Here is a 62,651-nt window from a genome sequence, read left to right as displayed (position 1 = left end):
TGCAAGTGAGTGAGATTAATACCTTTTTTTCTTTCTTTTTTTTTATGCAACATTGTGATGACTAAAATGGTGATACTGTTACTGCATTTTCCAATTTGACTACAGGTTTCACAAGTGTCTGCGCCAAGTCCGTAACTCCGTCTCATACCACGTGGGCAACGCCTTCTTCAACGTGTTTGGTACACAGTGCTTCGTCGTGAGGAAACGGCGCCAGTGCGTCGAGAAGGGATGGTGGGCATGGGAGGGGTGCAAGCGGTACGAAAAGCTGCCGACGGCCGTGCTCCGAGACCCGAGGCCCTTTCCGAAGTTGACACCGAGAAACCGAACGCGATCGGGAAATCATCGGAGGCGGAATAAGGTCAAACAGCTGGACTAGTTGATCTAGAGATATTCTACAAGCAATAACCGTGTTTTATCCAACAGGGCTTAAATCTGCATTTGTACATGATAGCTGAGTGTATAAGTAAACCGAGAAGAAATTTTGTGAAAACAGTGTGTTTTCGTGCATCCTTACAAGCAGTGCTAAAATATCACTCTTGGGTCACACAGAGAAATATACAGAGTGCCATGCAATATGTGACCGCAGTGGTGTCAATTTTTGTATTCCCACAGGGTGAAAATATTCTCTCATTGCACTCAGGTCATACTGTTGTGACGTATTAGGCCTATAGCTTCCACTGGCGTAGCCAGGGGGGGGGCGATGGGGGCGGTCGCCCCCCCTAAGATTTGGACCGGGGATTTGGGAGGCGGAAAAAAAATGCGTGTATACTGTATGCATGCACATGAAGTGGGTCTCCTTTGCAACCTTTCATCAAATAAGATATTTTTTTGAATAGTTCACCCAAAGTGTGCACCAGATCGTTGAATTTCAGTTCAAAATATGCAAAATTTCTCGTGCTTGGGAGGGGGTATCCCCCTCCCAAACCCTCCCCCTCTGTGTCTCTTTCCCTAGCTAAGTACACTTTTTAGATTTACAAAAAATTCTGAATAATTCTGAGTCCACAAGACTTATATTCCGAAAACTGAAGGTTCCCTCATAAGGGGAATTTCCCCTTTTAATCGACCCTTTCCTCCCTCAGTCCCCCCCCCCCCCCCATCAGTTTTTTTTTTTTTTTTTAGTGATTTTCCAAATGTTGATTCCATCAAATATGCGTATACGAGATATCTCAATTTCAACCTTAAAAAGATAAAAGCTCCATCGGAAGGGAAGGGTGGAGATAACACTCGCCCACGCCTTCTCCCTGCTCCCCCCCCCCCCCCCCGCCATGCAAAGAAGTAGACTGTGGCTATACCCAGATCGCTTTATTTCAATTCTAAAAACGCAAAAGCTCCGCGAGCGGGAGGGGGAATCCCCCTTCCCCTAAGCTCTAGACTTTATACATACGCACAGATGGTGCACATTCGGAATAAGAGCTAAATTCACACTTTTAACACTTCGATGAAAAAGCATTGCACCAAAAATGTGCACCAGATCGCTGAATTTCAGGTCTGAAAACGCAAAATCACCTTCGTGTGGGAGGGGATATGCCCCTATCTACACCCTCGTGCTTTTTCTGTTTTATTGCTGAACAGACAGTGTTCATGATATTCAGTGCAAGAATTAATACAAGAAGACTAGTGTATTTAAATGATACCATTTTATAGGCAAATTGTTCAATAATAATCTACACTAAAATATCCTGCTACCTTAAACAAGTGGGACTGTTTCACGTCGATAAAACGCGCAAAAACATGCATCAAATTGCACCATTTGCAACATCAAAATGCAAAAAGTTCTTACCGTGGGAGGGGGACACCCCCTCCCACACCCTCCCCAATGCCTCCCCCCCTCGCTTGTTCCGCTCGCTCGGGTTCAGTCGCGTTCATGATATTCAGTGAACAGAATTAATACAAGAAGTGTGTTTAAATTATACAATTTTATAGGCAAATTGTTCAATAATAATCTACACTAAAATATACTGCTACCTTAAACAAGTGGGAATGTTTCACGTCGATAAAACGCGCAAAAACATGCATCAAATTCCACCATTTGCAACATCAAAATGCAAAAAGTTCTTACTGTGGGAGGGGGACACCCCCTCCCACACCCTCCCCCCCCCCCCCCTCGCTTGTTCCGCTCGCTCGGGTTCAGTCGCGTTCATGATATTCAGTGAACAGAATTAATACAAGAAGTGTATTTAAATTATACCATTTTATAGGCAAATTGTTCAATAATAATCTACACTAAAATATACTTAAACAAGTGGGACTGTTTCACGTCGATAAAACGCGCAAAAACATGCATCAAATTGCACCATTTGCAACATCAAAATGCAAAAAGTTCTTACCGTGGGAGGGGGACACCCCCTCCCACCCCCTCCCCTCGCCCCTCGCTCGCTTGCTCCGCTCGGGTTCAGTCGCGTCCATGATATTCAGTGAACAGAATTAATAAAAGAAGTGTATTTAAAATTATACCATTTTATAGGCAAATTGTTCAATAACAATTTAATCTACACTAAAATATACTGCTACCTTAAACAAGTGGGACTGTTTCACGTCGATAAAACGCGCAAAAACATGCATCAAATTGCACCATTTGCAACATCAAAATGCAAAAAGTTCTTACCGTGGGAGGGGGACACCCCCCTCCCACACCCTCCCCTCGCCCCTCGCTCGCTCCGCTCGCTCGGGTTCAGTCGCGTTCATGATATTCAGTGAACAGAATTAATACAAGAAGTGTATTTAAATTATACCATTTTATAGGCAAATTGTTCAATAATAATCTACACTAAAATATACTGCTACCTTAAACAAGTGGGACTGTTTCACGTCGATAAAACGCGCAAAAACATGCATCAAACTGCACCATTTGCAACATCAAAAATCCAAAAAGTTCTTACTGTGGGAGGGGGGACACCCCCCCCCTCCCATACCACACCCTCCCCTACCCCCTCGCTCGCTCCACTCGCTCGGGTTCAGTCGCGTTCATGATATTCAGTGAACAGAATTAATACAAGAAGTGTATCTAAATTACACCATTTTATAAGCAAATTGTTCAATAATAATCTACATCAAAATAAACTGCTACCACAAACAAGTGGGACTGTTCGACGTCGCTAAAACGCGCAAAAACATGCATCAAATTGCACCATTTACAACATCCAAATGCAAAAAGTTCTTACCGTGGGAGGGGGGACACCCCCCTCCCACACCCTCCCCCCCTCGCTCGCTCCGCTCGCTCGGGCTCGGTCGCTTCGCTCCCTCGCAGACTAACCGCCCCCCCTAAGATGAAATCCTGGCTACGCCGTTGATAGCTTCTTCGTTTGTCTGTTCATTTTTCGGAGAGACGACTCCAATTAATTACCGTGTCGTTGTGAGGTGCGAGGAGAAGCGTAAGGTTTGTGTGATTGCATGATCTTGTTTGTTCCACCATTAATCTTAACCTCGTCAAAATTGATTGGGACATTCCAACAGCTTGTGGCGCAAATGAGCCTATAGCTTGTAGCAGCAGCTATTCGCGGTGCTGTTGGCGCGAGAGAGAGCTGTGATCTACTACTGAATCCGCGTTACAATTTTTCGTGATCTATTACAGTATGTATTGTACACATTTGAAAACAATTTTGATTTTTGATTTTTAAATGTTGAATCTGATGAATCTAAGGTTCTGAAAGAAAATTATTGTAGAGTCATAATATTCTAATTTTCCTATATATCAACATAAATTAAACATGCAAACATTTAAGATTGAAATTTAACATATTTTCACTCGCATAATAAAAGAACACTTGACTTGTCCCTTTCAGAAGGCAGGGGGAATAATGTAACCCTTAACGTACATCAGTGACAAGGCGAGATATCACATTAGTACACTTAAGTATTCAAATTGTGTAGAATATTTGATATCTGATATCAGACATAATGTATTATGATTCTTGTCTTCATATCTGGGATGAAACATTGATGAAATTGATGAAAGCTTGTGTGAGCTGCAACGTTTCTAAAATGATTTAGTGTTGTCATCAATGTACTGCCTGTGTGTGTGTGTGTTTTCTCCAAAGAGGCTTTTTCATGCTGGAATGCAAATTCTGTTGAAAATTTTTGACAGATGTTAAATACATGTAGATAATATTGTTATTTGTCTAGATACTTTTCCTATGAATGTGGAGCAGGTTTTTTTGTTGTTTTTTTTTCTTTATTGTAGTTTAATGAATTCATAGAACTCCATGTATATGCTGCAATAAACAAAAAGCCTGAAACAGCCATGATAGCATATATAGGCCTATACAAATTACACTGTCGTTTACATGTTTTTCTCTGTGTGTGTGTGTGTGTGTGTGTGTGTGTGTGTGTGTGTGTGCGTGTTTGTGTGAAGGTTAGGTTTGCAACTTCGTGTTTCTACATGTTAAGTAGAGCTACCTGTTAATAAAAGTAATGTGTAGCGAGTTCCTCTTTATATGGAAATTTCTTGATAGCAAGGGACCCATGTAACCAGGGATGTGTTAGAGAAGGAGGAACAAGGATCTCTTTTTTGTACCCATGCTCCGTGCCGCGGAGAATTCATGCGCTCTATCACAGATGTTGATTAATTGCTATGACAAAAGACATCACTTTAAGTACTATGTATTTTTTTTCTCAATCTCAACGAAACGAGCGAGCAGCATCTCGCTGGCCCTTGCAAAATTTTCGGCAGCAGTGTGTAGATCGAGAACAGGACAAGCAAACAGAAATCAGTGTAATAATTGTACTTTTTTTATTTCAAAATATTATTAAACATTAATCCGAAAGATTTCACATTCAGGTACTAGGCTTAAACCCTGTTGGCAACATTTTGTACATATTTTTTTATGCGCAAGATGGTTAAGTTGTTTAATCATGACTTTATTCAAGTTCAAGGCAGTGTTAGAATGACATAGATACAAAAAAAGTCCACCGTTTCATTCAAAACGATTGGCAGGTTAAATACGTACATGGGATACAAAAACTATTGAAGTTTACATTACCGTTACACAAAATACATACAGTTGTACATCCCATATCACACACAAACTGTCAAATATTTATCAACCATTCAAATATCAATTAATTACTACGTTACAGTAACAACAGTGGTATAATTATCTCCCACTATATTAATTCAATAACTGTCGTTTAAAAATGATGATGAAATAATACGAACATATAATATGTAAGCCTTATCATCATCGTCATCGTCATCTTCATCAACTTAGATTTTTATTTGAATCTGTGCTCCAATATTGTTAACTCTCTTTGTGAGATTTACTCCTCTTTTCAGTCCTGGGGTATTGATAACAAGACGATTTGAAGAAAACTTTTGAAGCTAGAAGAAAAAAGAAATAAAGAAAGGAGTTTGTTCCGTAACATATCAAAAGTCCCATTGGGCCTCCCGGATTTCAACATTTCCTTTGAAATAAGTTGTCATACCAAGAACCACTTCTTTGGTCTCCATAACCAAACTTTATGAAGGAGCAGCTTGGAGCATGGAACATCAAAGCCAGGGAAATGCTAGGCATTAAGTTATCATGCTTTATGGAACTTATGCATCAATTTTCACTACTTGGGAAGAGATCCACTCCTCCCTCAAACTGGTCGGAGCCTAGAGTATAATGTGTATACTGTCATACGTCTACGGGTTGGAGTATAATAGGAAGGTCGGAGGTTCTCTTCCGTAGTGTGAAAAGAAAGTCGAAGAGCGCCATCTTTTGTTAGGAGTCTTCTAACGTGAACATTATTGATTGGATACATTGATGTAGATGCCAGTCATAGAGATGGATTGGATAGCTGTTATAAACGCAAAAGAATGTTCGTGTCCTGCATGAACCTAGGAATAGATGTGACATTTGAGTGTGTATTATGTTTATTGGTTTGTGAGTGTAATGGGCGCATGATTGAATGAGGTTAAACGTGCAAGGAGTGTGCCCAGGTGTCAATTTGTGATTGTTACCATTAGAGGTAACATACTTTCTTGACTGGACGAAGAATTTCTCATAAAACATGAGAGACCTTGTCTAACCTAGTAGTAATAGTGGGGCCTGATGCGATTGTTGAAACGCTGAATGACATTTGCACTTTGAAGACGTTGCATAATACAGTTTCCTCAAATGATCCTTTAGTGTGACAAAGACTTGGTACAGTGTGCACAGCTCTGTGGTACTTTCTGTGCAAAGCGGTACTCAAAGCACTCAAAGGCCCGAATTCACGAAGGTGGTACAATTGAAACCATGGTTAAAACCATGGACAATTTGTATGGAGCGCCAAGTGTCGCATGGCCTACTTTGTTACGAAATCAATCAATTCGTCGACGAAATGACCATTTCGTTGACGAAATGTTAATTTTGTTAACGAAATAATCATTTCGTCGACGAAATGTTGTCATTTCGTTACGAAAACTGATCATTTCGTCGACGAAATGACTGATTTCGTAACGAAATACACCCTGTAGGCCATGCGACACGTGGCGCTTCATACAAATTGTCCATGGTGTAAACCATGGTTTCAATTGTACCACCTTCGTGAATTCGGGCCAGAGGGTTAGGCAGTTCATAAATGTAGTAATCGGCTTTAAAAATTAGTTATGAAAGATATACAACGTGTACGCAATAACTCCATTCTTGTTAAGTTGAGGTATTTGTGATTAAAGCTGCTAAAAACAAAGAAAATGATAAGGAAATACAGGGTGTTTTTAATCATAACTTCTATTTCTTGTTATGTCACAAGTGAGGTATTACTGGAAAGGTTTAATTTTTCTCTATCTGATAATCGACTTACTTTGAAATGTTTGAAAATGGAGCTTAGCTCATTTTGGATTAAAACTCTTCAATTCTAAACAACGCTGCATCAGTGCACACTCAGCAGCTACTTAGTGGTAGCCAGTATCATTTTTCTCTCTGCCTTCACCTTAACAAATCAGAATGTCTATAGCAGCAACTGACCATATTTTATCCATGAAACATTTTACAAGAATAATACTTGATTTCTATTTGCGTATATCCTCCACCATTCTTCCACGAAAGTTCATGCAAACATTCTCACCAACAACCACAAGACGGAATCAGGGAACATTAAGTCCCCGAATCATCGTTTCATATTATACTTTTTCATGACAGTCACGGTTTTTTTTTTCTCAGTACATTTGTCTTGTATTTTACTTTTAGTTTGGGACTCTTGGTGAAAAAAATGAGTTTTCTTTTGGCTTGGGAGAAAGGAAAATCATGAAGCCATGACTGTGTTCGTATCATCACTGCGGGAAGAATATTTAGCAGTCACCAATTTTGTTGACATTGATTAGTCAAATTTCCCAAAGATTGGCAAAGTTCTTTATTAAAGGGTACCTCGTGTTACACTTGATGTCGGTTGAAAAACCTCAAGATATTGCCCTAGAAAATACACACACTCACACACACACACACACACACACACACACACACACAGCTAGGCATATAATTATGCAATGATTCATAAAACACACAAACTTGTACTTGTTAACTCTAATGGACATATATTATAAGTTTATTTTCATACGTTACTTCACTTGCTGAGATACACACACAAGTTTGTAATTCGTTTCAGCAGGCAGTCTTGATCGTAACGCACTATTGTCATGATATTATAGAAAAGGTTTCAATATTAGCCGGGTTCACATGTGCAAATCTCGAGATTTGTATCCCGCTAATTGGTGTACGTGTGAACCCGGCTAATGATTGAATCGAGGACTGTCCGATATTGAATAATGTCCATTTCTTGTTGTTTGCAGCAGGTATGTAAGGAGAACTCAATGAAAAGAAAAAAATCAATAAATCAATAAATGCAGTACAGGAAGCCAGAATGTAGGGAAGTATTTTACATAAAAAACGTACCACATTTCTTCTGAGTTCCCGTTCGCACAAAAGTATACTTCTTTAAATATGGTCCTATAATCATTTTGCTATGATGCAAACACACACATTTAGTCAGTATATACGGCATTATGTCTTAGATGTAACAAGTAAAATCAGTTTTATTTCAGAAAGCATAAGTACACACATGCATGAAAAATGACCCACATAAAACATTAGTGTTTTATACAATAGTCATTATCATATAAACCGAAAACGGATTCGTATTAACTCGAATCATTCGACAGCAAAAAAGATGTAGCCAAAGTACTTATATAAACTGCATAGGCCCTACATTATGCAATACGGTTTTACTGAGGCAACATACGCAGTTATACATAAGTCTTCTTCAGAAGCAGGGAAGTCCCATTCAGAGCTACAAAGGCCTGCTTTACAAGGGGGCCCTGCATTGCAAAGTGTGCACAATCAAAAAAAAAAAAAAAAAAAAAAAAAAAAAAAAAAAACATGAACATGTCACAGTGTTAATAAACAATCGATTAGCGAGAGCATGAAAACATTTTTAAAAAGAACAATAAAAAACAAATAATGATGATTGGCAGGTATGGAATATGCAGAATGCTTCGTCTGACCCAGGGTGCACAACATCCTGTTAATCCGACAGAAAAAGTCGTATGGTACTTAATTTTGTTACCACATCACTTGTATTATTCGGTATTATTCGGAGAAAAACCTAATGTGGAGAGCGCGTAACCTTATTATTTATTCTTCCTAAAAGTCAACATCACGCACTTATACCGTATAGGGAGCGCAGTGCGCATCCTAAATCACATTTTGGAACGGAGTCATGAAGTAATTCATATATAGTTAGAATTCTGTTTCAACAATTGGGTATAATGCGAAATTATCATTATCGACTGGGCTTACATTATTGTCCTCCAAATAGCTTGATGTATAGATTGTCATTGGTTTACACGAAAATGTCAACCCCATGGGAGGACATCCCAAAAATGTTCTACCTGTAGGAGAACATTATCGAATGCGGTGTGATTTATTTTTGATTATCTTTACGACAGTTAATAAACATCGACTAACCCGTAAAATTATCGCACATCAAAATGTGTCAAGGTACAAATAGCAATACGATCTACAAAAAAAAAGAACATTAAGTGCAGCATTGTCACGTAAATCTAGAATACCAATTCATGACTGCGATAATCTTTCAGTTTTTTTAATTTTTTGTAGGTTTTTTTTTTTTCAAATAGCTATGTGCTATTTCTGATTGAAAAAAATAACTATAACATCCTATGGTATCCTTTAAAAAGAAATGCATTTTGTCCCTGCTGTGTCATGAACCTGAGTAGTGTTTTTTTTTTGTGTGTTCATTTTAATTACTATACTGATTTGACTGTTTGTTCCCCAATCATGACGGATTTGTTTCGTACTTCCTTTACGATAACTTGTAGAACAAGATTTGTATGTTTACGCGAACAAGCAGAACATTAAAAGTGTTGATACAAATAAGCAAACTAATGATCATTGAGAAAAAAAAAGTTGTGGTATCAAAATATTTCATCAAAAAGGTATGTAGACATGTATGTTACTCGCAATCACATAAGAAAACTCAGGGGATAAAGAAGGCAAGGAACATATGTTTTGTTTATTGCAACTGTGATATCTTCCCTTTTAAGTATTTATAATAATCATCCTTGTAGCATTCATAGAATGAATGAAATGTTGCTGCTGATGTTGTTGTTTGTTTTTTTCCTTTCCAAGCTCACAAAAAAAAAAATGATGGCCATCTGCGTCGGTGAAATGTGAACATTATTGAAAAACAATAAAACATTTCCTGGGTTTTTTTTAGCTCTTTCTTTGTTGCTCGTTTGATTTCATTCTACTTGTGTTAACTTCGACACGGATTGGTAATATAAATCAATGTGACCCATACGGTAACCTACGACAGAAAGTCCAGGACCGGTCCAATTGCCTTGACGATGGCTCGTTTGATTCTCTGGTACCTGGAACACGAGTCCCACGACCACCAGGACCATGCGACGCACCTTTCTTCTTCCTCCAGCTGGAAGCAGGCACAGCCCAGGAGATTGAAGTAGGCGGAACCCACGGTTCGGGACACGCTGGTGTTCACTCCCAGCAGACAGTCACGGAATCTGGCGCGAAAACAAAACGGGACAGAGAAAAAAAATATCAGAGTGGTCAGATTCGATTGGAAAGAGTCAACGTGAGCTGCCAACCGCAGCATCGATAGAGCGCGTGTGGTTGTTTTGCCCTAGATTGAATTTCTGATTCCGGTTATCGAATCGCATATGGCAAAGAGTTTTAACTTTCGATCAATTACTTCTGGTGGTGAGAGGAAATCGTAAGATAGATAGGCAGAGACAGATAAACGAAAATAGCGCGAGAAGATAACCAAACTGAGCAATAATGGCAATGAAGTGTGAATGTTTACACGTACAATGCCTGTATACCCTATACACGTTATGAGTAAGTTTAGTTACACTGATACATCATAGATAAATTGCTGTTGATCTATTACGGTTTTTTTTTCTATCACTTGTTTAAGTGGACAAATAAAGCAAGATGAAACTAAAATGAAGCTGAAAAATTGGCTAATGATGTGCGACGAAAGTAAACGCTCATTTAACATTTTTTTAAACACTTTTATCTTAGTTTCTGACAAGGAGATCACATATCAAATTTTACATCAATTATAATTTGTTATGACAGGACAAAGAACGAAAAAAGCGTCAAGATATTGTACGTAACCATGGACCAAGTACCAGATAAAACATACTTTTTTTTTTCTTTTCCTCAGTGGAACAATTTTGTTACCATCTTTAACAGTTTATCCTGATTCTTCAGAACATAACTTCTCCTGATGTGTCCGTTTATATCCAGCAAACAAAAACTGTGCCTTACTCATTGGAGGGGGGAAAAAAGTCATTCACTCGTATTATTGCTTTCTTGCAAGCAAGGCATTTACAAATAACTGCATTTCAAGCGGCCGGTCAAAGCAAACACATACTTCGACGAAATATATCATATTGTCCTTTCGTTTTTACAGTAAAGTTTTTTCTTTCTTTTCTTTTTTTACAGAATGCATACATATATTGTATATGTATGCATTCAAAAAATCGTAGTAAGTGCACGCATTATTTATAGTACTTTGTATGTTTGTATTATCAGCATCATTTATATCAATGAGCCAAGGTATAGTGGTATATAGATGAATTCAATATGAATATATTTCATTAGTACAATGGTGCTGTCGTTGTTTTAGTTCCAGTGTTCCACGTCCTACAACTTGGCTTTTGGCGGAACACAAAGACAGTGTGCATTGCTTCTTTTTCTTTTTTTAATATCATTCGTGCATATACTTTATATTGTATTCTACGAACTGTCCTTATCAGATGAATGAAAGTCAATTTGACAACTTGAACTGCTTTGAGTCATGTTTTTTTTTTCTTCTTTGATGGAAATGAATAAACTATTGAAATGAATTGAATTGAAATAAGTGTCAATGCTTGTATAGTGATGAGATCTTTTATCCTCCAAAGACATTATTTCCCCAACGTCCAAACCATCCATTGTCGAGAAGGAATAGTATTTATTTTTGGATGTTTTCGTTGTTCCCCGTCTAGTCGGCTTCCTATACAATAATTCCGAACATAAGCTTGATCGCGATCTCTTAAAGCAACGATCTTTTTCTCTCATGCAAATCGGTAGAGTTGCACGTTGTTGATGTTCCAAATAAAGTTCAAACAAACTGCAGGGGGGCGCCCTCCGTGAATCGATTCCTCACTTCGGCAAGAGTCGACAAAATGCACGTGGTGAGAGCTTCGATGGTTCATTTACGACACTCGATGGATTCAAGACAGTTGATCCACTTAATGCCGGGAGATGACATCGTTTCTTCATCACTTTCAATTCGATCTCTTTCGATGAAAATTAATCTTTAACAGGTCTGACTTCAAGACTCGTGTCTGTGTTATTCCCGCAAGGCACCAAAAATAGGCCTACTAGCCGGGAATCAAGAATCGGGAATCATTCATATTTAGAGCAAAGAAAAAATATAAAATTGTCATTGATCGACAGTTAACCTGGGCGTATCAGTGTGGACAACAGTCATGGAGGGTGTAATCTGGACGGCAGGATTCGCACAAAAACCAACCCCAAAACATATAGACAACTAAACGAATAAACGTCTGAATATCAAGCTATAACCAGGCTCATACTTTAGCACAAGCAGTTGACATATATCAGAAAAGTGAAAAAAAAGAGAAAGAGTTGACAAGAGGAAGGAAGGGGCATTGCTTAATGTGTAACTGTTACAAGGTTGATCTAGTATTTTGTCACGCATCATAATCACTATTGTTAAATTGTATAATGCGATGCATATAGGCCTATACGTCAGAATGGCTTTGAATATATTTCCAAATAACAGATTACAGAATAACAGAATTTTGCTGCAGCCACAGCAGAAGTCAACACTGGTTGCACTCGTTTCAAATTATAAGTACAGTGACCTTTTCTGTATAGACAACAAGCCAAACAAAGACGAGCGGATATTATATCTACGTCCTGTCAGAAATCATGGAGGACAGAAACAACATCAATAAGATTAATTGTTCAAATTCCACATGATTCTGATGATGACCCAATATTTTGCGTTGTTGTCTTTCACTCGAAATATGGCATGGCCAGGAACTTTTTAGTTGCCATGAAAACAGGTGAGTATCGGCTATTTAATTGATGTAGAACCGAAACAGGCTTACCGACCTAAACATAGTTCGGTCCCATCAGAATTTAAAGGGAGAAGCACAAACAAAACAAACAACACCCCACCCCCACCACCACCACCACGCACACACACACACACACACACACACACACACACACACACACACACACAAAGATGACAGCAATTCAAACTGTGGTTTCGAGGTACTATTGGAAGGAAACGCCCACCTCTTTCCTGTTATTGATAATGATATTTCAACATACGATGTTGGACTCGCGATTTTATTTACATCGTAATCGACGATCAAGGTAAAGCCACAACGCAAAGTCAAATGAAATACATTGAAACCAGACATGAAAATTCTGGTGGTAGAATGCTCATAACAAGGATTTCTTTCAGACTGGAATAGCTGTAATGTCCTAATTTAATGCTAAACCTATATTTCATGGGAGGAATACTGTTCACGAGCCCACGGAGAAGTTACACGGCTCGATATTGGAGATGGCCGGATGTCTCGGGGCCCACCAACCCACTATATATATATATATATATATATATATATATATATATATATATATATATATATTATACGTATATAGGGCCACCAAAATCTCCAAAAGCATATTTTATTTCATTTTTTGGTGGCCCAGTCAGGCAACTAAAATTTAAGATTTTATAGATTACTATGATTGTGTTTCCCGAAAGAGCCACCAGAGGGGGGAAAAAAGTCACTATCGAGCAGTGATAGTAATTATATACCTGCTGGTATCACGGTATTTAGTGCCGTGATTCGTTTCCTATGTTACTATGGCACACTCTTCCCAGGTGGTAGTGCTTGTCACTCACTACCATCCACACACACACACACGCACACACACACACACACACACACACACACACCCACAAAAGGTTTCGTAAACCCATTTTCTAGAGTGAGAGTGAATACAGGATGTCATCGACACAACACTTCCATCCGACTCGAAGCCTCTTTGATTTGATATAGCTATGCATTATAGCATGCTGTATTCATACTTTGTTGGAAATGAAATAAATGAGATGAAATGAAATATCAAAATGAAACGCCCTCCCAAAAATAGGTACACCAGATTTGATCCTCCCTTCACATCTCGCACGTCTCCTCTGAGGGAAAAGGTACGTTTTGGGGGGTTTTTTTATCCCCAAAAAAGGGGAAATGGCACTAATAATGATGAAATGCCTAATATCTAAGCATCGCCAACCTTCACTAATGGGCTCCTTTGACAGAAACTCGACTTGGGATTAAGCGCAATTTGAGATCAAACGCAAGTCATTTTAGGAACCGACTTACGTGCGATTTGGGAGACTTTTTGATTTTTCGAGTCGAGTTTGAACGCAAAGTTTCTACAACGAGGTCGTGGTCTTAATATGACTAGGAATGATATACATACACGTTTTCCAACTTTGCGAGACAGCGATCCTTGTGCAGACACTTCTATGTAATTATCATAGTTTATCTACCAGTATGGTTGTTTTAAAAATAGAGAAAATAAAATCATTCAACGAACGTCCCAGCCGGGCGTCGCAGCCACCGGATGAAAGTAGCTGCTTTTAGTGTATGTATAGGATGTCATGTTTGCTTAATGGAATGGAGTACGGGTTAAGGTGCCGAAAAGAATCTTCAAATTTATGTGATTACGTCTTTTGTGAGAAAAGTCCGATTTTGCCAGAGGTTTCTGTTTTGCTGTATGACCTTGATTTACACAATTACCTTCTCAGCCCTGAGGTAAATTGACCTCGGATGGCTGGCAGCTTGATTGAATAAAAGTGGATGTTGGACCTATTTCTAATTCCGCTGCCTTCATGAGAGTTCGATCACAAAAGGAATTAACTCCATTCTTGTTAATTTGAGACATGTGCGATTACACACTCTGCTAAAATGATTGAAATAAGGGACATCTTTTATTAAAAGAACAATAATATTCCTTGTTATATATGCAACAAAATAATAATGAGGTATCACTGATACGTTTTGTTCTGTTCTGTTTCATGATGAACTGATTTAGAATGTTTCAAAACGGCTCTTGACCCCGTTTAGAGGTCAAAGTCTCCAGTATATATGATACGGCAAAGTAATCAAAAAGAAAGGGGGATCGTAGAAGCTCTCCAATACACTCACGCATAAAGTAATTCTCATCTTATGCCTAAGTCTTTTGGCAAGACTAACATGATGCAATACACGTATGAAATAAGGGACAAGCCGCGAAGTTTCTCAGATTCATACATATTGCATCGAAACTCAGCTATATCGCGCAGTTTACCCAAAACAAAACGAATACCTTATGAGGAGATGTTGAATGAATAATAATATCCCTCGATCCAGCCGATGGGTGCAACTGCTGATGGTTAAACGCAATAACACCAGACTGAATAAAGTAAGCGTTCTACATAAGTAAAGAGTAGGTGTGGCATTAAGCTCTGGATATCTCTGTAAATACGTTGGTAAAGGCAAAGCTACACCTAAATCCCCCGGAAACAATCAAACAGATCAACGTAACCGGACTACGTTATCAAATATTTTGTCAATATAGATGAGCCGTTATAAGTTCATCCCTTAAAACGCAATGTAATTACAAGCAAAGGCTTACAGGAGTACTAAGTTTACTGGCTTTTCTTGTTCAAGGACCTCACCAGGGCCCCGTTTCATAAAACTTGTTGTCAATAACAAGTTACTATAGTCGTTATAAGCTACTGAAATCCGTGCATGTGATTGGCTGTGAGCAAATTTGTCATAGAAATGTGGCAGTTGTTACTGGTGATAAGTTTTATGAAACGGGTCCCAGGAATTGTGAGGGCGAGGGTCACCATAATTCTCTGACTCCCATAATAGACCTGCATTGTAATACGGTACAATGTACTAGTTCTACTCGAAGCTGCATAGTTACGATCCAACTATTTTCCATGGAAACTGGATATTGTGAATTTGATTTTTGTGCTATCATCTTTCACAGTTTTCGCGTTGACATTCGTTCTATTATAGAGGGAATGATCTGAAAGTGTCATGAGTGCTCTGGAATAAATACCTTACAACTATATATGAGCGGTTGATGAGGGTGATTCCTCCCAGGTACACCTCATTTAGAGGCTTACGCGTTTCATTTAACTTCACGAGGGGGGCTAGTATTTTGTTTTCGGCTAATTTTGAAAATATGTACAATTTTTAGTGTTTTTAGGAGGGCCTTTTAGTAGACCTAGACTGAATCAGCGGGAGCACGTCACGAGTTCGACCCACGAATAATACAGCCCACGAGTCATACAGCCCACGGGTTATACAGTCCACGAGTCATACAGCCATGGGTTATACACCCACGAGTCATACAGTCCGTGAGTCATACAGCCCACAGGTTATACAGCCCACGAGTCATACAGTACATGAGTCATACAGCCTGCGAAACCTACAGCTCACGGGTTATACAGTCCACGAGTCATACACCCACTGGTTATACACCCACGAGTCATACAGTCCATGAGTCATACAGCCCACGAGTCATACAGCCCATGAGTCATACAGCCCACGGGTTATACACCCACAAGTCATACAGTCCATGAGTCATACAGCCCGCGAGTCATACAGCCCATGAGTCATACAGCCCACGGGTTATACACCCACGAGTCATACAGTCCATGAGTTCGATACCAGGCAAACGAGGCCCACGATACCGACACATTAAGTCCCGTGTTGTAATGTCGAATTCGTGGGCTGTTTTTACTTATTATATAGTGGTAGTGTCGAACTCATGGATCTTATTTCCCTATTGTCAAACTCATAGACTGTATGACTCATGGACCTTTTTTTATTGTCGAACTCGTGGACTGTATGACTCGTGGGTGTCGGTCTCGTGTGATGACCCCGAATCGCCATGGGTGAGCAGGTTGTGAATATATAGACTCCGCAGATATAGGAGGAGCTGGGGATGAGGTATTAAGGAAGAAGAAATAGTGCAGAGGAGTGAGAGAACAAGAAGAGGGAAGAGAGGAGAGGACGAGAAAGAAAACATGATGGATAAAGATTTTAAAAAGGTGAAGGCGAATGAAGAAATGGATTAGAAGAAAAGATAAAAGATAAAAAGAATAAGATGGAAAAAGGTGAGGAAAAGAGAGAGCTGGAAAGAGGGAATAGGAAAATATGCAATAGGAGAGAGGTTAAACACATCCCTTATTATACGTGAACTGGAAAAATAAAGTTTGAAGAGTTTGTAAAAATTACTTTGTACAGCAGACAAAGACGGACAATGATGGAAAAGCCCAGCTGGACAAACCAGATTCCATCTCCATTATCATAGGCACTTGAAACCGAGACGTTGCAGTTCATCCGACACGTTAAACATTTTGGCCAGCGGAAGGAGGGAAAATTCGCTCAGGCAGGAAATAATAACCCCATGACATGGGCTTTTTTGTGATGTCATATCATATTGATTAGGTCCATCCATTACCCATAATTTACCTACTAAACTGCTCTCAAAGCTCGTAATCAAACCTGAACGAAAATAGAAAACCTATTATATCTCAGGGAAAATCACAAAAAGAGACAATAGATGAGGAGACTGAAAGAAAAAAAAAGAGGGAAAATGTCAAGGAAAGACAAGTTCTATCAGAGAAAGAGTGGATAAGACAAACTACATAATACCACTGGCAAACTGAAAGAGGGACAAAGGGGACGAGTTATAGAAAAAGACGCAGGAGATCTAAAATCTGTGAGAGAGATGTGAAAAGTTGCGGAAAAAAGAGAGAAAGGAAAGGGGCCAGAATGAAATGATCATAATTATTATATGGAACGGCCTACTCTACTTTCCAAAGAATAATATCCCCGATCTCATGCATGGTTCAGTGCGTGAAATGTGAAGTGACCGACCTAGCTGTAATGCCCTCCTTCTAACACGCTCCGTATTTCATCAAACAAAATTTGAATTCCTCATAGAATTGACATTTCTTAAGTGGTTTCTAATCATCTTGCAAAAAGTTGTAATTTATATCCCCCATCTCAATCTAAACTATACCATCCCTTTAAAAATTTTGACTGCACAATAACTGTTTTTTAAACATATTCACGTCGAACATAGGCGTGAAGGGTAGTATTGCAATTGGTATATAGCGTCTATGTGTTGAGTTATTCGCTTTAAAACGTTTTGTACATCGCGCTTTGAAGAAATGATTATCTTTGTTATCACTATTATTGCCATAAATGTCATTATCATCGTCGTCAACATCATAATCATGAGCATGATCTTCTCGTAAATTAAAAAAAAAAAATAAATGATTTCTAGATACCTAATTCCTGTTGGCATTAGTGAGATTTTGGCGTGACAGTTACTAAAAATACCATCTTCGGGAATAACAAATAAGGTATTATGTACAAAGGCCCATGCAGGGTATAAAGCACTGCCTCTTTCAAAGGGCCCTGCCATACTTCTTATACCCTAACACCGCCGATTAAAAATGTATTTCCACATCTTCTACACCTCACACTCTCATTAAAAAAACAAGGCATGACTGCAGGGGGCAGGACTCTACACCTCCCTGCTCTAACTGAAGATCCCCTGTGGAGGAGCCTATAGCCTCATCTTCTTCACCACGAATTAATATAAATTTGGACGCCAGTGGGCAGTATTGGGGTGCGTTTACACCGAGCACGGTAACGGCAACCAGGGGCGGATCCATGAATTCTGTAAAGGGGGGGGGGCGTAGCTAATATTTTTGGTGCCACTTCCGGGTTTCATTTCATTTTTTTTTCTTTTTATTTCTCTTGTTTTTAACGAAAAATAAAGGGGGCGTGCGCCGGTTGCGCCCCCCTCTGGATCAGCCACTGGCAACGGTCATGGTTTTTGTTTATGTTTTTGTTTTGTTTTTTTGCTACGGTGCGCCAAACGAATCATGTCTGGTACTGTTTAAAAACAGAAAGTCATCCAAAATGTTATTCTTATGTCAAAAACCAAGAGAAACAAAATCACCAGTTCCAATATATTTTGTAACAAGATTGTTAGTGGGGAGGTGATATTGTAACAGAACCAGACACGGTTCCTTTTGGCGCACCGTAGCAAAACAAAAACAAACAAACAGAAATAAAACTCCAGGCCGTTGCAGTTATCATGCTCGGTGTAAATGGTCCTTTAAGTCAGTTTAATTTCGCGAAAACTCTGTGATGCTTTGTAGGTATACGGGTTGCCATCATGACTCAAAAGCCGCAACCTGTTTCTTCGTGGAATCAAGCCTGGCTGGCTCCCCGAACATCGCCATACACACTGTACAGTACAGTACAGTACAGTACAGTACAGTACAGTACAGTACAGTACAGTACAGTACAGTACAGTACAGTACAGTACAGTACAGTACAGTACAGTACAGTACAGTACAGTACAGTACAGTACAGTACAGTACAGTACAGTACAGTACAGTACAGTTCTGGTTGAGGTGAGGATTTAGCTTTTAACGTTTTGCGAGATATTCAGAAACCACTCTATGAGATGTCAAAGAGCATGCAATTCTAAGGGGTATCAAAGGTTTATTTGATGAAAATTGGTTTTGAAATGGCTGAGTTATCTAAAAACAAGGTGAAACAAGGAGATCCTAATAAAAGGCGTGGCTTGTTGCCTTTTATGATTATCGCTTTTTTGGATATCTCAGCCATTTGAAAACCAATTTTCATCAAATAAATGTTGAATCCTTCTTAAAATTAGATGCTCTTTCACATTTCATAAGAGGTTTCTCATTATTTCACTTAGCAATGTTATAAACCTGAATTCCCACCTCTACCAGTACTGAACAGTCCCTTTACGCTTTAATTGCTTCATCTTCGAGATCCATATTGTGTCCGCAAGTCGGGGACAAGGACTACTAATACTTGCATCTATGGCTATCCATGACCCTCTAGGGATCTTTTGGATGACAAAGAAAGACTCTTAAGAATCCTAGACAATATAAACTATCAGTACAATAAGGCTATAATCCTCTTACCTCATTTCGGTTTGCAATTTTTCTGAACACTTGTTTCATATCAGGCAGAATTTGATCAGCAATGCAATCATAATACGACAGCCACGGAACCAAAATAAGCTCGTTATACCGAGCTAATGCGTGCCTTGAGAATGGTTTACAAAAATATCAGGTGTTATCATCGCTGGACTCTACATTGGATGTCAATAATTTAGTGAAGGAGCCATAACTGAGATATTTGGTGCATTTGTTCATAACAATCAAACGAACGTCGAGAGTCATGGTATTCTGTCGTATATCATGTATAATTATAGAATACAATAGGTCGCAGGCATAGAGGGGTGGTCAAATTGTGAAAGTAAGCCCAAATTGTACTAAAGATTCCCTATCGATTTGTCAAACGGATACGTTCATTAAGGTTGAAATCGCCTTGGTTTGATTGCGAGCGAGAGTGTAATAGTATCAAAGAACATACGGAATAGTTGAATCCATTTCCTCTTCACTTGCATTGTCTTAATCAATACATTACTTCTTGATCAGTTTCAAGATTGTGTCATGATGGAGCCAACTTTGTTAAGGTAGAGTCCATCCAAAAGGGATGATAGTCTATTCAAAACTTTAAAAAGGTCAATACTGTGAGAGAGGAAAGAATCGTGGAGGCTTAACTTTGCAGGTCAGTGGCAATGCGGAATATTTATGTAGGGGGAGTTTAAGAAAGTTTTAAAACCCTTCAACGGGACCAAACCGGAGCACCAGCCCGAGCCAACTCAGCCTGGATTGGGTTGAGTTCGAAAGGCAGCAGGTGCTATCATAATAGAAGTCCAAATCGCCAGGGTGCTATACGTGATGGACTCCGGGCTCACCTTTGATCGCAGTCGCAGTCGCTGAGGGTGTAGAGGCGGTGATTGAAAATGCTGAATCTACTCTCCCAGCTGGAGATGGTGTACGGACAATGATCGTGCTCTCGGCAACATTCGTCCGTAGATTTGTGCTCACCTAGATCGTTGTAAGTGCTGCGAGGAAAAACAGAACACGTTGGGTTCCGTGACAAATAATATCAATAAAATTGAACGTGCGGATCTTGTACTGAATATAATCATCCTGTATACTAACATATAAATTCATAGAGAGAGAGAGAGAGGGAGGGAGGGAGGGGGGGGGGGTCGACGAAATCAAGCACTACCAAGTTCCATCTCATTTCAGTTCAAATCATTTTTTCCCCAATATCACATAAATTCTGTCAACTGCGATTATTACCAAAACAAGTGCAATGTAATATAGAGTATACTAACATACATTTGAAAGCAGAAACGTTGGCTTGGTATTGACTTTGGAGCATCTCTTCGTTTCCCAAAACAAATTACTGAACTTTGGTGAATGGATACTTCGGTTCAAAAGTACAAGCCGATGACTGGTTCCAAGTTTTATATGATCATGACGCATTTTGCGATATTGTTGTAGCAAGATCTGGGAGATGGGAGAGAAGAAAAAGAAGAAGATGAAGAAGAAAGGGAAGATTAAAGGAAGATAAGAGGAAGAATAAATGGGCAAAGAAAGTTAATGAAAAATTGAATGTTTATCTTTCCAAACTTACTTGGCAATATCTCCGCTTCCACACCACAGCGTTCCTGGAATGATGAATAAACTTCGCCGATCTCTCGAGTTTCGATTTTCTCCAGCCATCTCCTCCTCCAACACGTCACCGTCATCTGCCTCAAGAGCACCTGTAGTCATCACCTCCTCCCGGTCCTCAAACCCCATCCTCCCGTTGCTAGGTGTCAGCTGTCTCATTTCCATCAAATGCGCTTTGGTGGCTCTCTCCATATCCCGACATTCTTTGCGCGCACCCGTCACATCCAGTAATGGGCGCAGGGGATGAGGGAGGAGGGCGCTAGCCAACCCATAATTTGAAGGTAAGAGAAAGTACTGTCTTGACTCGCTAGCATTATACATATATCTGAAGTCAATGTTTGTACGAATGAATGCGTTTTTACCTGAACGCGCTCTTCCTTTGGGAAAAAGCGTTTCATGCAGCATATCAGATGTAGGAGCATATTTCGTCCAAAAATATTTCAGGAAATCTTGAACTTTTTCTTGAGACTTGGTCGACTTGCATTCCTTGAGATTTAACTCCGGATCGTACATACTGTGGACAAGATGGATTCCATCCGTGGCTTGTCGGAGGATGATCTGCACTCCGTTCTCATCACCCACCTCCTGGTCGACTACCATCAAGTCTCCGTACCGCAGGATGACGACTCGTTCTCCGAGCGACCGGGACACACCTACAAAGTTCCTTCGAAATGTGTCAGACGTGGCATCCAGCCGCAGCATGGGAGCCAGGAGGACCATGGCTACCAGCCTTAGAGCCAGGGATGGTTTTCTGTGGCAGCGCATACTTCAGCGAGTCCAAGAGCCGCAGGTCCCTGCTGCTTCCCCGCACCGACAACGAAAGAACTATACCTGTCCTGTGGGTGAATCGCACCAGAGTCAGTCGACCGTCTGAGCGAGAACACCGGCTGACAGACCAGCAGTAATAAATCTCGCGCTCCTGTTCAGGGCCTTTGTGAGATCACCATTTCATGGGCCAATAGCTGAATAGGATCAGGATGTCTCCATTTCACGTCCAAGATTTCTGGACTGCATTGCTTGTCTCCATTTTCAGACCTGATTCAAGCCATAAAAGCTCAAGCTTTCTAAATGTAGGGAATCCTATCAAACCTCATTATAAAGGGATCTTCACCGAGAAAAATCCACAACGAATCGACTTTAAATCAATCCTATAGATACATGAAATTCTTGCTCGTTTTAATTTTGATGATGTTCATAACTTTGTATTTCCAACGAAGCCTTTGTGCGTACGTGTGTGTGTGTATGTGTGTGTGTGTGCTTGTGTATTTAGTAAATTATGAACATGAACATAACAGGTTTTGATGCATTTTGTGTGTTATTCAAATGCATATCAAATTCCAATTATTACATTTTATATTCTGTGCAAAAAAAAGTTTAAATTGAATTGATTTGTGTATGTATGTGTGTGTGTGTGTGTGTGTACCCTAAACACCATAAAACAGAACAAAGCAAAAACAAAGACCGTTAAGATTCTATTATTCGTCTCTCTATAAGGGATTTTTTTTTTACTAATTTGTCATAATGCATGAGAGTCAGTCTGTGAAAAAGGAATGAGGTACACGTGGTTAAATAAAGAGAAATGCCTACATCATACCACCTTCTTGAAACGATTCAAGAAAAGCTTTATCTGTTCTAATATAATAGTGCACTGAATGCATCGTGAAATTTGTATAAAGTTTTAAAGTGAAGTTTTGAAGAAATGGTCTGTACAGGTGAGACTAACGAGACATGTGCAGACTGGGTTCATTGTACTATAACGCAACTATGATCGATAGCGCGCGACAACCGCCTTTTTACTTCTGAATGGAGGTGAGAGCTAGAACAGCTTCTTGGTTGACTGCCAAGGCTGACCGATTGCAATCTGTATTTTGTGAAGATAGGATTCGTTTACAATACCATTTCCCTTCATGAACGCTGACATCTTTGTCAACTCTCATTTCATATGAACTTCTGCGTAAACAAGCATGCTGTTCACGTGTGCTCACTTTTCTCATGTCAGTGAACCTACTAGTTAGTTCAGGCGGTAAACCGGGTAGGCATGCGTCGACTTTAGTTGAAGATTAGTGTGTAGCGTATGCCTTTCTTTAGTCGATTGAAGACGCATGCCAATGGGATAATTATGTAATGATCATAATAGTTTTAGATTTGTTATGCCGACACAAACTGTGTGTGCTATGTCCAGTCGATATTGTCGTATTGAGAGTAACGGCGCTGCATTATAGTGGACGTTATTCAAACGGGCGCACGGTAGGGCTGGTCTCGATGGTATCGATTGTATCGGAACCTGTGGACGTCTCATGATTAGATCATGAGCGGATACTGTCGATCACTCGTTGCGGGGATCGCGAGAATGTGCTGGCTTTCTGCATTGATTGTACTGCGGAGATGGCTTTTCCGTTTCGCAATTCCATACCGCTCCCTCCGACCTCTCCATCAACGCAACTTTGTCTGCCACATTCATGAAAACCCAATGTACAATCTAAGTGTATATAAGCATAGCAAAGTTCAAACAGGATATTAGCTAATGCCTCTTGACAGTGAAATTTGTAATCTTACCATTAAAATAAAACAACCACACAAGGGAATAGAGCTAGGTATTGTTATCTAACTGTCGCCCAAATCAATTCAATCTATACCTAAACTATAGTCTTGTCTGGGTGCATATGATTGCAACAACATACTTTGTTAGGGTACCTCCTGCGTACATGATAGTGTCAATTATTTTCTCTTTCGATTTTTTCCTGTAAAGGTCACCAGTCCTATCATATCTTTAATTTCTTCAGAGGTTATAACTCTATTTTGTATACTTTCAATAAGTCTCACTACATTCTGTCTTGATATAGCATTATGAGAATTTTCTGATTTAAAAAAAAAAATAGGTAACAGTACTTCTTTTACGGATAAACAGGAAATTTCTGTATTCTGTTCTTCGTCTTCGATTCAATGAAGCGCTGTGGTTGAATTCCTCACATCTTCTGCAACAAATACTTTTATTCAAGAAAGGTAATGAATAAAAGCAATGCAATTACTTCAGGGTATATTAACCTTCAATGTGCCACATCCGATTCCTTTATTACAGAGGCGTTCGATAAATTGAAAATACTGTATGAAAGCTACGACAAGCACCTGAACGGTGCTGAATATTATCCCCTATAGTTTCGCTCAAATACGATTCACTTTGACCCTTTTGTAATGATGCAAAAATGTTTGAACTAAGCAGTGTTGAAGTTCTCGTGGAAGAAGTAGAGTCAAACACTCCACAAAAAAAGAATAATAATAATCCATGGTAACAGGATTGCTATGTTTATAACAGAGCTCGAGGAGAGTTACTATCTCCGTGGTATATCTATACAGTGTATTTCAAAGAAAATAATTCAACTACATAATTATCGTTGTAAATATTGAGGAATTACATGAATCTGGTTAGACTCGTTAAATTATTTCTGCAAATAGAATATAAAAAGAGAGAGAATTTCTCTGTTTGACACGGAAAAATAAACTTTTTAGAATTCTACAAGAGAAATAATCAATTGAACAGGACCCAAGAATAAATTAAATTGTTTTCTTCCTTTAATTACTAACAGTGGACTGTAAAATCACAATAGAAATATACAGTACCGACCACAGCAGTATAGTTTCCTTCATAAAACTGTTCAAGAAATTTAAGTAAACAAGCTTTTTTACTAAATGTTACACCATGTGGGATTAATAAATAGAAGAAAAAAAAGAGAAGTTATATACACACGATTTGTGATGACGATTTAATATAATTCTATTTGATATGTTTTTCTTCCTACTTCACGACTCTGTTGCTTTTGTTTTGTATCTTATGACATGTAATTGATATTTTTGCCTTTCCATTCACACCTAACTTGTGTCGAAAGTAACTTTGAGAATTTTTTTCTGTAAATATACTAAAATAAAGAAAGAAACAAATTTTTTACACCAATTTCTTGTAGAGCTTTCTGCAAAGAAAAAATAAACAACAACACCGGCTAGTTTCAGAACGCATGAAAGATAATGCTCAGCTCGACCCAATGTTCCTCCTTGTTTCTGACGTCGAAGCTATTTGTCGAATGGTTAAGTCTTTTTGAGCAATTTCGTTGCCTGAGCTTTCGAAAAAAAAAATGAGCAACATAAACCCCGAGGTTCATTTTAGCGCGATTACACCGCAAAAGAAGGGAGATGTAAAAATAAGTCAAATTTGATTCATTAAGAACGGACGAGCAGTTGATGATTTTGGTATTGTATTTTTGCAGTGAGATTTGAGACCGACCTTTCTCTGTTATCAGTTCGTGACTTGTCTGCAGTCTCGCGTAAAAATCGGCCTTCGCACAGCACACGTGCCCGACACGAGCATTGCTCTTTTCCTCCATTTGTTACGAGTGCTTCACACACACGTTAACGCACACCGGCGTTAGCAAAATTAAGTACATGATAATTGCAATTGCAATATGAACCCGTTGAAACTCAAGATTTCTTGCCGTTTTAACAACTCTCTTACTTTCTCCTCTAATTAGAATTCTCATCAGTGAGCATGGTTTCATATGATAAAGTCAATACACTATAACACCTATTCTTTGGTGCATGAGTACTTGTAAATTGATACGTGCTTATATATATATATATATATATATATATATATATATATGCACTCAGCAAAAAAGTAAGTTCCCCCCTAACATTTTTGGATATATCTCAAAAAGTATTTTACGGATTTTCATAATTCAAACGGGAATGGATAGGGAATTTTATTACTCATAACATGAATGGCCGAAAGATATCATTATTGGTGTTAAAAAAAAACGCATTTTATGTCAAAATGCATGGGAAGAAAAGTTGCGCTTCAGGCTATATGAAGCATATTGTTTGCATTTCTTAGGTAAGTTAACAAATGACCTTTTGAAATTGTGTAATTCTCAGGAATTTCTTCAGGTACAATGTGCTTCCCTATTAAACAGATGTTATGCATACTTTTTAAACAATAGCCTTTACAATATGAAAATGTTGGTAGAAGCCATGTAATTTGTAATTCCAATTTGGGTTGATCACAATAATGTGCCTATGGCCATTTTGCATCATGCGCTCAAGTAGTAGATCAGTTTGTTGAGGGAAATGGCACCGAACGTATGGAGTGGCCTGCAAGATCCCCTGACTGTAATCCAGTATAGAAAATCTTTGGGATATCATTAAGCTGAAAGCGAGCAAGAAGGTGAAATATTGACACTTCATTGTAAGAATTTCAGCGCATCTTGCAGAGAGCAGGGCCAACATTGAGCAGCGCCAAGTACAAACTTTAGTTAACATATGAGGAAGAGATGCCGGCTGGTCATTGAAGCGGATGGTGGACTTATCAATTATCAAATACTTCACTGTATGTTTATGAAAAGATAGAGATAGAGAAATATGCAAAAAACTAAGTTTAAATGTTCAGAATCATAAGTGATTGTTTGATTATTTGTGTAAAAGTCATTGCAAATCACTAAAGTGTAACTTTTGTTTCCATGTAGTTTGACATAAAATGCATTTTTTCACACCAATAATGATATCTGGTGGCAATGATTTGCCACTCATGTTATGAGTAATGAAATTCCATATTCATTTCCGTTTGAATTATGAAAATCGGTAAAATACTTTTTGAGATATATCCAAAAATGCTAGGGGGAACTTACTTGTTTTGTTGAGTATATATATATATATATATATATATATATATATATATACATATTCATGTTTACCATATATCAAATAAAGTCATAAAAAGAAAGATTTTTCATCTCAGTACAACAAGGGAATGAATTACTTGACACACTACCCTAACTTACTCCTCTGATCAAGGTTCGAATCAGTGAGTATGTTTTCATATCATGAATTCAATTCTTGAGGTGTGAGTTTTCTTCAATTTGTCTCCCTCTACAACTGAAATTTGTAAGATCGCAACTACTGATCTATGATTTTAACAAACATGTCGGAAAAAAAGAACCACGGGACTCGAACCTTTCATCTACTGTTTTCCGGGCAGCAACACTACCACCATGCTATCCATGGTTGTCGACAGTCATACTACAAATCCGAAATCATTGTTCTCAAAAATCTCTCACAGAGATATGTCAGCGCCTAATTACAAATGCGTATCCCATAGCATGATCTCTTAACAGAGGAGAGCTCGCAAGGAAGTGTAATGAGAACGCTGAGGGCGTGAAAGACCAGTTATCCATACAGACAGACAGACAAACAAATACACACATATACACATACACGTAGTAATGACAGGGATGGTGATAGTAATAGTGAAGTAATATGTTCTTTTAATGATGATGATAACGATGATGATGATTACAATATATTCATGTATTTTTATTTTATATAAATTCAGCGAAATAATTGTACAATTGATATTGCTGATATACAAAAGGATTTTTCTCATACTTGGATTTTATCTCAGTCTTGTGAACCATTTATGTTCTAGAAATGTTAGATATGTAGTTGTAAAGTCATTATCTAGTAATCCCTGCGATGTATTCCCATTTTGTTTGTGAATGATTGCATTGTGGTTGTTTATGTGTGCGGAGGTGTACGTACAGGTGTGAGTGTGTGTGCGTGTGTGTGTGTGTTGTGTGTGTTGTGCTTGTGTGCGTACGTGTGTGTATACATGCATGTAAAGTTTTGTTGTTAATCATTCTAGAAGTATTCTTGTGATGAATACCGCCAATGATCTTTTCAATGCTTATCATGTGTGACAATTCATTGACTTCTTTTGAAGTATTTTATATATATGAATATGATAAAATCTTGTATATGAAATTACAATATCATTCTAGCATTCAGCCTTAAAGTTTTAACCGATAACTATTCTAAAAAAGCGATATATTCGAATATATATGTATATACATGTATATATATATATATATATACAGTATATATATGAAATACATATATTCATATATATATATATATATATATATATATATATATATATATATGTGTGTGTGTGTGTGTGTATGTGTGTGTGTGTGTACACATGAACACATAGACATGAGTGTTTTCCACCGAATTTATGCGTGGCCTATCCTTTGAGCCATTATGTTGGAACCGACGACGCCATCAAATTTAATTGAGTGTTTGGTATGAAGAAATCTGGCAGGCGGTGCACAGGACCAAATTCTAATAAACAAATGAAATCGAATAATTACACTCATTTCGGCAACGTAACAACAGGGATGCCATATAATTGAGTTGAATTCAATAATTATCGCCGGCATTTAAGACTGTGGAAATATGCTTTCCATAAGTGTAACATACAAGAAATATAACAAATATTCAAAGAACAGGATATACGTACATACCAGACTAAAGAGAACAGGTGACAAACAAAAATGCTTTGGAGTGATTGTTACAGAAAACAATATTATGTCAATAATTTATTCGATATGGAGGAGAATAAGGACTTCTCTTTTGCATACCAAAGAAAGAAAGTTAGTGTGGACGGATGGAATGCGTGAACGAAAAAGTGGGAAAAAAACCTATTTAATGATTTTTTTAATGGCATCTTACCCGACTAAAAGGGATATAAGTTAAGGTACTTTACGGCTTCAGAGCCTGTAAGCATCATTTGCATGTAAATTGACGCCTTTGGCAGCGGTGGAAACGACTAATGCTTGCAAAAAGAGACTTCTTATTTTGCAGCGACGTCACCACTTGATCGACCAATGACATGGCGAGTGAGAGGTATCAAAACGGCAGGTAAGCAATTATTCATACAATGTTTTTACAATGCGCGCGTGAGCATGCACATCATATACAAATACAATTCACACACGCGCACACTCACGGACGCACACTAAACAAGCATGCAGATATGATATACATTGTGACCATTTGTGTTCACATTATTAACTCGTTTGAAAAAGATCAAGGGTTGGAAAGTGGCGGGTAAATGAGGAGCTGTTCTTCCATCGCTGAGTTTCCCGCCATTTCTCCAGTACCACACGAGCTTTCTGCCAGGTGGCTGTTGACTCGGCATGTCTCTCGGGCAGCTGGCGATCCTCATTGTGCTGACGTCTCTAGGAGGTAAGTTTATTTCATTTTCAACCATATCAATCCAAAGGTTCTGACCTCTCTTCGTTTTAGGGATATTGAGAAAATTTGACATAAGCAGGAGAAATTGTCCCCTTTTTAAATGCCATATTTTACAGGGTACTTTTGGAGAGTAGAGTTATATGGACAAACCTCAAACTAAATGTTAATCTTTATCATTATTGTGATTTCCTGTTGTTTTTTCATTGTATTTATGATATCTAAAGAGAACAGTTTGTTTATTCTATAAAAAAGCTTTGAATTACATTGAACATTATGCTAAACCAATGCCTCTTGGCGACACAATTTATTTCCTGCATTGCATTTTTTTGTTAACGAAAATGAAGGTAAAAACTTAAGAACAAGGAGAAATTTTGCCTATTGATCAAAAACATAAAACTATCAAAATCATTTAAGACAGGATTGGGCTTCATAGCATCGTTTTGTTTGTCCTGCTCTTAATGATTTCAGATTTCACAGGAAGTACATGATAAGAATAAAATCAACTGAGATTTGATTTGAATTAGAACAACTTTATAATACATGAAAAAAGTTCTTTATCTGCTTTGTATAAGTATTTTAAATTTTCGTTGATTTGTTTCCATCGATTTCACTCATGACATGAGAATGATACTTAAGCTCCTTTGAAGTTTAGTCCTAACTTTACTTAACATTGATGACGGATCAATTTTCACCAATTTAGTTAGGAAATTACCTTGATTTTTTAGACTTGGAATTAAACAAAATGTGCCATTTTCTTGGGCTTCCCATATCCAATAATGATTTTGTTCATATACAGTTTTATATAGGCATTTACTCATTTTTTTTCAGCTTTCAAATTTATGATATTATAGTTTGTATTACTTCTTTGGCAATTACCTTATTTGAAAGAATTTACTCGATATTAGAAATGAAATTGGAACGGAAATTGAATCAATATGTAATTATTTTCAATAGATGATCAAACGGTTATTCTAAATGCACTTTAGAAGATAAATTAAAAAGCAGCAAATATTTCTTCAAGAGCTTTAAAAATAAAGCTTTGATACGGTTTTCTTGTGTTATCAAGACATGGTTTCCTTTAAGATATCTTTAAACCTATATCAAATTGATGAAAGTTCACTTATTACCCACGTTGTCGATTTAAGTGATGTCCATTTCTGATACTAAATTTCTGATATTTTTAAACAATCTTTCAATTCATTTTTGTTTCAATTTCCAATTTCCCAACAATCAAGAAACTGTCGAATGTGTTATTTAAGTTTAGCATAATAATCATGTAAAAAGCACTAATTTAGATACATGGAAACAGTGCGTGCTGTTCCATTATCAATCTGAATTATTTGAAAGTACCGTTGAAATTACTGTGACGACACCTATTCTCCTTCGCATGGCAGTAGTAACTTAATCTATTCGATTCAATGTTTCTTGTTGTGAACAATGAAGAATATAAGTTGAATCTGTTTTATATCACAACGTATAATATGGTTGTGATGAATATAGATCAATCTATGTACTTTTTTTCGTGACTTTAACTTTTGATACTGAAAAATGACATGTCCTTTTGGACGAGTGGAGGGACTAATCATGCATGAAGCCACCCTTGTCAGTAGTGCAAGGGGTCCTCAAATGAATTCGTGTCAGGACGAAATATATTAAAAAAAATAAAATTCGAGTAAGAGAGGACATGCTATGAAAAAAAAAAGAAGACACAAAAGATCCAAAATGGAAAAAATGAAGAAGACAGTGAACTCTTTAACAAGAACTACAATTCGTACACTAGAAGACAGGAGGTGGAGTGTAAGATTTCAGGTGATTAAAATGCTAAATAAAATGCATCTAGGCGTGTTTACGATATCCTTAAACACCAAGAGCAGGGTTGTGCTTGTGTTGGGGCATGTGCCCATCAATGTAAGTGAATGTGGGGTCATTTGAATCAGATGTATAAAGTGACAGGGTTTTTTGGCTAGTTCTTGTATTCTTTCAAAATTGTTATTGATTATATTAACACCAGAAACTCAACTTTTGAGGTCTTTTATTATCATATCTCAGTCAGTGAGTTTCCCTTTGCTGTTGACCATCGACACAAAAACAAATTATTGTAAGATTTGTGGACGGCATCAAAAGACTAAGTTGGAAAGATATAGAACGTATACAAAGTGAAGAAGACAACACAAAACCTTCAGTTCGCAACGTTTGCCTGTCATACCTTCCCCTCCCCCAAAGAAAAAAGACACCAACAGCAAATTTAAAGGGGATGGCTAGTAACTGATCAGTGGGAATCAGTGGGAATGCTGGAGGATGATTGTTCCAATCCTTGTGGGATTCATTTAAGAGTACATTATATATCTATTGTTGTGTGAAAATTATTTGCTTCAGAATGGTCTCATATTCAAGTAATGTGCAGTTTAATGTTTCCAGGTTAGCGTGCCTGGTCAGTGATGGGGCATTAATCTGCACATTACTTGAATATGAGACCGTTCTGCAGCAAATAATTTTCACACAACAGTAGATATATAATGTACTCTTAAATGAATCCTACAAGGATTGGTACAATCATCCCTCAGCATTCCCACTGATTCCCACTGATCGGTTACTAGCCATCCCCTTTAATACAGATGGAATTGACATAACCCTTTGATAGTAATCGATATATACATGCACTTTAACAAGTGAAATACAAATGTAATATACCTTGAAGACAGACTTATACACACGTCGAATTCAGTTCAAAATCTGGAATGGTCAAAAAAACATTTAAGCTACTGTACAGTACTGGTTGAGGTGGGGATTCATGTTTTGAACATTCCTAAGTGAGACAATAAGAAACCTCTTATGAAATATGAATGAGCAGGTGATTTTATACGAAGGATTCAACGTTTATTTGATGAAAATTGATTTTCAAATAGCTGACATATCAAAAAAAAGTGATGATAATAAAAGGCGACAGGCCACGCCTTTTATTATTATCTCTTTGTTTCACCTTGTTTTTGGATATCTCAGCCATTTCAAAAACGGTTTTCATCAAATAAACTTTTGATACCCCTTACAATTGCATGCTCTTTGACTCTCATATAGTGGTTTCTGAATATCTCGCAAAACGTTAAAGCTAAATCCTCACCTCAACCAGAACTGTACACACCATTTGAACTACATGTATATATTTCCTATAATATATAGAAACAAAGAGTCAGACTTTCAGATGGACATTTCAGATTGGAACATTTTGCATTTTCCCGGCAACAAAAGTCGTCATATGATGTATTACCGATGAGATAATCAAAATATTTTAAAAAGCACATACTTTCAACTTGTCACGAAAAATTTGCTGAGCCTGAAAACGACGCTGTCTTTCGGTGCTACGAAGATTCTTCCAATTACAAGATGCACACAGCAAATTGATATTCTTCTTTTTTACGTCAACTTTATTATGTTCATTCACTGGAAGGTTAAGATAAGATTATTGTATATGAACTTAACCATGTCCTCCTCCACTCATTGCTGAAATACACGTAAGACGATCAATTTCAAGAAATCTTAGATGAGAGTTACTTTTTTTAGAGTTTTGATCAATATCACGAACAGTGACGCATTTCTAGATACATAAGCTGCAAAGGAGTATCCAGAGTTTTATCCCCTCGCAATGAATTATGCATGATAATGCATATTATACGTCTTGCATATACCGGGTGTCCCAAAAAAAGCGGAACGGTGGATTTTCAGTACTTTGCGTTCTAAAAGTGATATATTTTTTGACATCATTAGAAAGAGCATCTTCCGTAGAAGACCATGATACCAAAATCATTAAATTTAGTTCAGTACTTTTTATTCTACGCCAATTTCTGTAAATGCAGTCATTTCCAATTTTTTGCAACTTATGAGATAATAATTTGGGTGCGAAACGCGTTCCATACAGTGAATTGTGTAAGCTCGTTGATCCATGTCAACAAAAAATAACGCTTTCATATTGGGCGCACACACACACACACACACACACAGACACACACACACTGTTTTTTCCTGGCCCGTGCCCAATGTGAAAGCTGTATCTTTTGTTGACATGGATCACCGAGCTTACACAATATTCACCGTATGGATCGCGTGTTGCACTCAAATTATTATCTCATAAGTCGCAAAAATCCGGCGAAATTTGACAATGACTGCATTTTCAGAAATTGGCGTAGAATAAAAAGTGCTAAACCAAATTTAATGATTTTGGTATCATAGTCTTCTGCGGAAGATGCTCTTTCTAATGATGTCAAAAGATATATAGCTTTCAGACCGCAAGGCACTGAAAATCCACCGTTCCGCTTTTTTTGGGACACCCGGTATATCGAAGTGATTGGGGCGAATATGATTAATCATGTCTTTTCTCCGTTTAATTTTGCAGTAAATTATTTTTAGTAAATTTTGCAGTAGATCATTGTTAGGTGCAATAAAGTTCTCTTTGGCATGTTTGATGAGCATGATGGTAAACGACACATATGTTAAGATGAAAAGGATGAATATATCACGATTTGTATTCAACAAAAAAAAATAGTGTCTGCGTTTGTAAAATGTTATAGTACAACGAGAAATAGCTCGTTAATTTTCCTTGAACTTGTACCCACAAAATGTCTAACAGCGTTAACATTGATTTCATAATTTAATGCTATACCTGCCCCCAGTACGGCACTATAGAGCCTTACTTATTTTTTTCTGATCTGCATTCATCAAAATGTCGATCATATGAGTGCATATAACTTCCGGGTATAAAAAGACATAATTCAGAGCAGAATTCTACGCCATGTTCATGCCGTCTTGGATGAAAAATTGATAAAATAGACTAAACGAATGCAGAGATTTTAATGAAATCGCACCCGCCATGTATGGAAGTTATGGAATTTTTAACTTATACATGATTTCAAGTAACAACAAATTAATAGCAACGACATTATGCAAACGGGATGATGTCACCGTCTAATAAGTCTCCTATCGACCTCTCCACAAATCTTCAGTAACTTAATGTCTTCTCTGAAATCGGAGAAATTAGTTTATCAGATATAAATATACTTTTAGATAATGTTTCTGAGATTACTTCAAACATGATGAGATCATCTAACCAATGAAGAATGTGCCCATTCAATTGCTTATAGATTTCTCTTGGTGTATAGTTTTGGAAATGAATGAATAAAGTACTTCTGTAGAGGAAAAAAAAAGGTTTATCAGAAATGATTGTAGTCTCGCACTAAAAACAAAACCTCGTAAGGCCTCGTAAGGAGGAACATATTTTATTTTCTAAATTATTGACTAAAACCTGTTCTTTTTAAGACTATGTGCATTAGTAGAAGAGTAAATGATTGTTAGGGGAGAGTTTTTTCTTTCTTTCTTTCTTTTTCATTCACATGCGTGGTTGCGATAGAAATTCTCATTCAGAAAACAAAAACATGCAAAACTTGAAGATTCTACTATATGGTTACGCTTACTTATTCTGAGGGTTCGTCATTCCGAAAATGAAATAAGGTTCTTAGTTCCAAAGGTCCATTAGTATGCACCATCTTTTAATTTTCGGATGAACAAACCTGATTTCATTTTCCGATGAACGAACCCTCGGATTAACGAACTTTTATTCCGATTAATAAAAATTTGGAATAACGAATATTATTTCATTTTCGGATAAACGAACCTTCGAAATAAGTAACCTTATTTCATTTTTGGAGTAAAGAACCTTCGGAATAACTACCCTTTGGAATAACGCCACTATATTGTTTGGATTTAATAACCTATATTTTCGGATGAACGAATCTTCATTGACATTAATATGTGAGTTTGATAAAACATCTACAGTGATGTTTGGTCGATTTTACTCAATTTCTAAAGCAACTTCAGCATGGTATGGAATTGAGCTTTAAGTATACTAGTCTACTTCGTCCTTGTGTATAAGATTATCTGTTTATAGCCTTTACATTGGTCCAAATTAGAGCTATAAAATGCGCTCGTGTTGCACGTCCACTCTATGCCTCGCCGTTCTCTATCGTGGTAAACTGGGTGACGTTCGTTATTCTGAAGGTTGGTTCATCTGAAAATGAAATAACATTCGTTATTCTGAAACACACACACTCCGTATACCTATAATGATCGTTAATCCGAAAATGAAAATAAAAAGGAGTTAGTTGATTCCGCAAAAGAAATTGATTCCGAAGGTTCGTTAATCAGAAAATAAACATAAGGTTCGTTAATCCTAAAATAAAAGAAGGTGCATTCAAAGGAGCCTTCAAAATAATAGATACGTTTTCGGACTAACGAACCTTCGATATAACAAGCTGGAACTGATAAACCGGTCTCATAAAAACTTCGTAGTGTGGAGCATAAACCTAAGCCAAAGGGCCTGACAAAGGGCTACTGACGCCCAATTCACGTCTCTTGATGTACATGTATTGAACATGGCCTAGCTTTTATCACAGACATGAATATTCATGAGTAAGTCATGAAGAGAATGACTAGGGCGGTTTAATGACAATGAAATTGAATGAATAAATCATATCAGATGAAATAAATCATTAAACATGGACATTTGATAGTGCTACGTCATCCCTTAAAATACGTCTACCATGGATTATCCCGACATCCTTCCACGAGTCATACAGCCCATGAGTTTGACACAAGGCAAATAAGGTCCATTAGTCCGACAGTACTTAGGCAAACAAAGCCCATGAATCCGACACTACGCAAAAAAGGCCCACGAGACCGTACCTTCAGCCCCGTATATGGTAATGTTGGTCTCGTGCGCAATGGGCCTCTTTTGCCTATAGTGTCTCACTCGTGGGCTTCATTTGCCTAGTGTTGGACTCGTGGGCCTTATTTTCCTAATGTCGAGCTCGTGGGTTGTATGACTCGTGGATGCTGGACTCGTGACGTGCACCCGTCTACCATGCACACAAGAGGAATCACGCACTGTAAATAAAACAAAAACAAAAACATAATACCTTACATCAATTTTCTGTTCTGGTCAGACACTCACAATGTAAGGCTTTCAGATAGCATCAATGGATACCATTTGAATCTTGGTATAAAGAAAAACAAAGCCGAATAAGTGTCTCGGTTACACAAACAATGCTAAGATCAAGACACCATTGAAATGCACGTAAAACAAGTTGAGCAAAGGAACAAAGACTACATAAATACAAACGAGAACTACGTAAGTGGCTTGAAATTTGAACTGGCTAATGTAAAAACAAAAGTAATGAAAAGAGGAGAAAAACAACGGAAATGAATTAGAGGAGGAGGGGAGACAAAAAGATAGATGGGTAAAAAACTGATGCAACTTTAAGAGGGATACCACGTGTTGATAATCATTAAGATGATAGAGAGAGAAAAAAATTGAATTCAAGAATATCTTGTAGTACGTCAATCCGAAGGGAAATTTAATAGGCGTGCAGGTAATCCAACTTCAAATGCATTTCAGGATTCCTTCTCTCCACCAAAAATGTTAAGAGTGGAATTAAATGCCTTCGGGCCATTCCTATTCACAGCTAATTACACCTCCGAGAGTTGCCGTTATAACGACGCCTTAGCAAAAGAAGTCATGTATTTCTTTCAGACTACTCAAAAGAATAACCTCTTACATACCGACATGAGTGTTAATGGTATTTATAATGGGAAACAATAGAAAATTGTTCAGTAAGTAGGCAACAAGGGATCCTTAACGCAATGAAGGGTGCCTTGATGCAGCCTTGGTACTAGCAGAGTCGCCCTCCACCAGGGCAGGAGACTGTACAAGTACGTGTGAAAACAATGTATTGTTTTAATATCAGCAATATTTTCATCAACATTTTTCGTGCACTTATACATTCATCGAGTTTCAGCGTCACCTGAAACTTCAAGAATGTCTATTCTGTGTTACAGTCAATTTTGTTTTTTAATCTTATGAATACAAACACATGCCTTAAGGTTTAATTGCACTTTAAGCTTAGTGACTTCAAGTAAACTTACCAAACAAAAAAGAAAATGTTAAATGTCATCGTCTAAGGTCTAAGCTTTTTAGTTAGATTTCTCGGAAGACACTGGAAGATACTTCAGGGTGGTATGAAATATCATCTCGTCAATAACCAAGTTAAAGATTACTCAACGCTTTGCACAGCTTTCAAGGGGGTTTTCTTGTGAGTTTCATATTTTGTGTAACCTGTTATCTTTGTGTCCTTGTTTCGTTATTGTTATTTGCTTATACTTGAATGGGCAAAGCGCGAAACATTCGCTTCAAACGCATCTAAAAAGTGTCTTATTCCTATCTCAATTGTCACTTGTTCTTATTTCATGTTTTCTTTTCTATTCACTAAGCCCAGTTAGAACTGCAACCTATTTACACATCAAGATACCAAATGCAATATTAAAGAATCTTTGCGATAGTTTTTGATGTTCATTCTAAAGTTAACGATAGATAGTTTTTTTTTTTGGACAATACACTATACTGAGACAATAATCAGTCACTATACGATTGCCGTCTTTAAAATTCTAATATAAAGACTCGTTTCACGAAGTTACGTCAAAGCGTCATAAAACTGTGCCTTGTACCATTCACAATGTGGGGGAGCGGTGGCATAAGACTCTGGACTCCCGATCGGAGGACGCGAGTTCGAATCCCGCCCAATGCTGACGTCCTTGGACAATATGTTTTACCCACCATGTCCCTCTCGACTCGGGTATACAGTATGTCCCCAAAAAAATTACAACGGGCACTCCGCAATGATATCTTTAAAAATAGTGAATCAATCTAAATACAAATTCAGGGTAAGAAACTATAACTCATTGCCCACATCTTACAGAAAACCCCATTCGATTTGCTTCAGTGGTCAAAGAGAAATACGGAATTTTGTAGAGGATGTCGGGAATCTCTTCTGTTCAAATTCTGTCTAATATTCACACACAAGAGCATTGAATTGCTAAAATTGGAAGAATCAGACTCATGACATGCTTTACAACAATCCACATTTCTCTGTGACCGCTTAACCAAATTGAATGGGGTTATCTGCAAAATAGAGCTAAGATGTTATATTTTAAGACCCTGAAGTAGCACTTAGACAGGTTGATCATGTTAGGTGTTATCAATTCGAATATCTGGTTGTAATTTTTGGGGCGACTTACTGCAGTATGTCCCCAAAAAAATTACAATCAGATTTTCGCATTGATAATGCCCAATATGATTAATTTTTTTTTAATGCTGCTTCAGGGTCTTAAAATATAACATTTTAGCTCTATTTTGCGGAAATCCCCATTCGATTTGGTTAAGCGGTCACAGAGAAATGTGGATTGTTGTAAAACATGACGTCATGAATCGGATTCTTCCGAGTTTAGCATTTCGATGATCTTGTGTGTGAGTAATAGACAGAACTTGGACAGAAGAGATTTCCGACATCCTCTACAAAATTCCGTATTTCTCTTTGACCACTGAAGCAAATCGAATGGGGTTTTCTGTAAGATGTTGGCAATGAGTTATAGTTTCATACCCTGAATTTGTATTTATATTGATTCACTAGTTTTAAAGATATCATTGCGGAGGGCCCCGTTGTAATTTTTTGTGGGACATACTGTAGGGTGATAATAATGGCAGGGCCCTCTGGTACAGCAGTGGCAACACTGAAGAAGCTACCCTGGGCAAATCATACATTATCATTATTATTGTTATTATTATTATCATTATTATCATCATTATCATTATCACTATTATCATCATCATCGTTATCATTATTATAACACCTAAACGTAAATGAGCAATTAAGAATCCAAACAGTGACCTCTTGCATATACGGAGTAGCAAAATAGTGAAACAATCCAAATAACTTGACTAAATCGTGTCATATATATCCTCAATTCAATAAAATATTTTACATGTTTTAGAAATCTTTAAAAACTTACCATACCTCTTGCTAGATAAGTCATGTCTCAAGGTGTGTGTGTGTGCGTGTGTGAGTGTGTGAAAATCTATATGATGAGACAATTCTATTTGTTTGTTTTTTCTTCATTTTGCAGATGCATTTGAATATGGGAGTGTCCATCGCGATAACTACATCACGACTTTGGTATCGCCCAACTACCCAGAGCATTATCCTCACAGTGTTCAAACGGAATGGCGCGTCAGCACACCCCGGGATCAGAAGGTGACTTCATAATGTGTACATCAATACGGTTTAGAGGCCTACAATCATTATCGTTTGGTCATTACACGGTTTAAAATTCGTTTTATTGACGCTTTTCAGTGTGGGAGGGGGTTGGGGCTGGGGCTGCGGGACCAGGGGGGGGGGGGGGGCGCGGTGTCAATTGGGGTCAAGCCCCCCCCCCCCCCCTCCCTCTTAGATGGGAAAAATCTAAGGGCGAAATATTTGGTAATTGAAATTCATGGGTGTTGAATTTTTTTCCCGATTTTTTTCGATTGTTTTTTGACGAGCCACAAATCAAGCCCGCGGCGCGCGGGTTTGAAATGAGAATTTGAATGCTCATCGCTGAAATGCATGCTCCTACCTTAGATTTGAATGACCCAAATGAAAGATTGATTGTTCCGATATAGTAAATTTGAATATCCGGATTTTGAATTTGATTGCTGCTTCAGTGCTGCGAGACTAACATTGAATGCTCAGAATGGGGACTTGAATGACAAAATTATGAAAATGACCGGTAAAACCTATATTATGTGGACGAGAGAGCTATTACTAACTTTTGAATGCATGTGAAATGTGAAAGTCTTCATTCTACTTTTTCCAGTATATATGAAACTGCCACAATTTGGTTTGTAAACTTTACTCTGAGATCAGCCGACTTGAAAATGGCGTTGGATGTTCTTTGTCAAGTGTTTGTACCTTCTCCTCTTGACTAAGCCTCTTTTCATATCTAATCTTCTCACAATTACCACTTGGAAGTGTTGAAGAGGCGAAATCATGATAGCTTGCGCGATTGAGACGAGCTTATGACCACACGAGGAGTTATTAAGTACAGCTTCAAAGAGGCGAGTGTGGCAGCGTGAAAAGATGGGATTGTGCTAGGGGCGGTCTTAAATCATTATTATGCTCAATCGCTATGAGTGGATGCCGCATCATATCAGACAAAACAACGACAAACAAATAAACAAATTAACATTTTCTGTCCATCTACTCTGTCGACAAATCGACTGACAAACAATCCCAAAAGGTATTAAATTCAATTCAATTCATTTTATTTCCATACTTCTCATTTATGGGCATTATAACAGAAATCAAACAAGTTCTTTCACCTTGTAAACAATGTGCAAAACACGAACAATATACATGGTGATAACACAGTAATTATATGTAATAACTGGTCAAATTCGAAATCGAGATGGGTTGATCAAAGAAAAGTATGGCGGGACCTACATGAAAGCAAGCTTGTTTGGCTGTAAGCCCCGAGTAATCAGTGTTTGTGAAAAAGAAACGGAAAACGGATAGTAGATAAGACCAGATGATGTAAGGGTGCCAAATAAGAAAAAAAAAAACTAAAATGTGAACTATTACTGTGACCGAGCTATCATTGGTTTCAGGAGTACAACATGATTTGCATAATCATAAAGCCTACTTTGGTATATACACTATAAACTGTTGCTGCATTAAAGCTATCGCCAGGGTATGATCAGTAAGACACAAGAAGTACGAGACATGAAAACTCGTCACATTGAGGACGAGTTAGGTGATACGCTTGTGGTCATCAGATGACAGTCATCTGTGATCGACAAAGAAAAGAATGTGATATAGGCACCTTGAAGTTATATTGAGCGTGCATGCGAAACCGTTTCTGTAACCACTCGGCCACGGGTCATCCACGGAAATGGTAAGACAGAAAAACAACAACAATGTATAGATATAACGGGGGGAAAGTCAATGCCCACTCAACTAACGCGGCCGTGTGAACATCTATTGCATTGCTAGACGGAAAAGCGGCCTTGTAACGACTGAGGTCGCTATACCATTTCTGGCAACTTGGGAAAAATACGTCCCGCAGACATAAAACCTATAATCGGCTGGTTTTGATACCTTGCCTTTAATCACAATTTTCAGTGTAATGACGTCATCAAATTACAAAACAATGACATGGTCTTGAAAGAAAATTGTTCAAAGTACAACACCTCAGTCGTCGTCATTACATACTATGATCGGTTTGACAAAGTCAACCTGCAAAATTTTGCTGCAGTCGAAGCAATGTGGTCTCCAACACACAAAAAAGAGGGATATGGCGTGTGTGTGTGTCTGTGTGTGTGTATAGGTGCGTTTATATACGAACGTGATTTCTACATGGACGAATATGTAATACAAAATTGAAGAAAAAAAAACAGTAAAGTAGCTAAGTATTTTGTTTCGTGATCTTGTGAGGTTCGAACCCGCAACCTCACGTCTCTGAGACGTCGCCTTTAACCACTCGGCGACACGTCTCGACGGGAAAATATGGGGAACGTTATGGACTTGAAAGACAGTTGTTCAATATATAACACATTCATCATACGTTGTCAGTTTGCTATTGACATGACGATCTATCACATGAATATGAGGGAGGCATTAGTACCTGTATGAAATTATTATAGGCATGGTTATCAAATTGCCCTAAAATATCCTTATAATTGCCTTATTTTTACACACAGTTACGCTATCCCTTTAAACTCGTCACAGTTTAATTAGAATCATTAACATCATACATTAGTACCATATTCAGTTCCATAGCTGATCACGTTTGCTAATCAATTAAGAGTAATTGTCTAGAATGTGTCATATGGCCAACCTGTATACACACGTATATACACACACACAATGCTAAATGTATGTATCAAACATCTGTAACACAGCTTTGAACTAACTATAGGAATTATCGCTGCACTTATCATCCATACTTTTTATCACTATCTGAAACTCCACAAAAACCACTAATTGACAAATAATCATCAATACAGAAGACTGAATACCTTTTTTACAATGTATAGCTTGTTACATGTATAAATCAGCACAAAGTAACCACGACTACATTGTGTTACTGAATTGATATGAACAAATTTCATTTTGTTACAGTATACTGTATCAGTTTGAAAAGCCCAACCTGCAAAACTATAATTTTGCAGCAGACGAAGTAATGCAGTCTCCAACGCAAAACAAAGGTATACTGTGTGAGTGTGTGCGTATAGGTGTGTTTACATGCAAACGTGATTTCTACATGGACGAAGGTGTAGTACTCCATTGAAGAAAAAAAGTTTAAAAAAAATTATTATTTTCTTTCGTGCTCTTGTGAGGATCGAACCCGTACGTGTGCAACCTCACGTTTCTAAGACGACGCCTCTAACCACTCGGCCATACGTCTCGACGAGAAAATTAGAGGAACGTAAGCTTATGTACGTGAAAGATGAATCACGAATCGTTTGGTCCGCATTCCATTCTCATTTTCAGTTTTAAATTGCAAAATTGTCAACCTCATGAGGAGATTTCAAAGAATAAAATGCATGATTACTGCAGCTTATTGTCACATCTACAACATAAATAAGTTTCAGAGGAAATGAAGCAAAATCAGCTGAGATAAAGGTGCTTAAACGTTGTCAAGTCAATGCATGGTTTCTAAAAAAATCACCTCCCATAGACAATACACGTAAACTTGTCCGATTTTGCGTCTTTACCTTTAAACACAATTTAAAGCATGATGACGTCATCAAATTTCAAAACCATGACATGGACTTGAAAGGCAAATGTTCAAAGTACAACATATCTGAATTTGGGATAATATTGAGCTTAAACAACAGAGATACGAGCAAATGAATGTCAGAAACAGTACCTCAAAAAAATTAATTCCACTTTTTTGATTTCAGATGACGATATGATGACGTCATAATGTAATTATGGAAATAATGATACTTGAAACGTCAAGTCCAATTTATATGCTTTTGTAATATGCAATAAAAACATAGGGTCACCTGACGTTTTAAAGAGCTATGGCGAAATAAACAAAGACATGTTTTTTCACTATATTTGCACATAGACGCGCAGGCGAAATTTGAACTTTGACGCAAGTGCATTGCTTTGTTATTTGTAGGAATCGATTAGAAATCAATGGATATTGTTGCTCAAAGTATCAGGAATCCAAATCTGTCAAAAAAAGTGTATTTTCATGTTGCTGACGCGCTGTGCGCGCGAAAATGCGCGGACGGACGCGCACGCGCAAAATTGTTTGAAACGCATAAAATTGTCTGAAACTTCGAGATTTCCCATTGGAAAGTTGTTTTGAGCCTTTTAAAATTTTGACGCGCGCTTACGCGCACTTAATGATGTCCTAGGTAATTAGCATCAAAAGAAGTAAGATAGAACGTGACCTGAACTTTATGTCCACAAAAAATGATACAGAAATGACCTTTAGTTATGAAGTTATGATCGATCATGTAACATGGTCCAAAAATCACAAAATGGCGCCTAGACGACGTCATAGATATGTTACTGTCATGAAAACCTTATTGTGGCTAGATATTGTCATGAGACATGTTCCCTGAAAATGTCATGTTATTCCGTAATGTCATTCTTGAGATATTGATGACACAAAATTGTCCAGAAAGAAAGAAGAATAAAAAGAAACGAGACATGAAAACTCGTCACATTGAGGACGAGTTAGGTGATACGCTTGTGGTCATCAGATGACGGTCATCTGTGATCGACATGAAAAGAATGTGATATAGGCACCTTGAAGTTATATTGAGCGTGCATGCGAAACCGTTTCTGTAACCACTCGGCCACGGGTCATCCACGGAAATGGTAAGACAAAAAAAACAACCAATGTATAGATATAACAGGGGGAAAGTCAACACCCACTCAACTAACGTGGCCGTGTGAACATCTATTGCATTGCTAGACGGAAAAGCGGCCTTGTAACGACTGAGGTCGCTATGCCATTTCTGGCAACTTGGGAAAAATACGTCCCGCAGACATAAAACCTATAATCGGCTGGTTTTGATACCTTGCCTTTAATCACAATTTTCAGTGTAATGACGTCATCAAATTACAAAACAATGACATCGTCTTGAAAGACAATTGTTCAAAGTACAACACCTCAGTCGTCGTCATTACATACTATGATCGGTTTGACAAAGTCAACCTGCAAAATTTTGCAGCAGTCGAAGCAATGTGGTCTCCAACACAAAAAAGAGGGATATGGTGTGTGTCTGTGTGTCTGTGTGTGTGTATAGGTGCGTTTATATACGAACGTGATTTCTACATGGACGAATATGTAATACAAAATTGAAGAAAAAAAGTAAAATAGCTAAGTATTTTGTTTCGTGATCTTGTGGGGTTCGAACCCGCAACCTCACGTCTCCGAGACGTCGCCTTTAACCACTCGGCCATACGTCTCGGCGAGAAAATATGAGGAACGTAAACTTATGTATGTGAAAGCTGAATCGGGAATCGTTTTGTCCACATTCCATTCTCATTTTCAGTTTTAAACTGCAAAATTGTCAACCTGATGATGAGATTTCAAAAAATAAAATGCATGATTACTGAAGCTTATTGTCTCAGCTACAACATACTTAAGTTTCAGAGGAAATGAAGCAAAATCAGCTGAGATAAAGGTGCTTAAACGTTGTCAAGTCAATGCATGGTTTTAAAAAAAATCACCTCCCATAGACATAACACGTAAACTTGTCCGATTTTGCATCTTTACCTTTAATCACAATTTAAGGTATGATGACGTCATCAAATTTCAAAACCATGACTTGGACTTAAAAGGCAAATGTTCAAAGTACAACATATCTGAATTTTGGATAATATTGAGCTTAAACAACAGAGATACGAGCAAATGAATGTCAGAAACAGTACCTCAAAAAATTAATTCCACTTTTTTGATTTCAGATGATGATATGATGACGTCATAATGTATTTAGGGAAATATTGATACTTGAAACGTTATTTTCAATTCATATGCTTTTGTAATATGCAATAAAAACATAGGGTCACCTGACGTTTTAAAGAGCTATGGCGAAATAAACAAAGACATGTTTTTCGCTATATTTCCACATAGACGCGCACACGAAATTTCAACTTTGACGCCAGCGCATTCCTTTGTTATAGGTCGAAATTGATCGGAAATCAATGGATATTGTTACTTAATGTATCAGGAATTCAAATCTGTCAAAAAATGTGCATTTTCATGTTGCTTACGCGCACTGCGCGCGGAAATGCGCGGACGGACGCGAACGCGCGGAACGCTTAAAATTGTCTGAAACTTCGAGATTTCCCATTGGGAAGTCGTTTTAAGCATTTAAAAACTTTGACGCGCGCTAATGCGCGCGTTATGATGTCCTAGGTAATTAGCATTAAAAAGTAAGATAGAGTGTGACCTGAACTTTATGTCCAACGAAAATGATACAGAAATGACCTTTAGTTATGAAGTTATGATCAATCATGTAACATGGTCCGAAAATCACAAAATGGCGCCTAGATGACGTCATAGATATGTAACTGTCATGAAAACCTTATTGTGGCTAGATATTGTCATGAGACATGTTGACTGAAAATGTCATGTTATTCCGTCATGTCAATGTTGAGATATTCACGACACAAAATGTGCCAGAAAGAAAGAAGAATAAAAAGAAAGAAAGGAAGATTTTGACAAACACAATAGGTGATACGCTAAAAGCGTATCACCTAATAAAGAGAGATTTTGACAATCACAATAGGTGATACGCTGATAGCGTATCACCTAAAGAAATAAAGAGAGATTTTGACAATCACAATAGGTGATACGCTGATAGCGTATCACCTAAAAATGTACAGCTATCGAGCCATTTGGTGTCCGCCGTCAAGCTCTGTATAGAAAGTTAGAGAGAGAAAGAGGGAAAGAGGAAGAGAGGGAAGCGAAGTAGAGTGTGGAATTGATAATGATGAATTCGGAGAGCCTGACAGCAAGACCCAAAATGGAGTCTGCAGCGTGTTGACAAGAATGTTAGATCGGACAATAACATACCACAATATTACATAAGACATTACAATTATTCAGTTTCTGCAAGATATGCACTCAATAAAGACTCTTTTAATTTGCGTTTAAAGGAATATAAAGACAAACAGCTTGTTATTTCGGGGGAGAGGTCATTCCAATATCTAGGGCCCGTATACATTATCGTTTTTTTAGCGAAAATTGTTCGAGTACGTGGAAGGTGAAATGCGTCACTTTGGCGGGTAGGATAATTATGAATCAAATAGTTTTCCTGAACGTGCGAGTGAAAACATCCGGTAACTCCTACACAGTAACTCCTATAACAGTAACTCCGGTAACTCCTATTACAGTAGACAAAACGCTTACCTATTTTCAAAACAAACAAACAAACAAACAAACAAACAACCATAGACATGATAGAGACAAGAATCTTTAAGAAAAGACATTTCTGTGACAATTATGCCAGAATTATTCTTTTTTTAAATACAAATTATGCCTGGCATAACGCTACATGCTGTAGCGTCAAAAATTAGGGGTCATCCCATTGGAACGACACACTCGAGTCCTACAGCCCACGAGTTCGACAGTGAAAACAGGTCCATGAGTCATAGAGCTCACGAGTCATATATACAGCCCATGAATTCGACAATAGGTAAAAACAGCCCATGAGTTCGACAGATACAACACGGGGCTTAGTGTCGAACTAATGGGCTGTATGACTCGTGAGCTGTATAACTCATGGGCTGTATGATTCGTGAGCTATATGACTCGTGGGCTGTATGACTCGTGGGTGTCGGTCTCGTGACGTGCACCCAAAAATTATGCCAGAAAACATAATTATGCCAACTCTGGAAGCATTGAGGTGTCAGGCACTAACTTGTGCTGCCTCCCCCTCCTCGAGCAACCCGATATCAAGTATATTTCTCATCGTTCATAATCTCTCTTTCTCTCTATGTTTTTTGTTTGTTTTTTAGACAAGTGAGAATCACGGCTCTCGTTCTTTTAAAGAATGTGGGAAGTATTGTGGCCCTTATAGGGAAACAGAAGACAGGTGTTAAGCCAACACTTTCATCATTGTCAAAGGTGCTACATCCAGTCTGGGCACGTCAAGAATAACAATTTCCTCAAGTCATTTATTTCAGATTTATTAAATGATAATGAAATCATACAAAAAGCATAAGACTTCCACGAAGGAATCTTCACATTCACACATTGATGCGTCTTAATCATTTTTATAAAAGAGGTTTATAATATATATGTAAAAAATCATAACATATATATAATATATATATATATATACGTTGAGAATTCACGTATTGGCTCAAATATAACGAAGAATCAAGAACTAGTAATGCATTTTTTTTTGCCAATAAAGAATGAGTATATATATATATATATATATATATATATATATATGTATTTACATTGTATATACATTTACTTGTACGTACCATAACGATATATTACACTGTAGCCCATACCCCTGAATCCCGTCATAACTACCTTTTACCGCTCCCCCCCCCCCATCCCACGCCAGCCTTGTCGTACACATCCATACCCCCAGACACACACACACACACACACACACACACACCCCCCCCCCCCACACACACACACACATACACGCAAAAAAAAAATCATGGATGTATGCATAATGATTGCATACCCACCTTGGTTGTCTGGAGTTTTAGGTGGACGTAGTACATTTTGTTGAGATTTGGAATAGCCTCATTGAATGAGAAGGTAAGTCAATTTATAAACTGTCTTCCCGTCAGGTGCTGATGTTGGTCTACGCCTTCGACGTCGAGAAGATATGGGACTCTCTAACAATACGTCACGTCTCAGCAGACGACGCTACGGAGTCCATTGACGCCATGATTATTACTGGCAATACCACATCCATTCTCTTTCCCGGCGGTGATGTGGTGGTTGAGTTTTGCTCCGACCGGCTACAAGAGTTCGGTGGCTTCGCGTTGAATCTTCATTATGTCCCCGCAAACGGTAGGCTTTTGCCATGTGGTCCCCATTCCATAAGAGTTGATATTGTGGCAACTTTTGCTGGAATGGCAACTTCCCATAGTAATGGCCAATTGGAAAGTTGGTATTTTGTCGTTGCCATGACAATCGGGCAATTCCAGCAAGAATTGCTATATCAACTTACTGTATTTTAAAATGAAATAGGCCATTGATGTGTCAGCTTTGAACTTTCTGTGCATTATTGTGCCGTTCATCATGGTGCCATGTAAACGTTGATCCACTACGTTAACGCGAGTGGAAGAATCGATTCTCATTATTCATTGTCTTCTTATCACATTCCTACTTAGAGTATCAATATCCATCATTGGAACGTGAATTTCTATACACAGTTTCTTTTGGACTCTCCTGAAAGCTATGATGAATTAAGGCAACAAAGTTGATAGAAAATTAATGATGAACGAAGTCGGGCATGATTTGGAAGTAATTACCGATTAAAACGACATTGCATACTGCCAAGAGGAGGTCTTGGTTATTTGACATTTGTAGCTTGCAGATTTAACAATTCACAAATAAAGACATTTCTCACTTCGAATGATATGAATCAACAAAAACGAATACAAACAATAAAGAAGTCTTCGAAATACCAATTGGTACATTCGTGCATATCCATTTATTTGTTTGTCTGGTTGTCTGTTGTTGTTGTGTTTTTTTTTTAGCATAGCGAAGCACCCATGTACTATTCGTGAGTCGAATTGTTTGCAATTTATAATTATTGACAGATACTGGCATGGGCGATTCGATAACCGAGTTCGCCTGCCTGTCTGGGGTTCAGTTCATCCTGGCAGCAGCACGGTGCGATGGTGAGGTCGACTGCTACGACTTCTCCGACGAGATGAATTGTGGCAGTAAGTCGTATGTCAAGTATACCCGCACTGTAAAAACATCGGTGTTAGATTTAACACTACGGGTGTTAAATCTAACACCGATCAAACTTCAATAAAGGACCACACCCACAGGTGTTAAAAATGCACTGTGATGGTGTTGAAAAGTGTTCACCTGACACTTCGTGGTGTTAATTTGACACTGTACCTGGTGTTATTTTGACACTGTACTGGTGTTAATTCAAAAATGACACCACATGGTGTTGATTTGATATTTGCTGGTGTTAATATCAATGGTTTAACACCCGTCCAGCTTCAATAAGGGACCACACCAGCTGGTGTTACTTTGGTGTAAATTTATTTTCACATTTTTTCAAAAATCTAGTATTTTAATGTAAAATTCTTGATTGTCTTGTTTAACTTAAAAATCAACAAGAAGTGCGTTACTAAGAAACTCTTCAAAAAACAGTTTAAAATTTGGAAATGACACCCGTAGGTGTTAATTTAACACCATAAATGAGCACCGAAAATTTAACACCAGCTCGGTGTTCACTATTTAACACCGGACTTTTTGCAGTGCGGTTCCATGACATTTACTCCTGCGACAATTGCTCCCATGAAATATCTGCACGCTTAGCCGAACATAAATTCTACGCAGAAACATAAACGTAGCCCCAATCCTAATCCTCACATCAAACTAAACCTAAACCCGATCACAACCCTAACCCTAACCCAAAGTCCTTGGAGAAAATAAGGAGCAAATGTCGTGTCACCCAATGAACAACAGATATTAAAGGACAAGTTCACTTTCATAAACATAAGGATTGAGAGAATGCAACAATATTAGTAGAACACATCAGTGAAAGTTTGAGGAAAATTGGACAATCGATGCAAAAGTTATGAATTTTTAAAATTTTTGTGTTGGAACCGCTGGACGAGGAGACTACTACACCTTGTGAGTCATATGCGTACAACAGTATAAAGAAAATGTAAAGAAAATTCAACATATATTCACTTTTTTCGCATAATAAAAGAACACTTGACTTGCCTCTTTCTAAAGGCACGGGAAATAATATTACCCATAACATATGTCGGTAACGAGTCAGGGGAATGTGTACTTTTTTCAAAAGATGAAATTTTGTGAAATTCTCTTTATATTTTCCTTATATTGTTGTACGCATGTGACATCTAAGTTATTCATACACTGCAGTAGTCTTCTCATCCAGCGGTTACTGCACAAAAACTTCAAAAATTCATAACTTTTGAACGGATTGTCCGATTTTCCTCAAACTTTCAATGATGTGTTCTTCTAATATTGCTACATTCTCTCAATCCTTATGTTTATGAAGGTGAACTTGTCCTTTAATACTAAAGCAAGTAGCACAGTCCTCAACCCACTTGTTACTTTGTGCGCCTAGAGCACGATTCTTTGTTACTGTGATGAAAAAATTAGGATTGAATAAATGTGATATTCTGTGAAGCAGGTCAAGGGGAGTTGGAAGGGGAAGAAAAAATAGAAGACAGTGACGGAGACGAAAAAGTTGACTTGTACAAGAGGAAGATCTTTAAAAAAAAAAGGTACAAGGCAAATTAGAATTAAAATGAAAATTTAAAGAATTTAAGGCAAATTCAAAGTTATGAACAAGCAAAAGTGATTGGACAGAGGCAAAACGTTCACCGATGGATTTAGGAGCAATAATCAGTTCGAATCCTGCTCGAGTATGAATACCCAATGGACCCTATTTCTTTTGTCATGGCTATACTATTAAAACACTGATCGATTCAGCGCTTACTTACCCTCAATGCAGGGCAATTTGTCAATCAGTTCAAAAAGTGGAAGAATTTCATCAATTTGAGCAATGACCACGTTCTGCGCTCTTTGTTAATGGCAGATTGTGGTCCCGACTACTTCCACTGCCGGAGTGGAGACATCTGCATACGGCGGGAGTTCCGGTGTGACGGGTGGTTTGATTGCCCCCACCGAGATGACGAGGAAAACTGCGGTAAGCGAAGCTGAGCTGTCTGGGGTAGATATGAAAACACAGTTAAATGGGACACACGAAACCAATGTAAAAAGTCGGTTAGGCCTATCTGTATCATATAATTATCAGTAGGAGAAAGCTCCAATTTTAAATAGATGAATCTGGATATATACGATATCAATCTTTTTTTCGAATGGTCTGCGTTTACAAGCTTTACTTTTTACTAGACCAGTTCTTCTCGTCGCTACATTTTTTTGTCACCCTTGAACACTGTGCATTGTTTCTATTCCTTTGTTCGTATATTTTGTATCAAACTTTATGATTTGTATTTCCTACAAATTAACACTATGATTTATAAAATGTATAGTTTGTCTACGTACTTATATTACCTTTGCTGGATGGAAATATAGCGCAAATGTACTGAATTAAATTGAATTGAACTGAAAAGAATTGAATTAAATTAAATTAAATTAAATTCTATTGAAATGAATTGTTTTGACATGAGTAGAGCTGAATGTCCAATTTTATTTCATTAGTATCAAATGTTGCATTATTGTGAAATGCAGACGTAAAGCATTTACAAGTTCTACACCAAGAATACACCGATACTAGAGAAATAAAGTCACTTTGAATCGGACTTGACCCCTGTCTTGCACAAAGAAAACTAATTAATAGAAAAATCCTTCTTTATGGTTGCTCTTCATCGTCTTCAAAGGCATTGCACAGTGTCCCGACAGATGTAAATGCGGGGAAAAGACTTACTACGACGGTCATGGTATCCAAGCCCCGCCCTGCGCCTTGGAGAACTTTGTGCCTTTCTGGATCAACTGTTCGGACACGTGGAGCGGTGACCACGCCCACAATAGCTCCTCCAAGGCGACAATAGTGTAAGCATAACGCCTTAAACAGGGTGCAGAATAAGGAGTGCAGGTGGTGATGGTGTGGTAGCTAACAGACCTTTCTAAGCCGGGTCTAGGGCAATTACCCCCTGACCCTAACTCTAATACTCATCCTGAACCTAATCATATCCCTAAGCCAAACTCTGTACCCTAAACTGAACCCTAACCCTAATCTTTACTCTAACCTTATCACTAACCAGTATTTAGCCGGGGGGTAATTGTCCTCGGGGGTTAATTGCCCTGATACGTCTGAGCCACTTTGCCGCCGTATCCGACACTCTTCTACCAACATTTAGCCACAGCAAACTCCCTTTGGTTACAATAAGTTATGTCGTCTTTAAAGAACCTCTTAGCGAAATTTGAGCAATTAAGATATAGTTTTAAAAAAAATCACGATCGAAGTCAGAGACTTCTCCTGCTGAAAGGGCTCAAGATAAATGAAAATGAATTGAACTGAAGTGAAGATGAAAATATAGCGGTATTTCTCTATAGGGCTTATATCCGGGCAGCTATGTTACAGCTATGATATGGCTTTCAAGTTTTCATGAAGATATGGGCTACATACAATAGTAACTGCTGTTCTCAATTGAAGGGCTGTATTTCTTTCTTCTGGCATCGTAACTGCAATTATACATTGCCTCTACCATTCGCAGCCGAACTCTCTATGAATGGGCCCATTGTCTCACAGGAAACTAGGAACCAAAGGAAATTGCTCCTGGAAAAGATAGCTATATGATGTCGTCATGTCAATAACAACATACATGCAAGTACACTTTTTCATAAATCTAAAGTGATACGTATTATGTCTGTCTGCCTGACCACACAAAGAAGGACAATTTCCATTTTCCATTCTTAGGTATTTGAGCCAAACTCCACTCTTCGAACTACAAGCAGGTGATTTTCTTGGCCTCGGAAACGTACATGCACTGTAAGTTTTATGTGATTCACCTACCAATGAATGATTATATATTCAATGCATTTTTATGTGTGTTTTCATATTGCTTATGATTTCATTCACATCATGTTTGGTTACATGTTTGAAATACATTCACTTTGGCTTCAAACTAAGATTTCTTACCTGTGGAAAAATATTGATGATGGGAGGCATATGATGTCTTATCTAGTGTATACGTATTATTCACACAGTTATTAATCTATAAGCGTTACTGATGTGGATGCGTATAAGTCTATGGGAAGAAAGAACTAGCCAAAAAGACAAACACATATACAAAAGTATTTAGTACTTCTATTGTTGAATGGATTAACTTGGATATTTTTCTTTCTGTTTTGTTTTGTTTTTTAATCTCATTCTATTTCAGATATCTCTCCAGCTGTCAGCTCAGGCGCTTGACTCCCGGGTTGTTTCACGGATTACACCGAGTGTACAGACTGTATGAGTCTCGTTTGCATTGCACCTAAAATTTTGACGAACAAAAAATATATACATTTACGAGTCATATCATAATATACCATTGTATGTGTACATACCTGTAAACGTGAAAACATGTTGATAATGAATTTTATGTGCATCATTAATGAGCATCTCAAAATTTAAACAAATATTAGGTTTCTAAAAGTGAATACGGAAAATGAAGATGAGTTTATTTAATCTGTCTATGAAAATGTATGGGACATTTATACATGATGAAAAATGAAGGATGAAAATCAATATGTTGGAGTACGTGACATGCTAATCAGCACGTGACATGCTAATCAGCAGCAGTGGCGTGCGCGTAAAGATTCTTCTGTCTCACTATTACTACATAATAGGCCGCCGAGGGTCTTTCGTGTGTATGTGTGTGCGCGTTTGTGTGTGGGTGAATAGGTTTAGTGGAGTAGTCCCCCCCCCCCCCCCCCCCCATTCCACGGCCTGTGTTGACATCGCTTCTAATAAACAATTGTTTCAACTTTGATTTTCATTTGTGACTCACCGGTTGATATCCATTTCGAAAGGGAAAAGTGACTTCAGTTTCTACTAAAATATTGATTCATTCACATTTCTCTTCAAACACACCACTCACATAATTTACAACATTCATGTTTAAAAGACCGCAAATCTACGAGGTATTCTTTCTGAAAGAGTATTTTGATATAACATAGTATGATATTTTAGATTAAGAAGTAAAACAAGCCATAACTAAAAACTGGAATGATAATAAAAATGGTCTTATTTACCTAGGGGAGTCTCTTCAGTGTTAACACTGCTCGCTTAAGAGGGCCAGATCAATATTCCCCATTGCGTGGTCATTTTCACACCTGGGTCGGTGGGGACATCTTGGGTTAAAACATCGAACTTGGAAACTCCGTTTGAAATTTATATCAACTATACCACTGTACTTCCATCATCGAACAATTTATAGAATTGTGCTTTTAAATGATCGATTAGAATTGTGCTTTTAAATAATCGATTCGAATCCTCGCCTACCAGAATGAAACATGTAATTTCATTCAGCCCAATAACTTTCATTCTTCACTTGTCAGAGACGTCATTAATAACACTTTGACCTACTTGGAAAACGGCACCTTCGAAGGCCTCATCAACGTCCGAGTATTGTAAGTCAAGACTATCAATCCCATTTTATGATGTCGCAATACTTAAAACATTGTTATGATGTATCTCTTCATATATTGCCTCTTCATATATGTCATAATAAAGTTTGCTTGTGAAGTGGCGTACTACGTAACTTCTGTCATTTCAGTAAGAAAATATAATTTTGCAGCTGTCAAGTCACTTTGCGTTGCAATTTCCTTTAATGAAGCAAAAATGCAATAACTTTGTACGTTTCAGAAAGTTTAATTACACCATAGTTTTCTCAATAACTAATTTTCTTTGCTCTGATTTTGTTGTTTGTTTGTTTGTCTTTTTTGCTTATCATTTCGTTTTAAATTTCTTATAATGATATTTTAATCTGTAAGAGTCCAACAATCAATTAAGAAGTTTTGGAGTTTAATTATGATTATGGCAACATGATATTCAGTTATATGAGTATATTTAATCAGTTTACCTTTGTTCAATTCTACAAACCAATGTTATTATTGGAATGTTTCTATTCTAAGCCATCACATCCAATCTCAGAGACGCAAATAATATTTTACCTTGAAAATTCGCCGAAAACCCGCATACCCCCCCCAAAAAAAAGAAAGTTATCTTTATTCTAAATGTTTTAAAAGTCACAAACACGTCAGTATTTTACGTCTATTAATGAGTACAATAGTACATTGTCACCATAAGAGTTCCTGTTGTATCTTTATCGATAGGTTTTTATTCAGTCAGTGGTCATGCACAACACATTTTATATTATATTAAATAACATACCCTAAAGGAACCGGTAAAAGATTGCATGTAAAACATTTTTCGCAGAGTTACTTGTACGCATAGGGTTAAAAGGCACCCATATACTAGTACATGGAACATATTTTCATCACTAATTTTGAGTGAATTACAACTGTTAGCATTGCGTATATTTAAAGATAGTGGCGGAAGTACTGTCAGCTGACTGTGAATACTGAAGTATTGTTGTTGTCCTGTTTACCAAGCCTGCTATTCAATTTCCCACTAATTCTCAGATATTTGGAATTCAACATGATTCAACGACTAGATGAAGGATGCTTTCGTGGAATGCATAACGTCTTTCTGATGTAAGTGAAGGGTATTTTTTATTTCACTGCGCAAAACAAAGATTATTTTCCCCAGATATTAAACAATGTTAAAGAAGAACCTCGAGCATTTATTTTAATGCATATTAGTTTATAACGTACTAGTAATATAATACTGTAGACTCTGTAGACTGTAAACTGCTTTCTGGTTAATACTAAACACATCGACGTGTACAAGCTTGTTACATTATCATGAGTGGATCAGTGATCTCATAACGAACGGAGAGCAGCATTTAATATTGAACAACATGGTTTAAGTGCCATCATTAGATATAATGTTTTTCTTCCTGGATGAATAAAATTACAATGTATGAAGCCATTCCATTACAAACTACTCGTATTCTTGTTTGCATATCTATGTTTCTTATAAAGTATCCAAGGTGTCCAAAATATCAATTCTGCCTTATTCACTGTGTTAATGGTATTTGCAATTCCTCTGGGTAGCACAATGAAACATATCGAGCGAATGCCACAAGACTCATTTGTCCAAATTAACTCTTTGCTTCAAAGTGTAATTCGCACGGGCGATTAGGCTGAACACCGTCATCAGTGAAGCGGCTATTTCTTGCTGTAATGGCACATCGCAATTTTGCACATCGGTTGAATTGATGTGGTAACGTGTGAGATAGCGGACAGAGGTATATTAAAGATGTAGGGCTTACTTGTACTGACTTGTGATCAAGTCCTATACACATGCCATGCCCTAAACTACTTTCCGATAATTTTATGACCGTGTAGTAAATGACAGCCCTAATATGGAACAGTTTGCTTATCACGATGATAGCCAGGTGATTACTTTCATTGCGGCGATATTGATGAAGCATTTTTTAAAGAGTTTTTCTCGAAATACCTTATGTTTCACAAGTATCTTTGACAGTGTTGTGTTATGGTGCATCGTGAAATTTACGATTCATACTTAAGAATGAGCGTATTCTTTGTGTCTACTACGTGTGTCAAATGAATATTTCTGAAATCTCTTTTCTCCCTCGACACTTTTATAATCAATTTGAATCCTCAGTGATTTTGAGAACAGCTCCTTGAGTGACATTTGGCCCGGTGCTTTCCGAGACATCGGAGGATCACTCTCCAGACTGTAAGTTAACCTTTTCTGTGCCAATGAGTAAAATGTGCACAAATTTCACACACATACCTATGGACATGAGGCAAGCATCTGGCACGCAAAGGCTTAACTCTTTATGTGCCACGTTCGCACGTCCGACTCAGTCGACGGCGCGCCAACTTCGCATATTCTGCTCAACAAACAAAGCCGCCAAAACCGATCGATAAATCGCTAATCACTGCTAATCCCGCGGCAAAATGAAAGCGTTTCTCGTGCTTTTGTTCCTCTTACGGCTTGCATTCTATGAGGTGATTGACTATCGAGCGGTGTTCCCAACTAGATTTGCTGGTACATCGTAAGTTTCTGTCACGGTTTTATGTGCAAAAGTCATGCCTTTACAGTAATGTACCAACTGGTCATTTAAAAGAAAAATTGAAAATAGATTCGTCATACAATTTATATATCGAAACAAAGCTTGGCGTTCCTCATTAATTTTGCCTGCTTTCATGCCCATCTTGACAGAAATTTGTAGAAGTTATACAAATTGGAAAACATAATTTTTTCTCAAAGCATGACTACCTTCCTGTCTCAGAATAACGTGGCACACAGGGGATTTTCACCATGGCACATAAAGAGTTAAACAGAAATATTTGATCTACTCGTCTGATTGAGAAGATGCACGTTAATGTAGCACATTCGCAACGCCGAACATATTCTGCGTGAGCAGGTCATGAAATATTCTTTGCTGTGATGTGCCTTACACTGGGATCGTTTTGCTTACTCATACGTTTGTATGATTTTTATATCACAGGTCATTCATATTAAATGATAATATTAAACATTCAAAGGTAGAGGGATCGATAATCAGTGTGATTACATTCATTCTCCCGATTTCATAATATCACCGTATATTATCATTATACTTTAGTATATTTCATATTTCAAAGTTCAGTCTTGTAAGCTGGAAACGAAGTCGAGCACACAGAATCATTCCTAGCTGTTGGTTAAAGGGATCGTACAGTTTTGGTTGAGACCTAATTTCAGATTTCTAACATTTTTTGGTGAGATAATGAGAAACCTCTTATGAAATATGAAAGAGCATGTAATTTTATGAGGAATTCAACGTTTATTTGATGAAAATTGGTTTTGAAATGGCTGAGATATCTAAAAAAGAGCGATTCTAATAAAGTGTGGGACCCACACTTCGATCGCTTTGTTTTACTTTGTTTTTGGATGTTACAGCTATTCCAAACCCGATTTTCATCAAATAAACTTTGAATTCCTCTTAAAATGGTATGCTCTGTACTATATCATAAGTGTTTTCTTGGTATCTCGCAAAAAGTTAAAAGCCCAATTCTCATCTCCACCAATACTGTACTATCCCTTTAAACACTGTTTCCTATAAATCTAATAGTAGGCACTTAGTTCGTGTTTTCTATCACTCTTGAGATTTAATTCAAACAATATTGCGTTTACTTGTTCTTTTCTTCTTTTTTTTCTTTTTTTTTTCTTTTTAACACTGTTTTTATACTGCATAGATGTAACTTCAGATAACTTTGTCAATCATAGACTGGATGTTATTGATAAACCATACAGATGATACCTGTATCTAATCTGCATTTCCCTTCTCCTTCGTTCGTAATTTAGCGTTCTGGACAGCAATAACCTGACAAGCATCAACCAGGGGATGTTTTACGGACTTGAAAACTCTCTTCAAGTTGTGTGAGTAGCATACCTTTCCTTTTGCATTGAATATACTGTACTGAAAGCCTATATTATATTTTTGGAACCCACATCCTACAAGCTTTGCTTTTTAGTGGGTTCCTCATATTACATGTTAATTATACGTCCTTATACATTTTGTACAATTTTGTTTCAAACTGACCATTGTGTCAAAACATTTCTTTTCAAAATTAAATGGAATATAAAACTTGTATGAAATGTGGAATATGGAATATGAATCTTAAAAAAGATTAACTCCATCCAATCCCAATCGTTTATATAGCTGTGTAATGCATATTTTAAAGTAAACAGGATTTGGACATTGTCGCTTGTTCAGGTGTGTAACATGAATTTAAAAGTGAACAGGTTATGAACATTTTCTCTGGTCATAGGAAAACACCAGTGCACCCTATGTGGAGCTGACGATCCTACGAAGCCTTAGTTTCTTAAAATGTCACTTTTTCTCTCTAACATTCCTTCTCTTCTGTCAAGCAAGTCACCCATATTAATGTAAAGATCAGATAGATCAAATTAATTTGTCTTAATGACTGAAAGCGTTATTATCTAGCCATCCTTATCGATTGTTTCGTTTGTTTCACATTATTTTTGTATAATGTGTATTCTTATTCATATATATATAAACCACTGAATGAAATCACATCAAACTTAAATCAGCAGATGTCGTTGTCGTTTTTTGTTTGTGTGTTCGGCATACGGAAAGAGAGAAGTCTCGTTCACGTTCAGGCGGGACGTAATATTGTAACAATTTACCATGAAACAGTAATAGAAGTCACTTGCTATTTACCATGAAACAGTAATAGAAGTCACTTGCACCGCGTAACAATTAAAAGCCCCGGGACAGCAAGATACAAAATGATGATTATCCATGATGCTGTCTTCACAAGTGTAACAACCAGTATACCAGTAAATATGTTGCCAATGCAGATGACCTCTCACCCCCAAAGTGACATGTGGCATTTTTCCTCATAACAGGAATTTCCAGGACAATCCAATCGGCGCCATCGAACCGCATTCATTCTCGCACCTCATGGCACTGGACGATTTGTGAGTATCACAAGGTGTTGCAGTGCGAAATAGTATAACATGTGACAATGTCCTTGATTACCCAGGGTATATAAGCTCTTCAGTGTTAACACTGCTCTGCCAAGATACCCTGCCACTATTACTATCCTAGCGTTGATTGTCTTAGGTAGAGCCTGCCTATATTCTTACGCCTTTGTCAAAGGGAAAATTATAAAACATTAAATTGAAAACGAAGTTAAACATCTTATCCAAGGACATCAGCACATGGAAATTGAACTAGGGTTATTTTTGTCATTTGTGATATTATGAGTCAAAGTCTAACCTCCTATATGTACAATAATTATTCTTGTTAAATTTCGTAGTCGCAAGGGACATCAACTTCAGCCAAAGACTGGCTTTTGCACCTAGAATGATAGCCTTTGTCAGTTAATGTCAGGAAAGAAAATGAATATGAATGATTTTCTTTTTCTCTAATGTGCTAGATACGTAAAGGTGGCATCCCTTTTCTCCAGATTATGCATGGGACTTTTTTTAGAATGATAGTGTATAGCTATGTTTCTTTAAAATTCTTAAAGAAAATGCTGTTGTGCCACTTATGATTAATTTCCATATCAGAATGCTTTAATTCTTTCTCAAGAACTACAGACCAATTTGGAAATTGCTTACTAGATTGTGGTTTTCTACACGTATTTAAACGGAATTCACTTAGACTTTCACGAAAAAAATGAGGAAAATCAGACAATTCGTGTTAAAGATACGCATAATCTTTTTTGGTTATTGTTCTGACGAGAAATTCTTTTCTAACTATAATCTCTCTTGTGTTTATAAAAAACTAATTATGAATAAGTAAGAAATGAACATACAGTAAAAATGTGCACATGGGTGGTGGTTTTCGTGTTTTGTTTTTTTCCACAGACACTTGAGGTCATCACTTCGATCATACATCAAAATCTATCCAGATATGTTCGAGTCTGGCCCAAACTTCCAAGCTTTGTAAGTTTGTCCTGTCATTGTTCAGAGATTTTTTATTGTCGAATCAGCAGTACTAGGCCGGCACTCAACGTACAGTAATGATTATGTTTTGAAATTGCTTGGTCAAATTATCTTCGTCCGTCCATGTATTGATATACTGTAAACAATAAATGATAAAATATGAAAATGACATGAACATATCAAACACATTCCACACACAACGCGTTATTGCCTTCGCATTGTAAACACACGAATGACCGAAGCTCCATATCTCTATATCTGCTATGTTGATATAAAGAATGAATAATAGATAAGTAAGGCATAAACATGACTAATCATGTAAAACACAGTACATAATATCGTACTGCCTCATATGCCTCACAAGCCCTCCTGGCGAGAAACATGCATAATGATGATCTACACCTAGTTCGTTTGATGAAAACTGACAGATGGTCATCTGTAGAAGATGTTTCGTTTCGATTGCCATTAAATTCCAGAATATGCTGGTTACCACCTGCAGGTTCGTCTACGACCCCAGGATGTGCTGCATCGCTCCGGACGTCGTCAACTGTGTGACGGTGGAGCCGGCCCACCCTCTCTTCACCTGTCGGAGGACGTTCCTGCAGAACGTGACCATCAAGATCTTCATATGGATCCTCAGCATAAGTGCCCTCATCGGTAACGCTTGCGTCATCATCATGCGAATGAGGAGCAAGCCGTCAACCACCGTGGCTGTGGTGCAGTCCATCCTCATCAGCAACCTAGCCGTGTCCGACTTCCTCATGGGAGTCTACATGTTAATCCTAGCCATCATGGACGTGGTGATCGGAGAGACGTACTTCTGGGAAGGACGGGCGGATGAGTGGCGGGCCAGCGTCACCTGCCAGATCGCTGGGTTCATCTCGTTCCTGAGCAGCGAGGCTTCCGTTTTCCTCGTCACCCTTATCAGCATCGACCGCTTCATCTGCATCGTGTTTCCGTTCAGCGAACGCCGCCTTGGTGTCGGTCTGGCTCGCGTCGTCGTCGCCATCATCTGGCTGGCGTCCATCCTCCTCGGCATGGTCTCCGTCCTGGTCTACTACCTCAACCCCGACGCCTACAGCCTCAGCGACGTCTGCGTCGGCCTGCCGCTCATTCGCAAACACACCGACTTCAACGCGAAGCTGGATGACCACACGCTCTCCCAGTACAACCACATACTCTTCAGGACCGTCGCCTCCTCCTCCTCCGCCACCTGGCAGTTCTCCATCGCCGTGTTCCTTGGCATCAACTTCATCAGCTTCATCATCATCCTCATCTGCTACGTCGCTATCTTTATCAAGGTGCGATTCGCACGCGCCGAGGCCGGCCGCCGGGCGGACGACGACATCAAGATGGCGCTGAAGATGTCGCTCATCGTTGGGACGGACTTCTTCTGCTGGATGCCTATCATCATTCTAGGGATCCTGGTCCAGGCGGACTTCATCACGTTGACCTCGGACATCTACGCCTGGCTGGTGGTGTTTGTCCTCCCAATCAACTCGTCTCTCAACCCGTACCTCTACACCATATTCTACAAGATCACAGGTTAACGTCATAAAAAACCTATTGTGACGTGCTCGACGTGCTGCCCATTCATTCGTCCAAACATAAATTATTTCCTCTTTGACCTATTTCATCAAATAATTATGTGACTTATCTATTTTAAACATAAAAGTATATTTTTGGAAGGTTTTGTAGCGTTTTGGACAATTGTGCCTTCACTCATTAGAGAAGGAAAATAGATAATGAAATGTTACCAAAATTTGTGAGTTCATCGTTGCTTATGCAAGGCCTTGTTAGGCAAAGTGCTTGGAACATTGTGTCCACATAAAATGCAGTCACAATGAAAATCGCCATATTACAAAGAACAGAACAATTAATTTGAAATAATCATTTTTTTTTGGAACTACCAGTATGCTTTTTTTTTCATCTCGTTCTAAGAAAAAGAGGCCTTTACTGTGATGTAATTACTCTCTCCCTAAATATCCTTTCAAGAATATATTGTGAAAGCCTGCATGCCCTTTGCCAACTTGGAAATCCATTTTTGCGAAGAAAGTTAGTCCTGCAGTGACACTTTTCTCAACTATCATGCATATTTGTCCCCCTGAAAAAACGATGAAAGTGGTATAAAAGGGGTGTGAACAGGGTAAAGGGAGAGATTCTTGCCAGCATTTTACGTATCATTGCCGAAGTACACCCGTCCGTGAAAGCACTTAGCTTTACTGGTACAACATGTGCATAA

General features: G+C 37.9%; 2 protein-coding genes across 2 annotated transcripts; one reads left to right on the top strand and one right to left on the bottom strand.

Annotated features, from left to right (window-relative positions):
* Positions 1 to 9,783: 9,783 nt before the first annotated feature.
* Positions 9,784 to 21,951, bottom strand: LOC139735019 (uncharacterized). The gene is made up of 3 exons (XM_071645792.1): positions 21,149 to 21,951; positions 20,418 to 20,567; positions 9,784 to 9,997 (listed from the first exon to the last, which is right to left on the bottom strand). Exons 1-3 carry the CDS (start codon positions 21,949 to 21,951, stop codon positions 9,784 to 9,786), a joined length of 1,167 nt encoding a protein of 388 aa, XP_071501893.1.
* Positions 21,952 to 29,207: 7,256 nt separating this feature from the next.
* LOC139735018 (uncharacterized) lies at positions 29,208 to 61,959 on the top strand. Its single transcript, XM_071645791.1, has 15 exons — positions 29,208 to 29,256; positions 39,268 to 39,395; positions 47,970 to 48,195; positions 48,951 to 49,076; positions 50,945 to 51,055; positions 51,750 to 51,921; positions 52,790 to 52,861; positions 53,253 to 53,324; positions 54,415 to 54,486; positions 55,501 to 55,572; positions 56,609 to 56,683; positions 58,298 to 58,372; positions 59,366 to 59,437; positions 60,332 to 60,409; positions 60,909 to 61,959. Exons 1-15 carry the CDS (start codon positions 29,208 to 29,210, stop codon positions 61,957 to 61,959), a joined length of 2,451 nt encoding a protein of 816 aa, XP_071501892.1.
* The last annotated feature ends 692 nt before the right edge of the window (positions 61,960 to 62,651 follow it).

This window comes from Diadema antillarum, unplaced genomic scaffold (genome assembly GCF_040938485.1).
Source record: "Diadema antillarum isolate AM-2024a unplaced genomic scaffold, OU_Dant_1.0 seq00000562_RagTag, whole genome shotgun sequence".
Lineage (NCBI taxonomy): Eukaryota > Metazoa > Echinodermata > Echinoidea > Diadematoida > Diadematidae > Diadema > Diadema antillarum.
Note: the sequence above shows the minus strand (reverse complement) of the source record. Positions and strands in the feature narration are given on the sequence as shown.

Coding starts and splice junctions, on each gene's coding strand:
- LOC139735019 (XM_071645792.1), bottom strand. CDS start 21,951: ATGCGCTGCCACAGAAAACCATCCCTGGCTCTAAGGCTGGTAGCCATG. Junction 20,568..21,148: donor GGAAGCGGAGATATTGCCAA/GTAAGTTTGGAA, acceptor TTTTCCTCGCAG/CACTTACAACGATCTAGGTG. Junction 9,998..20,417: donor GACTGCGACTGCGATCAAAG/GTGAGCCCGGAG, acceptor TTTTCGCGCCAG/ATTCCGTGACTGTCTGCTGG.
- LOC139735018 (XM_071645791.1), top strand. CDS start 29,208: ATGTCTCTCGGGCAGCTGGCGATCCTCATTGTGCTGACGTCTCTAGGA. Junction 58,373..59,365: donor GAAAACTCTCTTCAAGTTGT/GTGAGTAGCATA, acceptor TCCTCATAACAG/GAATTTCCAGGACAATCCAA. Junction 59,438..60,331: donor CTCATGGCACTGGACGATTT/GTGAGTATCACA, acceptor TTTTTTCCACAG/ACACTTGAGGTCATCACTTC.